This window comes from Malaya genurostris, chromosome 3 (genome assembly GCF_030247185.1).
Source record: "Malaya genurostris strain Urasoe2022 chromosome 3, Malgen_1.1, whole genome shotgun sequence".
In the NCBI taxonomy this organism is placed as follows: Eukaryota; Metazoa; Arthropoda; class Insecta; order Diptera; family Culicidae; genus Malaya; species Malaya genurostris.
The window spans coordinates 250270652-250326748 of record NC_080572.1 but is presented as its reverse complement, the minus strand read 5'-3'; the positions used below and the strand labels follow the sequence as shown (position 1 = coordinate 250326748).

The window sequence follows — 56097 nt, the reverse complement described above, 5'->3', positions numbered from 1 at the left end:
ACAATAAAAGATTTTCCAGCTGTCGTAAAGTGACTGAGCAATGTTTGAACTCTGAAATACTCTGAATACCGTACGGACCTTGAAAAAGGTTGTTCACAAAGATGTCCGTGGCAGCATTATTGATGATGGCAACTTAACAAGCGAAATTCTCTGCTATCTAAAGCGTCATTGGATACATGTGGAACCAAAGAAACAATTTTACAGCCGAGGATCGACTTTGTTCCAGTGGACGAACTGTTCCGTTCTTTACTGAGGACAAAGTAAAATCATTAGTGTAACAACATCAACAACAAAAAAAGTCTTGTAGACACATCATTACGTGAGACCGTCGGAATGTCATCCCAATTCAGTCCTCGCATTCTGCACGTGCTGCACGAATCGATGCCGGTGTTACCGAAGGAAGCGAACGTTTCCTTCGATGTTTATTATATAACAATTGTGCTGAGTGTCCTGGCGGATCCTTTCCGGTACGCCCGCCTTTTGTTCTAATGAATGTCATTTGTCACCGTGAAATGACACCCTCTTTGGCGAGGAGTGTGATAAGAAACGGACGGAACAGTGAAAATGACGACGATGATATCTCATTAGCGCTCATTAGTATAAGTCCACTTGAACTCAAAAGACACTAGACAGAGTCACGGGGAAAATGAGATATCGGTGGCAATATAAGGAGTCGTACCTTGTGCTGTTATCTCATAGTATGAATGGGGGGAGTTCAATGGCTTAGCATAACATAAAGCAGATTCATTGCACATTTCGTAATTGTTGGGAAAACAGAAGATAAACGATCCACAACACGTTAGACAAAAAGTTTCTGGTTTGACAGACAGATGGCGTCATCAAATGAAAATTTCTCTAATGTTGAATAGAAACATCCTTCAGATCGGTTAAAAATTGATAAAATAAGAATGAGTGCAAATAGTTTAAATGTTCCTTTAGAAATTCAAATCATGTCTTTTTTCGAAACTCAATTCATACAAAATACTGAAAGGAAATTTAGGTGCAGGTTCCGAATTCAGAATTAGAATCCAGGTCCACATTCATGATTCAGATGTATGTCTCGGATCTCTGCTGGATTTTCAGAATTCGAGTCCAAAATCTTATTCAAATCTAGAACCAAAGTTCAGAATCCTGCTTTCTGGATCAGAATTTAGGTTCAGATCTAAAATTTCTGCAGAAATTCAGATCCAGAATCTAGGTCTGGGATAAGAATGCATGTCCAAAACTGAAGTCCAGGTCCAAGCTTAGAATTAAGGTCACGGAAATCTAAGAATTCCTGTGAAGATCTCAAGTCTAGAACCCAGGTCCAAAATTCAGGCCCAGAATTCGGATTCCTATTTCCGCTCAGGAGTCCAAGTCCATGTCCTGAAACTAGGTCCAGAATTTAGGTGAACAGTCAAGGTTCCGGTCATGATTCAAATCCGGGATCAGGATTGTGGCCCAGAACCAAAGTCCAAGTCCAAGTTGAGAATTATTTTCAAGAATCCAGGCTCAGGTAAAAACTCTGTCAAGAATTTTGGTCCAGAATCAGGGTCCAAGTTCAGAATTCATATCCATAGGTCAAGAGTTGAGGTGCAGCATCTCGCTCCGTTCAGATTCTGCACTCAGATCTCAAATTCATATTCAGAGGTTAGGTCAAGTTACTCTTGACTGATTACTGGTTCTGAATCCCTACAGAGAATACTGCTTCAGGGTCCGAATACAGATCCAAGGTCAGAATCTTTGTCCAGAATGCAAGTACAAAACTCATTTCCAGAATTAAAATCCTCAATCATTTAACAAAATTTGGACCTAGAATCCAAACCCAGAGTTCTGTTCCTGAATCTTGGTTCAGTTTCAAAATCCAAAATCGGGATCAAGTTCCAGGTTCACGATTCTGGACATGTCAAATTATCAGAGTAAAAAATCTGAATCCAGGTGCAGAACCCTGCTTCAGATTTAGACTCATTGACGTAGTTTAGGTCAAGAGACTTGGTTTAGGTCTAGAATCCGAGTCCAAGTGCAGATTTCAGCATCAGGTTCAAAATTTTACTGTCAGAATTCTGGTTCAAAATCCATGTCCAGATTCAGTGTTTCAGAATCCTGGTCTAGGTTTAGAATCTTTGTCAATAAGTCAGGGTCAAGTTCATAATTTAGGAATCCTAGAGAACTCAGGTTCAAAATCCAGTCCAAATTCACAGTTCAAGGGCAAAATACTGGTCAAGAATCACGTCCACAGTCTAGGTTCAAAGCTTAGTTTCAGAAACTCTGTCAAAAGTTCGAAAAACAGAATTCTGGTCCAGAATCCAAATCCAAGCCCATGTTTCGAATTGAGGTTCAGATTCAGAATCTAGGTTGAGGTCTCTGTCAGGAGTGCAGATTCATAATCGCGGTCCATGTCTAGAATCCAGATCCACTTTCCGAATCCAAGTACTGAATTCAAGTTCTTCCATATCCGGATAAAAAATCACAGTCCAGAGTTCAGGTTCAGATTCAGTATTCTGATCCAGAAACCTTGGGGGCTATCCATAAAAGACGTCACGCCGCAAGGGGGAGGGGGGTGTTTCATAAAACGTGACCTTTTGTGACAGGGGGAAGGGGGGGAGGTTTTTAAAATGTGACGTCCAATATTTTCAATGAGCGCATTTTTGAAATACCTAATTATATTACTGCTTTGCCCTATTTCCTGAAAAAATCTCCACAATAAACATTTACAATCTATAGGGAAATGTGTATTTGTTGATGTAAAAGCTTCTTCTTGTAAATTTGGAAATGAATAATGCAGGAAATCATTTCTATTGTGATCAGCAAAAGTGCACGGAGGAGCGAGTAAATTAGCGAAATTAATAAATTTTGCCTAATATGAGTAAAAAAGAAAAAGATGCCTTCAAACGGTTTAACTTAAGTTATTCACTGACATTTTTTTTTGATTTTCTAGCATTGATTATAGTATATCATAAGAATTTCTCTTATCTGATTCTGATGCAATTCATTCAATTGTACTCCATTTGAAAAAGAGTAGGAGATCAACGATTTCAGACGTAGATCATGTCATGTCTTATCTTGATCATATGTGATTTTCCTCCACCAACATCAAAGCTTATCGAATCATCCAATGATTGAACTTACATCAGTACCGATATTGATTTGGTCTTTATTTTCTCAGCCCTGTATGCTACACTAAGGAAATATTATTCTTTAAGTTTGGGAACCACTGATCTAGAGGGATATACTTGACCCATCGGACCTCCAAAATTTTGATGCCTTTTGAAAAACTAAATGATTTGTCAAGGCCTCCAAAATAGGCATCCGTTTCTGCAATGCCCTCAGTATTCGAATAAAATTTGAAATAGAAAATAGTCACTGGGGGCCAGGTCTGGAGTATACGGGGGATGGTGGACCAATCCGTACTGCAAATCAGTCACGTACCCATAGGGGGGCATAGTTTGAAAATTATTATGGGGCTGTTCATCCTGCAGATTATACTGTGAGATATTGAGGTTTTGAGAGTTACGTGATGGTCAAAACTCCACTGCCGATAAAGCACGCAGCGGCATGCTCTATGAAGTTTAGTTTTTGAAACTATATCAGAACAAATTGGCACAAAAGGCACGTTCCCCTCGATATTTGGAGATTTGTGCCTTACAACCTTGCCTTGTGTTTTTTGAGATTAAGTCAACATCTTAGTAAAGGTACCATGAAAAAAATTGTTTTGTTCCGATTATATAGGTTTAAACCTTAAGGTCATTCGCCTTTTCGGGCTAGGAAAACTTTCTGACAATATGTGCTGGGTTGAGAATCGAACCCAGACGGGTTGCGTGAAAGGCATCGACTCACCCATAACGCTCTACCAGTCCCTAATATGGAAAATTTTCCATTTGACAAAGCGTTCACTCGATATCATTGTGGGCTGGGAAGCGTTACGTTATGTAAAAGAAGCTAGAAAGCGTTGCATACGATAATTTTCTTATATTGAGGGTTTTAAATCATATGAGTTATTTTGTCGAAACTATGAATGTTTGAAACCCTTATAAAGGTTAGATTCCGTTGTTTAGATGCGTTACTTGTAAAGAAAGTTATAGGAGTTACGGAGTGTTATATATGTCGCTCTTTTGTAAATTGCAGGCGTTGCGAAGCGTTACATGCATCACTCTTTGGTCAGTTATAGACGTGATTAAGCGTTACATGCGTTACTTTTGCTTGAGTTATAGGCGTTACGAAACTTTACATGCTTTACTTTTTTGTAAGTTACAGGCGTTACGAAGCATTACCATTTGTAAGTTTCAGACGTTACGAAGCGTTACTTTTTGTAGGTTACAGGTGTTACGAAACGTGACATGTGTTACTCTGTATACGTTTTTGGCGTTACGAAACGTTACATGCATTAGTTTTTTTTTATTATTAGTAGTAGGCATTACGTGCGTTACTGGTCGTCAAATGGTGAGATAACTAAGTCTTCATAAGTTCCTATCTCATGCCTCCCCGAGCGTCTATGATGACATTTGATCAATAGAACGGCGTCGACTGGGTGCTATCGCCTTCTGCGTTAGTAGCAGAATGAGAGGGTGCGAAATGGCTTGTAGTTCGAAGGCCATCCTAAAGTGCAATATTTATCTTAGTATATTGCAACATGTGGTTCTGTTGTTTGTTGCATTATTTGTTATATATTGAATTGAATCATATATTGTTGTTAGTATTATTATTATTATTATTATAATTATTATAATTATTATTATTATTATTATTATTATTATTGTTGTTGTTATTATTTTTTATAATCATTTAAAAAGATATATTTCCTGCAGTACTGCGACGAACAAAGAGCATAACTTACACTTATTTTATAATATAAGACCATAATATATAAAATAATATGCTATATTATATCATAGCATTTTATTTCACATATTATAGTCTTATATTAAATTATTTAATATTATAAGTATATGTATTGTGTTATCAGGTGTACAACTTTGCTTCTGCCGTTTTCCGATAGGTGGCTGTACCGGCTGAGGCTGGTCAAAATACATAGATGATAATGCCTTTAAAATGAGTGTGTAAAGTGCATAACGAATTGTCATCGCCGTTTCAGTGACAGTTGTTCTTGTTTTCGTATTATTCACGCTCGAAAATGTCTTTTAATGTGCCCAATTCTCGCCAGTTTTACTTTTCTGTTAAAATTCGAAAAAATTGCAGCTGAAGCGCATCGAATGCTCTCAGAAACTTACGGTGATGCTGCTCTGAGTAAAAGAATGTGTCGGGAGTGGTTTCAACGTTTTAAAAATGGTGATTTCGATGTCGAAGACAAACATGGTGGTGGAAGAAAAAACACCTTCAAAGATGAACAACTAGAAACATTGCTTGATGAAGATTCGTGTCAAACCCAAGAAGAGCTTGCCGAATCGTTGGGAGTGAGTCAACAAGCCATTTCAAAACATTTCAAGGCCCTGGGCATGATTCAGAAAGAAAGAAACTGGGTGCCGTACGAGTTGAAACCGAGGGAAATCGAGCGCCGTCTATTTGTATGTGAACAATTGCTTCAAAGACAAAATCGTAAGGGGTTTTTACATCTAATCGTAACCGGTGATGAAAAGTGGGTTCGATACGATAATCCTAAACGCAGAAAATCATGGGGAAAGTCCGGGCATGCTATTTCGTCGAAGGCAAAACCGAATATTCACGGCGCCAAGGTTATGATTTGTATTTAGTGGGATCAGCTCGATGTGATTTACTATGAGCTCTTAAAACCGGGTGAAACCATCACAAGAGATCACTACCGAACGCAACTGATGCGCCTTAGTCGCGCGCCAAAAAAAAGCGGCCACAATATCAAGAGCGACATGACAAAGTCGTCCTCCAACACGACAATGCTCGGCCTCACGTCGCAAAAGTGGTCAAAAAGTACCTGGAATCGCTGAAATGGGAAGTCTTGCCGCACACGCCGTACTTCCCAGATGTCGCCCCTTCTGACTTCCACCTATTCCGTTCGATGGCACACGACCTAGCAGATCAACATTTTCAATCCTTCGAAGAGTTGGAAAAATGGATTGTTTCATGGATAGCGTCAAAAAAGGACTCCTTTTTTCGAGCCGGGATCCGAAAATTTCCGGAAAGATGGGAGAAAGTTGTCGCTAGCGACGGACAATACTTTGAATAATACATCTGTAAGCGCTTTTTCGCAATAAAGCTTTAAATTTTGGAGAAAAAAACGGTGGAAGCAAAATTGTACACCTAATATTATTCAAGTGAATTAATTGTTTTATTCTATTCATGAGAGAATCATTAGTTTTTTTCTTGATAGGTAAGTATTTAGTAAATTGAAATGTTGTTTCACATGATTCAACGGATTCAATATTTGAAATGTTACCAACAGTCACGACACCCAGATAAAATCACATAAAATGTAGGATGAAACCGGTGTAAAATAGATGACAATAATAATACAACACTTACCTGGAACCTGGAACCGGAACCTACACGGAGAACCCTTCGATCATAAAATTGCGATATCGCAGTTTTTGATTTTTGCGATAGTTGATTCAACTAATTTCTTTTTGATTCAACCAATATGGTTTTTGATTTGCATATATTCAAGTAGTTGAAAAATATGTTGTTTTGAATGCTGTCAAATGCCGGAGACAGTTGAAAGCAAAACAATAATCGCAATGCAAAATCAACAATTTTTTTAGTTGAAATCTGTTCGCGTCGCTTCAAAATGTCAATGAAAACAACATCGATGGTAAAAGCGTTTGGTGAAATTGTGTTCATTCGATTTGAGAATTTTATGATAACAAGTGTTTACCTAACAGCGGTGTTGTGATAAAGTTAACCTTGTTTGACATGAAAAAGATTTGGTGACAAATTAGTAAATGTTAATGAATGATCATCTCGTAATCTTTCAGGTATGCGCAAAAAATTTATGCTTCAAATTCGATCGTTGATTTACTTCCAGCAGACTGTTTTACTTCCAGCTGTTTTATGCTGATGATGATGTTCATGAACTAGCAATAAAACGCTTTTTGACATGAATTTAATTTATAGAAGTAACAGGAACGAAGGGTTTCAAACACACAGAACGCGCTGCGATTGAATGGCGCGTTTGATTCCAATTCCCAGCGGTTGATGCACCCAAGCTCATATAAATTGACTAAAATTATCAGTGCATAACTTTAGTTCAACTCATTTTATGTAAATTGAATAATTTCCGGGCACTTATGCTGATTAAAAACGTTTTTCTACATCAATCATTCCCGATCGAATCAGAAGTATTTTTTAGAATTTAGGTCTTTACTGATCTCGACTTGACATGATCATGAGCATACAAGAATCAAAATCACTTAGAGATCAGAGCAGTTCTGATTTCGTAATGATAATTTATTCCTTGGTTAAGATCACTTGAAATCAGCTGTGATCGGTGGTTTTCCCAGCCCTAATGATATTACATGTCAATATAAAATACTGTTTATATTTTAACAACGATATTTATTTCATGAATCTCAACATACCGAACTTATTTCAAATAGATCATGACGTGTATCAGTAAGTATATTTTGATTATTTTCGCAAATCAATAACATTGTTCGAGTTGATTCAACTATTTGCAATGTCTAAAACAAATAAAACCGATTTATTTTTCAACTAACAGAATTTTGTTTCAATAACAACACCAGTTTTTTCAACTAAAATATTTGTTGAAATTGAAAGGTATGTGTCCTCACTAATTGACAGCATTTTTTTTTCTAACAGTTAAATTAGTTGTTTCAATCATCGTTTCTGCTAATCGAAAAACAAAAATGACAGTTTAGTTAAAACAACAATCGATTAGTTGTACCAAATTTTAACCAATCGAATTCAGAAAATCAACTAATATTCTGGTTGAAATGGGATCGCGGGTGGTTCCGTGTACTAATATGACGTATATCGCACAGTCACAAATTTGATTTGAATACTCCATAATGACAGTTCCAGTGGAAAAGTTTAAAGTGTCTGTTAAAATGGCCGGTAAGAGGCACACCGGGAATTAGGTACATAAGTAATCTTCAGTAACATTTTTTTTTTTAACTGTGGGCCCCTCCCGAAACGATATCCTAGGTACGGGCCTGCCGCAAATCATTCAATTTCATTCTTTCTTTTATGCATGAACTACATGAAAACTAAAACTTGTCTGACACGATCAGCTGTTATTTAAATACTAGTAGATAGATTGTCATTGTATTCGCGACTGAAACTATTCACGTCTTTTCTGTGACAGGCCCGGTACTTTTCATTTCATGTAGTATCATAATCTACAAATTGAAATAATTCGAATTCAAACGGTACATGCCAATCTATGATAACGAAAATCAGTTTCAGATTTTGAACCTGGATTACAATTCTGTGAGTGAAGGTTGAAAATCAACACTAGTTTGACGGATTACCAAACACTTGAATAACCAAATACAATACCTAACAGTATTCGATAATAATTGGTATACTACCTACCGAATCAAGATTGTGGAAAGAAAAATTCGTTCCGCCCTTCAGATCGCATCGTATGTTTCGTGTTGTCAATCATCTGCTGATTACATAACACTTCCTCAACGACAGCTCATCACGGCATAACAGGTAAATAGTAAAACTGTGTGTGACGATTTCTAACCGCCAGAGTACAATCACCCATTTCCGGCATCCAGTCCACGGCCGTTACCTGCCTTCGCTGTTGTTTACTACTTCACAACCAGCCACCCTCGCCGGTATCGTATCTACCCTGGGAGTCATATATCAATCGGTGCGGCCACCACCGTTCGTGCTTGACAGTCGTAAGTGAGCCTGTCACAAAAATTGATGGCATAGATTCTGATGTTTACACACCACGCGCGGTTCCACGGCTGTTCCCGGTCGAACATGGGATCGCTGATAACGTCAAATTTGTTTACACTCAACCACTTCGGATTCAGCGTATAATAGCTAGTTGACAGGGCCGATTTGTTCTAGACTTTTTTTTTTGGGACAGCGGAAAAATTTCACTAGCTCTCGAATAACGGGTGGCATATGGATGGTGGGATTTCGAAATTTGGAGTTGAGTTTTAAACATGCACAAAATTCGTGCTGGAGATTCATAGCAGCAATCTCTTGATAGATCTCAGCAGCGCCAGTGCCAGACTTCCGGGATTGAGAATTGAGAATTCCCACACCATCGTCAACGTGAGCTTCTACAAAGCAAGGACGCCGTGCCAATATTTCGACAACCGGCGGCATCACACGATATCTCGTTACGTAACTGCGTCGGTATCACTTGTCCCGGGCAATCACATAAAAACCGTCGGGATTCTTCAACGGGGGAACTGTAGACTCATTTAGCTGCTGTCTCTGTCCACCACCAGTAGTCACCAGTTCACGGAATGCGACAAATGAAATTGAACGAAAATGAAAACAGAATTATTTTCGCTTGTCAAGATCAACAGCGGTTAGCAAACGCAGCTGAGGAGGGCCACCAGAAATATTAGAAACAATAAAAAAGGAAATGCACACGGATAGCGGAAAACATTGCTAACCGAGTTGGTACTAGGGTTTGTCCGGAATTGCGGTAATCGCTTTATCCGCATTCGGAAGAATAATAAAAACTGATATGTTGTTTTCGCTTGTTATCGAGACTAACACAATTTCTGTTCTAGTTGAATCTAATCATTAGCTTGAATTTAGGTAATTTTCAAATCTGATATTTATATTGGCCTCGCAACCCACCATAAGAATAAAAAAAATTTAAAAAAGATTTTTGAAAATATTAACACGAAATTAATTAATACGATTTAAAATATTTGAGATGTTTTCCTAGTAATTCTCTAATACGAGCACCCAGTCAGTGCTGCGGAGTTGCGATAAACCGTCCATCGACCGCCCGATATCCGTGCATCTGTCAACCCTAGCAGCCTAGGAGACCGACGCGTATTTTGATGGACAGATTTCAAACAACAGACAGGCTCCCAGCGCAGATCCAAGGAGATGGCGAGGGTTTTGCAAATTAATGCAAGATAAAACACACGGATTAACGACTGCTAAGCTGCAATCCCTCGGACAATGCGAAACGCGAAATCGTAACATTTGTCTAGATTCATTTCACGGTACGTTGGTTGCGCCATAATTAACTCATTGTTACAGATAGTTGAAACGAATTGTAACGTATGCTTTGCATTTGGATCAAAACTCGACCTGACATCCGTCGTCGGATCAGACGACACACATGAAGAAAGCGTTTCGACAAAGTAACGAAATGTTTTATGTTGTTCGGATGAATTTCTGAACAGTTACTTTAATGTTCTTTGATTTGATTTGTCACAATCAATTCCACTCTTTTTGTCTATAAAAATATCAAAGGAAGTCTTTGGATTTAAGATAAAGCGTGAAGCTCTTCAAACGAACATAAGGTTAGTAATAGAATTGCTGGAAAACCGAATTTCGAATGGGGAGTATGAGAGACCGATAAAAAACATGTTGTTTTTCTACAACCTAGTTTTCTCAGAGATGGCTGAGCCGATTTTAACAAGCTTAGGCTCGTACAAAGATCAAATGGCTGTCTCTTCCGGTTCCGTAGATATAATGGTATAAGTGACATAACCGTCAAAATATGTTGTTTCCCGCGCTTGTCCAATCGGCAAACTTTTATTCTCTCAATGTTGGCAACACTTTTATATACATTCTGTCAAATTTTGACGCATATCGAACGATTAGTTTTTGTTTGGCGTCTATACAAAGAAGTTGAAAAAATTTCGTGTGGCGATTTTTATAATGGATGCAAATTTAGAACAACGGCTCGCCTTCAAAGCGCCATTCGGTCGATTGTTGTGCGGTTTCGCCGTCATATTCATAGATCCACACCTTATCACCAGCTATGATGCATTCGATGAATGTGGGGTCACTATCTGCGTTGGAAATCATCTCTTTGGCCACATCAACACGACGCTGTTTTTGAATGAAATTCGCGAAGCGATGCGTTTCAAACCCAAAACATCAGTTAAAATGTATTCGGCTGATCCATAAGAGATGCCCAACAACACAGCAATCTCTCTAATCGGTACAGAAGGATTTTGCAACACAATTTGCTACGCCGATTCAATGTTTTCTTCAGTAACAGATGTTGTTGGGCGGCCAGGGATCTCATCATGATCCAAGCTTGTACGACCACCTTTGAAGCGTTTATACCACTCGTATACCTGTGTTTTTCCTAGACACGATTCACCAAAGGCCTATTCTAACATTTTCAACGTTTCGGAACACTTAAATTTGACAATTTACCGTCAAATTTGCAGATTTGGCATTCCTGCATGTCATTGAAAATTTTTCACGATTTGTCGAATAAATCGGTAACCGAAATTGGTAGACATTTTGAAAATTACTAAGGAAAAATTTTGGTTGCGAAAATTTTGATAGCATCCGGTATTAAATCACGAAATAGATATCACCTCATAAATATCCAATCCACTCACCTTTTCGATTGATGCTTTTCAATTTATGATACTATAAAAAAAGTAAAAAACAAAAACAAAAAGAACGTGCTGCTGTCAAAAGTTACAGTGGGGTGCCAGCAACCGAACACCTTCCCCTACGTGTGAATATCGATATTCGGATGTGTAGAAAAAGCATTCCACACGGGTAAAAATCTATTGCCGGTAGCATGATTTTTCAATCATGAAATCATGAACCGTGCCTTCTCACGAAATTTCATGAGCAAAATGATTGATATCATGATAATTTTCATGAAAGATTTGTTATTGTTCATGATTCCATGTTTTTTAATCATGGTTCCGGGAATAGATTTTTATCCGTGCAGTTATGTCTTTGACCTTTTGTCGTGAATAGGACTTACTTTACTAAGGGGCGCCTTTTTAAAATTTACCCTCTGAGAGAGTGATAAGTTTTTGATCGTGAATATCTCTTGTTGTATCTAACGAATAGTTTTTACTACATGCCATCGGAAATATGATCACAATTTTATGATAAAATTTTCAGTTGTGTGACATAATCTCAAATAATTCAAAATTAAACTTTTCTGAAATGTTTGGTATAAACGAGTATCAAAGAAGATAATTCATAAGACGCGTTTGCCTTTCTCGTATTTTGACAGTCCATAGCTCAGAGAAATGTGAAAGGATTTATATAATCTAACTACCAATAGAATCGAAATTTTTCAACTTAAACGTGTATAGCAACTGCATTGAAGTATTTTAATAGTACACTATTGAAAACACTGCATCATTTGACCCATATCAACACAAGCCAATCAGAACGCGTTCTGAGGAAGAGATCATAATATCTGCTGCTGTACAACAAATCGTTCGAGAAAAATTGGATAAGTTTGGATTCTATCGCCACTGCGGGCAGATGTATTGTGTGTCGTTTGCACAGCTAGTTTCGCTTCCGACAAGAGCGATTACGTCACAGCTGCCAGTTGTTTGTATTGGTGAAAAAACAACGAAAAGAGGACAACGGGGGAGAGTATCACACAAAATGGCTCTAAAAAATTGTTAAAGAACTATTAGGATTTCTTCTTCGCAAATCCAAGGTAAATATCCTCAGTTTAGTGAAAATCTACATGCCATCAGTTTGATTAGATTTGTGCACTTTTCGCTGTATGAAATTCACAGTAATCGAGATCAAGTGAAGCCTTCGTTGTTTTTGAGAAAAATGAGAAAAAGAGGAATGCTTGCATAATTCATACAATTGATCAACTAATTGATATTCGGAAGTGTTAAGGAACATGTCAGTTGTTTTCGTATTCACGACATCCAGTTATGTCTCTGACATTACCCATCCGCCTTTTTTTGACTCAGGTTAGATATCCGTAACAAGCTATAGAATTCCTGTCTGCAAACTAGTCACAAATAAGCTAGCGTAAAAATAATTGTTGCTTGGTCTAGAAGTCGCCATCTTGTATTTCGGAACGATTTCAAACATCGTTTTACGACACCTATTCTCCTCACCCGTTTCGAAAATTTGTTACAAAATAATCATTACGCAAATCTTGTTTAACGAACTCAATCCCGAATAATGTAAACTTACTTTTTTCGAGCTGAACCCCTGTTTTAGTTCGTAAATGATGGTTAAGGTGTGTTCGAATGTTGCCAGAAATGTTTTAAAAGCGTTAACTTTGGAGAGGACAAAAAACAACACACTGTAAAGAGAAACCGTCAGAGACTTTATACAGATATTCAAATTTTGTTCAAATCTAGTTTACTATCACATATATGAATGTGTCGCGACATTTATACTCACCTTTTAACAAGTACTTCACTCGTTCATGTGATATTAGTGAACAAAATAAAACACCACCGTGTCAATTTCAAAATATATTGTTTCACATCCAAAAGGCACAGTTATTATAAAGCTATAAATTCCTCTAAATGTTTGATTGTGCATTCATCGTGCAATAAAGCTTAGTTTGGTTAAATGCGGCACTTCGGTAATCACAACGATGACAAACTTTTCATCAAAACCGGTTTTCAATTGTTCCACTCAGTCATCTCGACGGCTCTCATCCGGGATCCCATCAGCTCATGCAGTACCGCATTCTGCGTCCCCGTTGCCACAAATACTTCTATCATCGAGAACACTGTAGAAATATACAAAACGAAACAAAAAACTGAGTAACCGAATGTTTTAAATTGCATAGCTTTAGGATCGTACCGAACAGTGAGAGCACGATGAAAATCATCATGTATATATGAAACGGATTGGCCTCCAGAAAACATTGTACTATTAACCACACGACTAGTGCGGCAATTACAGTCATCTGACCGTAGGAAAAGTTACGAAAGATACTTATCATTGTTGGTCGTCTCTGCGGGGTGGGAAGGAGTTAGATCTCATTAAACAAACGGCCACTACAGGATCACCGATGACAATCTTACCAATCCAGTTCCGATCATCCAAAGCAGAGAGAAAATGATATTCAAAGCACATGGTGTTACAATAGTTACGGCAGCGATCCCTGTTGGCAACAAACGTAAACTATATGATTAATTTTCCGTCACGAAAAAAAGGGCTAACATCACTCACAATCGGTTACGATCGGAACCGCTGCCTGACTCAAAACCATCAAGATGAGAAAGATGTGAATGCAGCCGAAGATGTAGGTCAGTATTTTGTAGTTCTTATTGGTGAACATTGCTGCTGTAGAGTAAGTCATCTGTTGGCAAAACAAAAACAAAAGTGACAGTTGTGGTAATCTTGTAGAAACGCTGGTATATCGAGCATGCATTGAAACAAAAACCATTAACCAAAAGGTCAGATCTCTTCAACGTATATTATCAGTCATTATCATATAGAGTATAGTTGGATAGGAACTGGACTACAATTCTAATGGCACAATCAGGCTAGCTGTTGGAACAGAACTACTCTTTCTAGCGGTGGACGCGGTTCGTGCAACACTGCGTTTAGTCCACCGGAAGCGATCGCGGCTTCCAGTCCGAAAAGACCTGCGGGGAAAAATTTTACCAGCTTCAGAAAATATGGCCGATTATTGAGCATTGACTTGATTTTCCAAACCGAACAACATCAGGGCGACTCGAAGATCCGCGCGCAGTTCTTCCCGGCCGTGAACCACCAACCGGTAGAGATAGATGGCGATGAGCAGCAGAAATATCATCTGAACCCACATGAAAATTCGGAACACTTTGATGAACGATGGCATGCGCTGAAATTCGTAAGTTCATTAACATGATAACAATTCTTTCCGGTGGTAAATTCTTCGGTCACCTTCGCTACGCCAGTGATGAGCAACACCGCCAGGACGATGTTGGCCATGCAAGGCGACAGGATCATGTCTGCTGCTACTGCGTCATTCACGAATGAGTGGGAAAATAAGGTCTATTGTTTAATCGGGCCATGGAAGAACTATAACGCATGACGTACCTCGCGATCGAGCAGGAACAACTACATTGACAACAACGTCCAGCACTAGGCAAATGTTTGTGATGGCTACCATATAGCACATAAATTTGTACAGTTTGTGAGAAAACATGGCGTCCGGCAGGCTCTTCGAGTAATCGCTGTCAACAGACGAATGAAACGCGTTAGTGATCAAGTATTTAAGGGGTTTTCCGATGAACTGGTTTAAGTAACACATGGATCAATAAGTCCCGAGACTAACAATGGAAACAACATTTTTTTTGCAAATTTTTTTTATTCATCAACATAATCACCTTTTAGGGTGATACAATGGTTCCAACGTTTTTCCAATTTTTCAATACCATGTTTATAAAACAATTTATCTTTCGCTTCAAAATAAGCTTCAGTTTCAGCGATGACCTCCTCATTTGAGCCAAATCTTTTTCCCTGGAGCATTTTTTTAAGATCAGCAAAGAGCCAGTAGTCACTGGAGGCTAAATCTGGCGAGTATGGGGGGTGGGAAAGCAGATCAAAGCCCATTTCGTTCAATTTCGCCATTGTTTTCATCGACTTGTTTTTGTTCCATCGAAAGCAATCGCGGCACCCACTTGGAAAAAAAACCTTTTTCATGCTCAATTTTTCATGAAGGATAGTAAATACACTTCCATATGATATCTGTGTCATCTCAGCAATCTCACGGAGCTGCACTTTACGATCTTTCATTATAATTTTTGTCACTTCACTCACATTTTCCGGTGTAACGGCTTCCACAGGTCTACCCGAGCGTTCCGCGTCATTTGTGTCGGTACGACCACGTTTAAACTCGGCGAACCACCGACAAATTGTTACTTTTGATGGACAAGAGTCCGGATAACATTTTTCAATCCATTGTTTCGCTAGCACGGTGTTTTTAGCCATTAAAAAACAATGTTTTATCAAAACACGAAACTCGGTTTTTTCCATTTTTTCAACAAACTACAAAACGACTTTACTCCAACCTCGATAACTCAGCTGTTTCTAATCGGATCGACTTAAAATTTTGACCCATTTCAAGCAAAGGTTAGTACTCTAGAAAGACGTGGATACTGGTTTTTTTACGAGCGCCAGCTCTGCTTTAGTCTCGGGACTTATTGATACATGTGTTATGAAAAGTAAGCAAGATTTTGGGAATTTGGAGACCCTCCAGATTAAATGAGGAATTCAGTGTTTTTATTTTGAAAATGTAGTTGAATCTCGGTGTTATTGCAACGAGTTCCTGTGTGACTGGACGTATTAAAATGGAACTGTTTTTTTTTTTGTTTTAATAAAAAAAAATTGCACTAAATCCACAACTGTTAGAGAAGAGAAGTACCTGACAAATCTAGATTTAATAGCAAGCACAACTCGTTTCTCACTTCACCACTATTTGAAGAACTTGAATCTGTACAAATCTTGTATACCACAAACTGCGCTTTAATGAACTTGAGAGCATGTTCAGTAGAACATGAACTAAAGAGCATGTTCGGATGTCAGGTATTTGTACCCGAACCCGACGAGTATTGGTCAAGTTCGGGTTCAGAAAAAAAATACGTTTATTGGGTTCGAGTCGAATACAGGTGACGATATTTTTTTTCATTTTTCACGAGTGCGGGTCGGGTTCGGGTTAAAAAATTTGGTCGGGTTTCGGGTATTCGAATCCGAACACCCGATTATTTTCGGGTTCGGGTCGGGTACGGAAAAAATATTCTAAGGTTCGGGTCAGATACGGGTAAAAGTTTTTTATTTTCGATCGGGTTCGGGTTTAAAAAATGTTAACCCGACCATCTCTAATATTCAGCACACTAAAATCAGTTTCAGTTTGTTATTTGAATACATAGCGATCAAATATTCTCTCAGTTCAGTTACTAAGCGCAACGAAAGGTAAAATCGTTTCTTGTTTCATAAAGTTACGAATCACGTCTAATCTGGATGGCTACAATAAAGAACAAGTGTCTCAAACAAAACAGGGATACAGATTTTCAGTTGAGCACAAAATGCTGACACCGTTGCGTCCAAAATTAGTCATTGTCGATTCCACACACTTACACAGTTTGAAGAAATTTTGTGATTTTACCTCTTCTAAGATGCACATAAATAGAGCGTCGTATTTCACCAAAAATTTATATTCAAAAACATGTAAAATTGTGTGATTTGAAAATACTTGGGTTGAAATCGAACGAAATAAAAAAAACAAAAGATCGATAGCAACAGCGCGGCTCGAACCGGGAAACATTAGTTCACAAAGCACGTCAGTTAATCGACTGAGCCACAGCAGCACATTTGCTTGATAAATAATTGATACATATAAATTCAAACAGCGACACTTGGTAGCCGAGTGTAAATTACATTCGGAACCTGTAAAATTCTGTACGAGTGGAATAATGCGTCATTTGAACAGATAAGTACACAGCAAAAAATTTTGAAAATTACAGCTGACACAAATCAACACTTATATTTTCTGATATTAAAACATTTCAAGAATATTCTGTGAAATTTTAAAGCCTATCGGAACAAAACTCGTCAACTTTGCCGATCTCATACTACGAAGGAATAAGAGCTGCGCACACAGGCCCAAGATTTCTGCTTCGATTGACTTAAAAACTTAACAAAACATTCGAAACAAACGAAATATTTCATTCTAACAAAATACAAAATAAAAAATATGGCTTTTTTTAAAATGTTCGAGCCTACGTGCTCCCTTGAGTAATAAATTGTTTCCTTCGATTTTATAGACAATAAACATTAAACGCGTTTTTTCTCGAAAGCAGGTTTTGAAAGTCCGTGTCCATCGTCATTCAAAAACTACTGCATCAATTTATTTCAAATTTTGCACACTTCCTACATATAAATAACCCCAACGTTTTCCTTTTTGTTGTTTGTTACTATGGAGAGGTTTTACAGCTACAAAATGGCAGATTTTTTCGTGAAAAATCGTACTTTTGAATTTAAACAACCACCAAAAAAGAACAAAAAAATTAAAAAAATCGCACAGAAACGATGGGGTCTAGAAAAACTTCTGCTCTAACTATGCTTCTTTAATTTGTTCATCCCTGGTTAGTCTGCGCTGAGATATAGTGGACACCGCAGATCATGATTTTTAAGAAGCGTCCTCAAAAATGCCTCTTCACCGACTTATTTCTCAATATTTTTCCACGAAAAAATTACAAAATGTTGTCCGAATTATGCTTTTTATGATACAAAATATTTGAAATAATTTTGTTGAACGATAGATCTGAAAAAAATCGCAAAAATGACCCCCTCCCCTTAACAGCATTTTACAAGAATGATTAAAATATTTGTCAAACGCACCCAACTTTTCAAACAGGTGTGTAAATTTACATGTTTCAGCACTTAAAAATATGTCAGAATGCATGAAATATGTGTTATATCATCTGTATAAATAAGTCATTTTTGACGCTCGAATTTGTCGATCACAGAAGACGTAAATTTACACGACTTTTTCTAGGTGTGTAGTTATGAATTGTATCGTTTGTAGAATTATGTCACCTGTCAAATTCATTATTTATTTCTGTGTACAAAAAATTTGGTAAATTTACGTCTCTATAGATGCACATAAAAGGAGCGTCGCAAATCACTTAAATTTACATTTCAAAGCCAGTAAAAATTAGTCATGTTATTAACTTCACAACTAATATAGCTGAAGTCGACATCAATACAGACATAATGTTTATTTTTACAGCACGGAACGATCGAAATTAGCTCTGCGCCTAATTCGTATTACTGTTTTTGAATTAGTTGATTTTAACAACAAAATTTCAAAATTCAAATTAGTTAAAATTGAGAATTTACTTTGCTGAAAAAAACTCTTATTTTTAGAGAATGTGTTTAGTTGGCGAATATTCTGGACACAAACCAGCAATGTTTCAATCCAGTACGAAATTCTCATTGACAACAAATTTTGTTATTCAAATCAGAAAATTTGTTTCTATTTATCTATCACCATCATTACTGAAGGACCGGCAAAGAAAACAAAAATGAAATTGGTTTTATTAACAAGTTTATTAGCTAAAAACTCATGCGAAGTGTCAAAGCAAAACAATCCATTAAAAAGCTAAAAGGGACAGTTTTGTGAAACTGCTTGCAAATTGTTTAGATATTTTACGCATGTGTTACGATATATCCATATATAATTTTCTGAACCGATATGTAAAAATGATATAAACTGTCAGTGGAAAGTGTATTTATTAAGAATTTGTGTGCATTTGAAGCAATTGTGGGTAATAATGTTTTTACGCGAAACAGTGAAGTGAGTTTCAAATGTTGCACTCTAATTGTACACGTCAAATGATGTTTTTTGTATCTTCTAACATTCCGGGCTACACCGTCCGGTGTACTACTTGTATTCGGTTTTTGTTTTCCGAGTGCTCAAAGTTTCCAGTGAGAGAGTCGATTTCGCGAAGTCGAATGAAGAAAACAGCGATCTAGAAGTAAAATTTTTAAAAAGAAGTTTATGTTTCGCTTATGTCTTTTTCTCCAATACAACATCCTATTTATACCTGCCAATATAGAAAAGATAACCGCGACTGAAATTTTTTTCGGTAGTAGTGTGCCATGTAGTGGCTAGTAGTCGTTAAGGTGTTAACGTTTTCTCGGTGACAGAGCGCCATATAGCTGCAAATGGCAGAAACCAATTCAACCATTTATGTTGGTTGAAAATAACGTTTTATTTCTCTAATTCAACTAAAAAATTAGTTGAATGGATATGAAGCGTGCCTTAGCTAAGAAATGACAGCACGTTTAATTGGTGAATTCAACTAAAAAAAATAGCCATTTCAACAAATATTTTATTATTATTAAGGGAATTAGAATTAAAAAATCTAAATTAGCAAAAATAAGATTTTTTTAGTTGTCTCAAAAATAACTAAATAAAATCAGAAAATAAACTAATTTTTTCGCCAAAATGCTGATTTCGGTCTTTCCGTGAGGCTAAAAGATGTAATACGCTTTCATCACCTAAGAAATTTTGACATGCTTGAGTTTACGCCAAGTGTAAATTCTTTTTTTTTTGTCTTTCTCATATAGAAAGGTTATGCAATTACTTGAAAAACCGAGTAGTAAAAATTGACCATTCGACTCAGTTCATCGAGCTGAGCAATGGCTGTATGTGTATGTGTGAAATAATCTCACTAGGTTTACTCGGAGATGGCTGAACCGATTTTGACGAATTAGATTCAAATGAAAGGTAGCGTGGTCCCATACGGTATTCCTGAATTTCATCCAGATCCGATTTCCGGTTCCGGAGTTATAGGGTAAAGTGTGTTGAATAAGGATTCTTAGTGTCAGTAGGATCCATAGTACTAGCCATGCAATGATTCTGTACACTAAGAATCGGCTGCGATGTCTGTTGAAACAGAAAGGCCAAATTCCACAAAAGGAAAGTATAATGCCAAGACTTTGCTTTGCTTGTGTTGAATATTGTACACCGTCACTTAAACTGGCGAAACAAAATCCGTAAAAAATGTTGTTAACTGAACTCAAAACCTTTTTTCCCAATCTTAGGGTCAATTGAAAGGTCTTATGGTCCTACCAAAAATTATTGCATATTTTCGGATGCTGTTTGTTACATTTGAATCGTAATTTAGAATGCGTACTAGTAGAGTTTGTATGTCATGTTAGTTGGTGGCCGTACGAACCGACTTCGATTATACCTGGTTCCGGTGCCGGAAGTGCATATAATAGTGAACCCACTTCGTTTTCGTAAGGATGACCTACGCGAGCAGAGCTCTGTTCCATTTTTTATGTTATTTATTTATTTATTTATTCATTCCATTTATTCATCTGACAATATAATAAGTCTTAATGAATATATCAGTCAAGTTATAAAATATTCGATCGTAACACTTTCTGAATAAACTTATGTGTCGGTTCATTAAAATCGAAAAGATTTTCAACAGTGGAAAATGTTCTTATACATGTAGTTATCGGTTCATGGAATCCGAACGTCGTTCGATGATATCTCGGTTGAAATAGGCTAGTAGAACGCAGCAATCGTTGCGTGGCACGGAAATCAAGTAGAGACAAAAGTTGCGGTGAGTCGATATCGCCATTGATTAGTTTTGCCACAAACACAGCTTGTTGAATTTTCCTGCGCCGTTCCAATGAATCAAGACCTATCAGACGACAGCGATCGGGGTACGGTGGAAGGTCAAGCGGGTTTTGCCAGGGAAGATTTCTTAGAGCCAGTCGGACAAATCTTTTCTGAACACGTTCAATCCGTAAGTTCCAAACAATCTGATACGGGCTCCAAACTAAACTAGCATTCTCAAGTAGCGGTCGAACCAATGAACAGTATAATGCCTTCAAGCAATGGGGATCTTTGAAGTCACGTCCGATTTTGGCAATAAAACCCAGTTGCCGTGTTGCTTTTGAAATCAAAGTTGAGCGATGTAGGTTGAATGTAAGTTTGGTATCCAACAAAACACCAAGGTCGTTAACATGATCAACTCTATGGAGCGTTTGTCCATCAATTTGATAATCAAAATGCAATGGATTCTGTATTCGGTGGAACGTTATGACCTGACATTTCGCAGTACTGATAATCAGCCAGTTTCTTTTGCACCAAGCAACAAATGTATCGAGGAGCTGTTGGAGCCGGACACAGTCGTCAATAGATCGAATTACATGGTACAATTTCAAATCATCAGCGTAAACTAATCTGCAGCCGTTACTGAGCAGCAAAATAGCATCATTGAAAAACAAAGAGAACAGAAGCGGACCCATATTGCTGCCTTGAGGTACTCCTGACACATTCGTAAACTGAGATGAAACGCTCGAGCCCAATTTTATTCGTAAAACTCTACCACACAAGTAAGAGTATAACCAATCAATGAACTTTTGAGTTCCACCTAATCGCGACATCTTTCGAAGGAGTATTCGGTGGTCTATTCGGTCAAACGCTTTGTACCTTTTCCTCCATACGCGAAATGCAGGTCGAAGTGAAATCTAATAAATTTGTGCTGACCGAGCGTCCAGGCATAAACCCATGTTGTTCAGTTGAGATATAATGTTTAGTGCGAAAGAGCATCTCATTGCTTACAATTATTTCAAAAAGCTTTGAAGCAGCAGATAAACTTGTTATGCCTCGATAGTTTCTTACATTACGACGGTCACCACTCTTGAATACAGGGAACATGAAGGATTGCTTCCAAATCTCAGGAAAAATGCCTTGCTCGAAAGATTTGTTGAAAATAATGCACAGAGGCTCAGCTAAAGCAGCAGTACAATTAGTGTAAACTGCAGCGGGTATTCCATCGGGTCCGGCTGAATACGATTTTTTCAGTTTCTTAGCAGCGGCGAGAATCATTTCAGGAGTAATTATAAACGTATCCATACGCACTAAATTTTCAGGAACGTCCATAGCAGCGACATCAGCTTCGGCGTCGGAAGCAGTATTTCCAGCAAATACCGAAGCGAAAAATGTTGCGAACTAATTAATGAACAAACAATCCCTTGGTTCGATTTACTGACATTCACATTTCAAAGCAAGTAAAGTTAAGTCATATCATTAACTTCACAGTTCATTTAGCTGAAGCTTACATCGATACAGATGCAAAAGCGTAATTTTCATTTTCAAGCGTAAATTTCCTTTTTTCTAAGACTGCACACTACACACTAGGAAACGCAATTCACTTAAATTTGTGATCCAATGCACTTAAAAATCAATCTTATAACAACTTCACAGGCAATTCAGCTTAAATCGACAACGAAATAAACTCAAAATGTATTTTTACATGTCCATATATGTAATATTTCGTCATCACCCAAGAAATTCCGGTATGCTTAAATTTACATCCAGTGTAAGTTTCATTTTTTCTAAGAATTAAAAGTGCGACGATATTGAAGTTAAAGAAAAAACTGATTCATCTCAACGCCTGAATTTAAATAAACACAGCTAGCAGTTTAGTGCTTACGCAGTTCAAGCAGCAACACGATCCAGAAAGCTTACATATAAGATGACGTTTATGCGAAAGTGTTAGGATACACTACATTAGGAAAATCCATCAGGAAAGTGAAGAAAACCAAGAAAATAATGTTTATGAAATCTTAGATGATTGTTTGGCGCGTATCGGATTGTGTAATGTAAGCTCGCTGGAGAGGAAAATTTAAAAACTAGATTAATATTAAAATCGTTTGGTGCGCAACGAGCTGTTTTTTGTGGAAGTTTTACTCAGTCTACTTGATCCATGTGCTTCACTATTCCATTGTGTTTTACCGTCAAGTCAAATTATAGAATCACTGTAAGAAAAGGAAGCGATCAACGAGGGCAGGATTTTTTATGAATTGTGATTTTCTTAAAATTCCAGGAATATCATAATGAATGCAATTATCGCTGTCAATTGTTTAGCTCTCAACCTTATGGAGCAAGGATTTTTCTGTTGTTTTCAGGCCCTAATTTTGCATTAGCATCATGCTTGAGAAGTAGAATTTGCATCATCCGTTGTAGTCATAAACTTTAAGTAAAAAAATGTACCTATTTAGATTAACTGAAACACAACTGTGTTACAAAAAGTACTTTCGATTGATAAATGAAATAAATTTGAAGTGAAATGCGAATGTAAACTGGTACATAAAACCATAGTCGATGTTGCGAGGAAGCGAAACTTCTTTCAAATATTGTTTCAGGCAAATACATTAATAGCAAATCCACACACTTAAAAAAACCCTGTGATTTTACATCTTATTAGATGCACATAAATGGAGCGTCGCAGTTCACGCAAATTTACGTCGAAGAACATTTAATATTGTGTCTAAAACTCCATGACATGAAATTCATTGAAATAAAAAAAAGAATACTGTTAGCAACCGACGCGACTTGAACCGAAAATCATTGGAACGCAAGTACGTCTGTTAATCGACTGAGCCACAGAAGCATGCATCTGCTTGGTTGGTAAAAGGTGCATTTGAATGCATACAGTCGCACCTGCTAGCAAAACGCAAGTTACAGTCGAAACCAGTAAAATTCAAGCTCATCTAACATTAAGTCATTACAAATAAAATTTTCCGTCACTTGACAAATTAGGTCTTTATGAATTACATCGTATGAGGGATTAGGTCACCTGTAAAATTCAAATTGTTTTGGAGTGCATTCACCTTCGGCATCAATATCAGCTTGATACCTTCCAAGGATACTTTGGACGACGACACTACCTTTAATTTTTGTCAAATACTGCGAATTTCAAGTTCGGTTATTCATTTGAACCCAAACGGCTTCAATTGGCCCAGACACGATCCAAATTACATCGACCAATTCGAGATGCTTTGGGACATATTTTTCTCTCCTCCGTTTACGTACGCTTTTTTACGTTACCTCTTTGTACGCAACTCATTTCACAAACCATATCCCAAAAAACGTAAACTTTTTTTACAAATCTACTTCGAAAAAAAAAAGGTTTTTTGCATAAAATGAAAACGATTTCCGGGTCATTGATATTCCAAACTAAAAAATGAAAAGGTGGTTTTTATCGTATCAAATAACGCTCACTAGCAACTCTTTACACGATTCAATCAGTGCCATCAAAGAGAGACGGATATCATCGCAGCAAAAAAAACCGATATGGCTCATTTAACATAGAATAGACGCCAGTGCGAGAGCGAATTTCTCTCGATGACATGTCTGAGAATCAAAGGTTAGCACGCTGCTGTGGGGATCCTCTTTGAAGCAACAAACAGTCGCTTATTCTCGTTTCGCGATTCGATTCTATACGGGCAGTGGATAATTGCGATAGAATCATTTTACTATTGCCGCTTATTCTAACTATGTGCATATTACCTTTGTATGAGTTAAGTTGTGTCTATGAAAATGTATGTGAATGCTTCACATAAGGGTATTGCAACGTTCGACATAAATCGTATTAATAAGTAAGTTAGTATATAAGTTCCTTTTCCCCATTACACAATACAAGTAGGTTTAATTTTCCCTACACAAAAATCTTAGAATTGCGGAAGCAAATAATGTCCTCATGGTAACAACCAAATCATATATATATATATATATATATATATATATATATATATATATATATATATATATATATATATATATATATATATATATATATATATATATATATATATATATATATATATATATATATAATTTAAAATATCTACCCTCGCAAAGGGGTTTTTAAAAAGAGAGAACACTTTTCACTTCTAAGGTTAAACTGAAACTAAACTTTATTTTTGTTCTAACTTTACTCTAAGCCTAACCTAGCTAGCTGCCGATCGTGAGAACCCTGTCGATTTGCTATTCCCTAGCGCCGGTAACGCGATACAAGATTTGTTTACCGTGTACGTGACTGATGCTGGGGCGACGATTGTTGTTGATGCTGCGGTCTTCATTCTGTGGGAATCTCGATCGTCTGCTATTGGTGACGTTCTTGGGAAACGCTGGCTGTTAACTCCTCCATCCCTTAAAGAAGCACGACCCGTGCGTTCGACTAATGCTGTTGAAGATATTTTGGTTTTATGATAAACGATGCCTAGAATTGTTGTAATCAGGATAACTGCGCATATGAAGGAACCAATTGATAAATGTTGTTTCAATTCTAAAGATTGAAGGTTCTTCCTGTTTTCGATATGTAGGTCATGTAACTGGGTTATGTTGACGTATTTTTCCAAATGTGTTTCTGCGATTTGGTTTGACCTTAGTGGTGCGATAATAGGGTGACGGAATTGAATTTCATAGTTTTCGAATAATTTGTTTCCAATAATGATGGTACAATTGTGGAATGAGACGAGAAAAATGCCTTTCAACTCTTTTTGATTAATTCCACACGTGCTGCTCAATGTAATTTTGTTGGTGAGCGCTTTGACTATTATGGTACCAGGTGCGGGTAATTCATATTCGATGGTTTGTGGCAATTCTGAGAAGGGACATTTTCCGTTCAAACCTCTAATCAATGGTGCGATGCAATCATCTGCACTGATGTTTGTCAATAGTTCTCGTTTACAGATAGTAATTTTGGGCGTTTCTTGGCATCCTGTAGAAACGGCTAACGTCTCGTTTACATGTTTGAAGATTACTTTGTGGTCAATGTTCACTGTTTTGTTGTTCACAGGTAGCGGTAATAAAAGCATTTTGTCAAACACAATAGGCTGTACGTTAGGGATATTGATGCTGATAATGATGTTATCTCCTTGATAAAACGCTGTAGTTGTCAGGTACACGCAAACTTCGTCTAAACTATCAATCTTGAATCCTTGCTTGGTTAGCTTTGCTGCTATGACCTCTAGTTCACTATTTGATAAAATTTGTTTGTTTATTATGTTGACCTTGACGAGTGATAAGCTATTTTCTATAGAATGTAATGAGTTTAAGAGCATATCTAATTGAAATAAGATTGAAATTTTAGTGGATTCAGTTATGATATAATCTTCTTTAAGTAAAATTTTAGCTAAACTGTTCTCATGATCCTTGATCTGATTGTTTACAATATTAATTCGTTCTTGAAAATTTGCATTGATAGATATTTGTTTGTTATTTTCATTTAATAAGCTATTTTCATTGTTTTTCAGTGCATATAGATCTGCATTAATATTTCTCAAATCCTGGGCATCTAAATTTCCGGTGATTAGTTTGATAGTGCTTCCTAACACTTCTATTGATCTTTTTACCTTTCTGTTTCTTGGGAGAAGGCTCATGAATGTATCATTTATCATTGAAAGCTTTAATTCGATTAAATTTGAAAAATCTCCTGTTTTATTGTTGATTCGATTCAACACATTTTTAATTGTAGTAATTGAATTCTGGAACTGGTTTAATTCTATAATGTGCAAAACCTTATCATAGCCTAAACTAATTCTTCCTTCTCCAACTTTCATAATTAACGCACCCGGATTATTCGAAATGTCATGTATTTGAATGAATTGAGGATAGGAAAAGGGAATGAGAGAAATGAGTGCGATGATCCGAAAGTCCATCCTGAAAGAAAGACAAATATTAATTTCAAAGTCTTTTTATGTTTTCTTTGTGAATTTCCCGGCCGGACCTATCGAGGATCGTTCTTTGTTTGTCCTCCATAGCTTCAGTCGGTGAAAATCTTTCTTTAGTTTTCTTTTTGATTCCTTGAATCCTTTTGAAAACTATTTCTTCGTCTGCTATGTGAGGTGCTTCTTCTCTTCCTTTATTGTGGAAGGATAAATTTTTTGATCGTGTCTTATCGTTTGCCAAAATTACCTCATCATAGAAGTTGTCTCTTTCTTCTATCATTTTCTGAATGTCAAGAGGCCGTTCGTGTTCGTCCTTTAGCCCAAAGAAAATCTCTCTCGGTTTGAAACCGGTGGCTGAATGAATCGTGTTGTTGTACAAAGTACAAGCAATTAAGAAAATTTCTTTGTGCGTAAGGTCATTGTACTGGGGCTTTATACATCGAAAGATTTCTGCAACTGTTGAATGAAATCTTTCGACCAAACCATTACTTTCACTGTGATTAGCAGGCACGAAATGCATCTGTACATTCAAATTATTTACCATACCTCTTATGTCGGCTGATCGAAATGCAGGTTCGTTATCACTTACGATAAGCTCCGGTGTACCATAGGTTGAGAAAAGTTTCAGCAGGCCTCTTCTAACATCGACTATATTCCTGGATTTTATTGGGATTAGTACTCCGAATCTAGAGAACTTATCTACTGCAGATAAAAAGATGTACGGTTGAGTTAAAAATATGTCAATATGAATTATTTCTAATGGTTTTTTCGTGTTCGGTGTTGAGCCAAGTTTAATTTTGTATGGGTGTCGGTCATATTTGTTTCGATTACATACTTCGCAAATTTTGATGAACTGTTGAATTTTATGCTTCATTTTTGGAAAGTAGAACCGATTGGATATTTCTTTTTCGTTTTCCCAAACTCCTCGGTGGGCTGATTCATGAGTTTGTTCAATGGTGGCACTTTGTTCCTCGAGGGTTTTCAAGTCAACCAAAAGTTTCTGCGTGATGAAAATTTTGAAAGTCTTACATCGACTAAAGTAATTTTTGTATACTATTTGAATCGTATTTATCAAACTTTCGGGACACAATATGCAATTATTGCGTTTCAAGTCCATACAATCTTTAAATATTGTTATCAATTGAGGGATACCAAATATTAATTTTGTAATGGTTCTTCTATGAACTCTCGGAAAAACCTCTTCGTGAATATTATCTTCTTCGGGGCCAACTTGAAGGATTGTTTGATTACTGAAATAATTTAAAGGTTTTTCTGTACACGGAATGTATTCGGAATCATCCGTGTCTGCGGAATGTACTGTTGCGTTATCTGATGATAGTTCATTTTCGTTAACGTTAATTTCTTGAACAACTCTAGACAATCCGTCTGCTACGACGTTTTGTTTTCCAGGTTTGTATTGAACATCGTAATCGAATTCTGCTAAGCTTAAACGCCAGTGGATCAATCTTTGATTCGGTTCTTTTAAATTCAAACTGTAAGTTAACGGTTTATGATCGGTGTAGAGCGTAAATTTTCTTCCATAGAGGTACGGTCGAAAATGTTTACAACTCCAAACGATCGCCAAGAGTTCTTTTTCGATTGTTGAATAATTCTCTTCAGATTTATTCAATGTGCGTGAAGCAAACGCAATGGGTTTGTCTTTACCCAAAGGTCCTTGTGAAAGAACAGCGCCAATTGCATGATTAGAGGCGTCTGTAGTTAAAATGAAGGGTTTATCAAAATCTGGGTATTGGAGTATGTCATTACTAGTGAGGATTGCTTTACATTTTTGAAATGATTTAATGAACTCTTCAGAATGAATGATGGTTTCGCCTTTCCTAAGTGAATTTGTTAAAGGTTTCGCTATTTTCGCAAAATCTTTTATAAATTTTCGATAGTAACCCAAAATTCCAAGAAAGCTTCTAAGTTCTTTTTCGCTCTTTGGCAATGGCCAATTTTTGATAATATTAATTTTGTCTGGGTTTGGCTTAACTCCTTCAGTAGTAACGATGTGTCCTAAAAATGCAACTTCTTTACATAGAAACTCGCACTTATCTAATTGTACTTTCATATTGCATCTAGATAGTGTATCGAAAATTTTTCCCAAATTATCCAGATGTTCTTGAAGACTACTTGAAAAAACGATGATATCATCCATATAGATGAAACATCTTAGGCCAATGTGTTCTCTTAGAACGTTGTCCATTACTCTCTGAAACGTAGAGGGGGCGTTCTTTAGTCCAAAGGGCATTCTCAAAAACTCATAGTGTCCATTCTCGACATTAAAAGCCGTTTTGGGAATGTCTGATGCTTCAACTTCGATCTGGTGGAAACCGGATGCTAAGTCTAGCGTAGAAAAATAATTGCATCTCCCGAGTTTATCGAGGATGTCGGTTATGTTCGGGATTGGGTATCGATCATCGATAGTCTTTTCATTTAACTTCCGATAGTCGATTACCAATCGCCATTTCTTTTGACCGGAAGCGTCCATCTTTTTCGGGACGATCCAAACCGGAGAAGTCCAAGGGCTGACAGAGTGTCTTATAATACCCTGTTCAAGCATTTTGAGAATTTGTTTTTGTACTTCCTCCTTATGACAAAAGGGGTACCGATACGATTTGGAGTAAATAGGCAAATCATCTTTTGTTTTGATGCTATGTTTTATTGCGTTAGTAAAGGTAAGGTGTTCTCCTTCTAACAAAAATACACCCTGATTTCTACTGATGACGTTCAACAATTTCGATTTTTCGTCCGAGTTAAGGTGATTCAATCGCAATTGATCGAATAAACGCTGGTTTATCGGCTTGGCAAATTTTGGTGAAGGTTGGGTTTCAAAATTATTTAATTCAAATTCCATGGGTTGACTAATATCGATTCGCGATATTTCGTTCGAACTATTTGATATGGCTAAACAAGCTCGACTATTCACTGCGCTATACAAGCCTGAGTGCAGGAGTATATTGTTGCAAATAAAAGTATCTTCTGATACTAGGAAATCGCCGTTATTGATATTAACAGGAAAGCTTACGAATTTCGTCTCGTTAGAGTTTAATTGTATTCGTTGAGAATGAGGATATTTTCGTTGCATTTGAATTTTTCCAGAGGCAAATTGAAGTTCGTTACTAGCAGTAAGAATATTGGCTTTCAGCAATTGTAACGCCTCGTATCCAATTAATCCATCAAAATAAGGATGAAAATCAAAGATATAAAATTTCAATTTTTGTGTGCCAGGAATCTGAATAAAGGGGTTAAATTCAACAAATTGATTTATTTTATGACAACCATTGATATTTTGAACAGAGGTTGGCTCGGTAAATCTGCATTTTTGAAGGTTTACATGCTTGGTACTAATGTAATTCTTGTTTGCACCTGTGTCTATGAGAAATTTTAGTAAGCCTTTGGAAGTGTTTATTTCGATGTAAGGGATGAAATTATTTACGTCGGATGAAAGTCTGCCGCCACTTGATGAAAATTTAGATCATCAATTTCGGCTTCCTTGCTATCGGTTTCTTGATTGGATTCTAAATGTTGGGGGTTTGTTTCGACTGGTGGAGGTTCGTTAGTGTTTTCATACGCAGTTTGATATTGTTGGTTATAATTATCGTAATAATAATATTCATTGGGATCATAGAAATAGGAATCATCACAATTTGTTGGAAATTCCTCTATTTGAAAATGTGGACGGTTCATATAATTTATCTGCCTACTTCTAATGGAGCTATCCACTTCCATTGGAGTTGGCTTTGGTTGTGGGTTTTGAGTCACTCTTTGAGGAAACGGAAATGGTCGTTGTTGGGGATTTTGAAATTGTCCTTGCGGTGAGAAGGAAAATGGTCGTTGTTGCGGGAATTGGAATCGTGGTTGTTGGAAGGGAAAAGGTCTTTGTTGTGTGAATTGAATTGGTCGTTGTGGTGGAAATTGAATGGGTTTTTGTGAAAATGGTGGAAATTGTAATCTATTGTTAAACGGTTTAATGGGCCATTGTGGAGATGAATTTGGCTTTTGTGGAATTGGTGGAGGTGTGCCAAATGGTTTATTTCGTGTGTGAGAGTAATTGCCTTCTTCGATGCATAATCGAAGAGCATCCTTTAAATTTGTTGGGGCCTGAGCCCGGATTATTGGTCCTAACGGATCCTTTAATCCTCCCAAAAATACTTTTAGTCCTAGCTGCTGATAAAAATTGTTCTTCGCTGCTTTCACAGCTGTGTGCTCTTCACTGATGTTTAGCAAATTCACTAACAGAGACACCACATGCGAGATTTTGCTGTAGAATTCTTCTACAGTGTTCACTTGGTGAATAGCGAAGAGGTCGCGTGTCAAAGACACCTCATCCCGTCGGTCGCTATAATGTGTGATTAAATTTTGCTTTATGTCGGTCCAATTCAAATTTGTACCGTACAATTCTAGAATATTGTCTGCTTCTCCCACTATTTTGGTTCGAATTGCTTGAATCCAAACTTGGTGGCAATCTGTTCCAACAGCTCTATTGATAGTTGGCATTAAACTATCAATGGCTCTAATAAAAGAATGCAATTTTATTGGGTTTCCATCGAAACTGGGAAGGTCTCGAATGATCTGGGGAGTCTGGAGAGATTTTAAAATACTCTCGGGATCTCCTGCAGCTCGAGGTAGCATATTTGTTCTAGCCTCGGCAGCTGCTACTTGAGCCGCTTGGGCAGCTTCTGACGCACCTAGAAGCTCCATTCTTAATTGTTGAATTTCGTCCTCCTGTGAGGCGATCTGTTGATTGAGAGCAGCGATGTGCTGTTCCATTTTCACTGATTTGTTTAACTAAAATTAATTTCACTTCACTACAATGTCAATAGCTCACTTTTAGGCAATAGCTAAGAAATGTTAAATGCGTTAAACTTATGTGATAATAGTTAATTAAAAGATTAAAATTACTTACGGTTAGGTTGCGATATTCTCTCGCTGTTAACTAGATGATGGGTCCGGTGCAGCTTCTTCTGGATCTCTTCACTAATCACCGATGTACATTCGGGGATGGCTCTTCGTGCCGAAAGAAATCACTTAAAAAAAAAACCGCACTACAATCCGAACGACTGCGCCATTTAAAATATCTACCCTCGCAAAGGGGTTTTTAAAAAGAGAGAACACTTTTCACTTCTAAGGTTAAACTGAAACTAAACTTTATTTTTGTTCTAACTTTACTCTAAGCCTAACCTAGCTAGCTGCCGATCGTGAGAACCCTGTCGATTTGCTATTCCCTAGCGCCGGTAACGCGATACAAGATTTGTTTACCGTGTACGTGACTGATGCTGGGGCGACGATTGTTGTTGATGCTGCGGTCTTCATTCTGTGGGAATCTCGATCGTCTGCTATTGGTGACGTTCTTGGGAAACGCTGGCTGTTAACTTATATATATATAATAGGGCTGAAAAGTCACCACTTGCTGAACACCCAATTCAAATCTTAATAATTTAATTATTCACTCATATTCCAATAAAAAGTTATTCAAAAAATATAAAAAAGGAAATGCAACCTAATATGAGAATCATCAAGTCGATTCATCGATTCGATTTTCTACAATAATTGTCAACTTGCGATTCTCTCATGGTAATTTCCACACAGGGGAAGGGCCGTGAAATACTCAGAGTATGAAGTGGAGCGAAGAAATGTAGAAAAATTCTCTCACGGTTCATGCATTGAGAGACACGAGTTCTTGTAGCATCTTCTACCGGATTGGAAATTTTGTATACAATATAGATAAATATCGAGCAGCTTCTGTCACATTTTCGGCAATCACCAACACTGGTTTAATGTCATTTCTTGAAAACTCTAAACGTAGCCATTTTGGAACGACTCCAAACATTGTTTTCCGTTGTCTATACATCAAATTCGTTCCGAAAATACCCATATTGTAAAGGTTTTCAAGGAATTTCAAGAAACCAGAAGAATTTTAAGCACCTCGAAAAAAAAACCAGAAAGCACTCTACTTTTTTTCGAGATAACACTAAATCTCGAAGTTTCATGCAATTCATTGTTGCCATCAACAATTTTTTTTCAACTTCGGAACTTTTATGTACCACAGAAATAAAAAATTATTGAATTTTAGAGCACAAGGGAGAATAAAGATGTGAAGATATAGAACGGAGAGGTGTGACATGTCAAGGTTCATTTAAGCTAGGTAAAATTTCTTGTAGCTTGACTTTTTTGATTACTCAAAACGCATTCAACTTTTTTCAATGCATTTATTTTGTTTTCAGATTCCTGAAACTTCTTCTCGGACACCGTTCCAATCTGAGAAAAGTGCATAGGAAAAATACATTTGCAATTAGTCTCGAATTGAATTGGTCTCATTATCCGTTCAAAACAAATGGTTTGCCATACTCCAGACGTGTCCAATTATCATACAAATCGGAACAATTCGATCCTGATTTTACCACCTATGTGCATTTGAGAGAGAGACAGATACACATTCGGTATAGGAATGCAGAGCGACAAAAGACGAAAGGCGAATGAAAATGAAGTGTCGAAACGAAAGGATTTTTTTCGATCAAGTTATAAATCACTTACGGTCTGGATAAAAATAAGAAAAACAAGTGACTCGGACTAATTAAAAGAAGTTGTCGCCAAAAAATAGCACATGCTTAGTCGCTCATCAAAGTTAAACAGCAGAGGATAAAAAACTAGAAACTAGTGTTATGATTCACAGAATAGTTTTAATTCAATTCTGTTCTTTATCCCGCAGCTTCCTTTTAAGTCCAATTTTGTTCAACCGAGTTTCCCATTAGTTTTGTTTTTCATCCAAAACCGCTTCAAATATAGCTCTGTTTCAATAGAAACAGAAATTTTCAATCGAACGATTTCCGGTGAATTTAGTTGGTTCATATCATTTGATACTAAATTAACTTCACTGGGACTTCCAACACGTTTCAAACGTAGTGACAGAAGTGCAATAACAGGCCAAAAACGGAGCTGATTCTTTGTGCTTCCTAATGAAGAGTAAGAGACTCTTCTTAGAGCACTCATTTATGTAAATCGCACCTTTGATTGTTCCGGTAAGTGATAAAAGGAGCGCTCACTATAACATATTCACAAATCGCTTGCCTAATCAGGAATTCTCTCGTTGCAAATTTCGATATTTGTTTAAGTACCCATACTGCTTTTTTGTATTAAACGGGTCAATTTTGAAAACGAAACATTTCAATTTTCAAACGATTTCAGGAGCACAAAACAAAAAACGGATAAATTCTTTCGAAAGAATAGAAAAAAATCGTTATCTCTTGAAACCGGCACAATATGGCTTGAGTTAATCTATATTTGAGGTGAATCATACATGTGAAAAAGAAATAAAATTATATCGGTCACAGCATAAGATTTATTTGAGAAAATTTCTGCACTTTATCGTCAGAAACCGTAAATATCGGACGTAGTTACCAACAGGATTCCACCAAACATTATATGGAACCTAGGCTTCCAAAATCGTGGCGGAGCTTTCGAGCCTAATCTCTTCCATCAGTAACTTATAGTAGTCTCCGGCAATCCAAGCTTCGGTTCCGAACAAAGCTGCAAAACCAAGTGTGTGTAAAATAAAACTGTTCCAAAAGTGATAAATTTACTTGTTCACCTATAATTATAGCAAGGACTATGATATTGACTATGTAGCTTTCCTCGTGTGTCAGCAAAAATCTGTGTGAAAAAAATACTGCGAACAACAGCACCACAATTTGGGCAATAACAAATAGTTTGAAAATCCGAATAAACGCTGGACGCCTCTACAATTAACGAAAAAAAATAAAATCCCTTGTTAGGCTTCGCACGGATCATGGATTGTTTTGCAGAAGCTGTCAATTACCGTGTACACTCCAACGATCAACACCACCGCTAAAACAATGTTGGCAAGAGCTGGTCCCAACGGTAACAACGAAACTAGAAACGAACCAGAATGTTTTAGGAATGTCGGATGGAACTAACCTCAACCATAACTTACTAGAGGATCCCAGAAGTTGCCGATCGAAGCGTTCGTCGGAATCATCTTCGTCCAGTTTTTCAAGAATATCGCCCGTACTGAGATCAGCCAGTATGTCGATTGCTAGGAAAATGTTAACTCCTGCAAAGAAGTAGCACAACGTTTTGTGAACTTCACTGGCACATGTGCCAAACTGTGCGGTGTGATGACGAAACATTGGTCACACGAGTCACGCTCGCACTCACGCAAGTGTACGTTCCCGGAAGACCTAGGGAATTAAGCGAGAAATCTGTAGTATTTCAGAATGTCCAGAGCTACAATTTTCGGAATAGTGTTTTGCCAAAAGAATTGTAGAAATGAAGAAAAAATCAGTGCAATTTTATTAGAAAATAGTGTTTTAGAGAAGGTAAACTAAGTTAGGAAACACTCATTAACTAGAGAAAAGCAATTCAAAAACATAAACTCTCAGGTTCTTGCACATTTTAGCTAAAAGTTGTAGTACTAAAGGGTGATGTTTTAGGAGGTATGGGATTTGATTTTCAAGAAACATACAAAATATTGGTATTGATGGAACGATTTAATGTTCGATCGGCCAGTATTTCACGAATAACTCCACCAACCATAATCCACTCCAAACAGTGGCTTTGTTGGCATTCTAGAAATGCTTCCTGGTTGGTCTTCACTCCAGTTGCGGCAATTTTACTAGTTGACGTTTCCATTCAACCAGAAATGAGCTTCATCGCTGAACACAATTTTGTCGTGAATACGACTTACTTTACTATGGGGCGCCTTTTCAAAATTTACCCTCTGAGAGAGTGATAAGTTTTTGATCGTGAATATCTTCTGTTGTATCTAATGAATCAACATAATTCTTGCAACATGCCATCGGAAATATGATCACAATTTTATGATAAAATTTTCAGTTGTGTGACATAATCTTAAATAGTTCAAAATTAAACTTTTCTTTAATGTTTGGTACAAACGAGTGTCAAAGAGGATAATTCATATGGCGCGTTTGCCTTTCTCGTATTTTGGAAGCTCATAGCTCAGTGATCTGTAGAAGGATTTATATAATCTAACTACCAATAGAATCGAAAATTTTCAACTTGAACGTGTATTGCAACAACATTGAAGTTTTTCAATAGTACACTATTGAAAAAGCTGTTTGATTTAACCCATGACAGCACCAGCCAATCAGAACGCGAGATGTCTGCATCTATACAAGAGCATCCATATAAAAGTTGAGTGCTTCATTTTTCCTACCATTTGCTGAGCATCTGTTCCCGAAACAAGACACACGAGAGCAACATCGTGGACCTGTCGTCTCACTGTTTCCCGTTCTGCGTACAGGAATTCTGAAAGGCAGCCGAAAATTCCAGCAAATTCAAATAGCACTTTTAAGTGCTAAAAATAATCATAAAGAATTAGTTGAATTTTATCGCTTTCCTACCATTTTCCGAGCAACTGTTGCCGAAACAAGGCACACACGAGAAGTTAAATTAATTTGCACCGTCACTAACACATTCAATTACGAACGGCAATGCGAAAGAGGAAGTGATGATGTTGAATACATCTTTATACTAGTACACAAATATGCCGTGCGAAAGAGTTGCCAAGTACAGATCAATATGTATTTTTTTTTTGTCGTGAATTCTTTAGTATGGGACGCTTTTTGATCATGATATCTAACACATTCAATTACGACAGGACAGTAACGCTGTCTCGCAATACGAAACAGAAAATTTTGATTTAGAAACATCTTTATACTAGTATACTTTATACAAATTATTAGAACAAATGTTTTCACTTGATTTGCGCATTCTACTTTCTAGGCGTATCAGAACTGGCTAAATTTAAAGCAATCCTAAATATTTCTTTATCACAGTTATGTGGTCGTCCTGAAAAGGACGGGGTTTTCAACTCCTCGTCGTTACGGATGGACAGCTGCAGATGGCGAGGGATGATTTTCGTTTTCTTGTTGTCGCGGGCAGCATTACCAGCCAATTCCAACACTTCGGCAGCCAAGTACTCCATCACTGTCGCCAGATAGACCGGTGCACCGGAACCGACACGCTCTGCGTAGTTTCCCTTCCGGAGCAGACGATGGAGATTTTGCCAACTGGGAACTGCAGACCAGCACGGTTCGAGCGGGACTTTGCCTTGCCCTTAATTGTTCCTCCTGTGTGCGTGTTTCCGCGTGAAAATTCCACAAGAAGCTGTTAACCGTTAGACAGCCAGTTCAGTATTACTGACTGCCGCTCTACTAACTCTCTCTTTTATATCGTCTCACTGTTTCCCGTTCTGTGAAGGGGAGGTCCGTACACCGCTACCAGTATAAATTGAAATGTGATGTGAGAAATAGCGTCATTTGAGTTAAAGCAGCTACTCTGTACGTACGAGACACCGTCAGAACGATGGCACCGTAAACAGGTAGAAAAGCAGATTTGTACCGTCACTAACACATTCAATTACGAACGGCAATGCGAAAGCGAATGTTGAACACATTTTTATACTAGTATGGGACCGTGTAAAAATATGCCATGCGAAACAGGGTTGCCATATAAACAGGTTAATCTCTTTTATTATAATTATTATTATTATTATTATTATTATTATTATGATTATTATTATTATTTTTATTATTATTATTATTATTATTATTACTATCATTATTATTATTAGAATAACTCTTGCATAGCGAAGATCGTCGATACATTTCAGACCAGCCCATTGCAATTGTCTCGTACTGAAATTTCGAGAAGAATCAGATATCTTCGAACTTTGTAGCATCAATAAAAATAAACTACAAATTTGTCGTACCTAGCCTGCTATATTAGCAAATTATAAAAGAATTGTTTCAAGTTTGGAATATATAGTTGTAGAATAGTAGCTGTTTAATGTAACTAACTATTTAAGTTTAATGTAACTAACTCTATTAGTGAAAAAGAGGAAAGCTTGCACAATTCATACAATCAATCAACTAACTGATATTCGGAAAAGTGATGGGAGCGTATCAGTTTTTTCGTATTCACGACATCCTGTTATGTCTCTGACATTACCCATCCACCTTTTTTGATAAAAAAGTGGTTCTTCCTCCAATTTTGCCAGCTCCATTCATGATTAAATTGTAGACCAAACTGAACAAGTTTAACAATGACACTAATCACGTGTTAGCTGTCAAAAACAGTGTTGCCAGAAAACGATCAGCAAAAAAAAACCCTTTAGCTACAACTAAGTAATGGTGAGGCATTAATGGTTAACTATGAATATTTTCGTCAGCATCAAGATTTAAGGTTTTCGTTATAAAAAAAATAAGCCAAATTTCTGGAATAAACATGTCACATTTTCTGTATGAGAATTAAAAGCGTGTATGACGTAAAATAAGCTCATAAAAAAAAAACAGGAGTGATTCGCGATTAGAAATGTGCGAACATAATCTCTCAATGGTAAGACTCGAGCTCGAACCTTTTAACTTTTTCCGATTTGTGGGAGTGCCCTGTCATGAAGCTGCGATTTAGCGATCATAAGAAGCCATTTCTCAGAAGCGAAACGCTCGTACATGTTCACTGTGCACGATCGGTGATGTTATTCTCAAATATCGGTAGATGAAGGCCCGTACCCAGGGATTCGTTTCGAGAGGGGCCCATAGATAAAAAAATGAAACATCTAACTGATTATTCTTTATGTATCTAATGCTAGGTGTGCGTTTAATACCTTTTGTTTCCTGGAATCGTGAGTGCAGATTCCAAATCACATACTAAATAGAAAGAATTTCCGATTTCGCATAGAATGCAATTTGCAATTTGAGTAAACAGTCCCATATTTTGAAGCAATATGGGGGAATGAAGCAAGAAGTTCTATGTGTTCAAAGGAACAAATTGATTTTCCAAATCCCCTATCATATTGTTCCATAGTCCGGATTAAACTTCGTGTTTTGCCATTACAGAGTGACGAGTTTTAAAGCCTTCAATTTCAAGAATGTGTTTTTAGAAGCGTTAAAAGAAGCTAATACTTTTAAACTATCAAGTAAGCTTCTTTAGTTTGCAAATGTTGTGGATAATTCAATAGCATGGGTCATTTAATGTTATTAGTCATCGAATTATAAACAAAGAGCCACTGAATAAATACTCAGCTATTTTGCGCAATATATTTTGTTTGATGAGAGCAATTGTAACTTCGTATTCAAGCACACTAGAATACGAGGTCTGTTCAAAAAGTTCCCGGAATTTTTTAATTGCGCGCGTCTGGAGAGTCCGGCGGTCAAAATTTTTTTTTACTGTGTTGGTACATATGTCCCTAATGTATGGTGAAATTTTCAGCTGTATTCATTGTTTACATTCTGTCTTGTAGCGGCTGGTGTAGACGTGTTTTTTTGAGCTCGGCGATTTTTGTTAGTTTAAACAATGGAAGAATTGAAGAGTCAAAGAATTTGTATTAAATTTTGCGTGAACAATGAAATAAAGTGTAACCAAGTGTGCGAAATGTTACAGAGAGCCTACGGTGAGTCTGCTATGAAAAAAACAAGTGTTAACGAGTGGTATAAGCGTTTCCAAGATGGCCGCGAAGACGTTGAAGACGACGAACGCTCCGGTCGACCCATCACGTCAATAATCGATGAAAATGTGGGAAAAGTGGAAAAAATGATTATGGATGATCGCCGAATCACTATTAGAGAAGTTGCTGATGAAGTTGGCATATCAGTTGGCTCATGCCATCATATTTTTTCAAATGTTTTGGGCATGAAACGAGTGGCAGCAAAATTCGTTCCAAAACTGCTGAATTTTGATCAAAAAAACAAACGCATTAACATCGCTCGGGAGCTGTTAAACGACGTCAACGACGATCCAAATTTACTTGAAAGGTCATAACTGGTGATGAAACATGGGTGTACGGTTATGATGTCGAAACGGACAGCGTTTATCATCGATTGAAGAGATAAAGGCAGAATCGCTGAGAGTGCTACAGAACATTACAAAAAGTGACTATCAGGGGTGTTTCGAAGACTGGAAAAAACGCTGGCATAAGTGTATTATATCTAGGGGGGATTACTTTGAAGGGGCCCATATAGATGTAGACGAATAAATATTTTTTTAGAAAAATGAGAATTCCGGGTGCTTTTTGAACAGACCTCGTACTGCGTACAAGTGCGATGTAAACATTCTAGAGACAAAACAAATAGTAGAAGTCTTGAGTGCTTCGTTTAACGAGACGTAAAACTTCATGAGTTTCAGTAGTTACAAAAACAAACTGGATGATGTGATATTTTTAAAGATCATTCACATACACCACTTCAAATGACGACAATTCACTGCATAGATCATTCACGAATAGCATTAGAAGAAGCGGTCCGAAGTGGCATCCTTGTTTCGACTCGTGAAGAACAGAAAAACTGTTCTTAACGCGCATCAAAACTATTCCAATTTGTAGGTCACAGTTGATGGCATACGTACTAACTTATGCGGTTCATGGTTTCCTGTTCCGGAAGTAGTGGTCAGACCTCCAAAAAGTAACTCATGCAATCCTTTTTTTGTCTCGAAAATACGATTTTTTTCAGTTTTTAATCGCTCCAATAATGCACACTTACACTTACTGTCGATGGTGTTTTTCCTAGGGTATCGGGATACCGAAATTTTGGGAATCGATACAAGGTATCAAAGGGAAATAAATTATCGATACCAGTAGTTATCAATTTTTACTTGCACAGCAATCATTTCAAAATAACTTAAATGAATGAATTCGCGACTTTTGCTCCATGCCAAAGATTATCCGCACGCCACTTTGTGTTGGAGCCATGATGATTTCACATTTCACATATTTTCTCAAAAATTTTCATGTCATAACCTTTATGTCGATACATGAATACTACACTAAAAGCCAATTCCTATTGCCATTACGACGGTACCGAAGACGGGCTGAACGGAAGCACCAAGCTCGCGCATGTATTGGTATGACGTGGACTAGCCGTCGTTGAAATTAGTTCTCGACAATCTAGCGTCATCCCACAGGAGCACTGAAAGAGAGTGCAACGAGTGTAAAAAATTTAAATGATTGAATCCTCAGTGAATATGGCCTTTATGAGCGTGTTTTCTCTCATTGCACTCTCTTTCAGTGCACCTGTGGGACGAAGCGAGATTGTCGAGAACGAACTTCAACGACGGCGTCATACCAATATATGCGCGAGCTTGGCGCTTCATCGAAGTCGAAGAAAAAAAAAGAGAGGTGGGTTATGTCAGAAACATAACCGGATAGACCCTGGGACTGAATTCTGAAGAATTGAATTCTGAATCTATATTGTTGAACTCATCACTGAAGCTGTGATCTGTAACTAAATTTGAGATAATTTTCAAAATCGGATCCAGAGTTTATCTTCGAAACTGAGTTGTATAATCCAGATTCAGAATATAGTTCAGAAATCTTCAGAATCTAGTCTCTGAACTCAGTTACACTAGAATTGTAAAAGTGAGTTTTGGATCCTAATTCTAAACCAGCATTCTATAACTGACACCTGGTTCTGGAAAGCATTTTAGAAAAGAATTCTGGAAATAAAGCTTAGTTTTAGAACAGAATTTGATCCAGATTTTCGGGCTGCAGTTCCAGATCTTAAGATTCAGAATTCAATTTCAGAATTCTGAACTTGAATTATAAGTCTGAATTCTGGATAGAAGTTTTGCAATTGTATTCTGGTCTGAGCCTCATTTTCAAATCCAGAATTCTATTTCAAAATTCATATTCAAGTCCAAAAATTTCTTTTCCAAATTTTAACTCCAAAGTCTAGAACCAAGGACTAGAACCAAGATCCTGATCTATGTCCCAGATTTCGGATCCATAAACCAGGCTTAGAATAAAATTCTTAAATTTGGTCCAAGTTCCAGAATTCTAGATTTTAATTCTGGCCCTGGATTCCGGACTAGGAACTAAATAATAGATCTGGATTATGAAAATGAAAAATAAAATCTGGTCTTGGATTTTGAAACCAAATTTCAGAACTGAACTCTAGAATTGGATTCATGACCTGGACTCCGATCTGAACTGAATGAAACAACTACGCAGACTAGAATAAAAGAAGCATCAAATTTTTATCTTTTTCACTTATATGAAATTTTAATTTCGAGTTATTTGTGGTTATATTACAGAAAATTGTATCACAAATTGCTGATCATATTTTCGATGACGTGTAAAAAAATTATGATGATACGTTGAATATAACACAGAAATATCCACGATAAAAACCACTCTTCCAGAGGGTAAATTTTGAAAAGGCGCCGTATAGTAAAGTAAGACGTATTCACGTCAAAAAATGTTCCATCGGTGACGGGGTTAGTCGATGCCTTTTACTCAGCCCACCTGGGTTCGATTCTCAACCCCGCACATAGGGTTAGAAAGTTTTTCTGACCCGAAGTGCAAATGACTTTAAGGTTAAAGCCTCTATAATTGAAACAAAACAAATATTTCGTAGTAATGGGGATTGACTTCAATCTGTTGCGATACTGTAAGTATCAAGACCAAAAGTATCGATACTAACAGTATCGCTCTGATGTAATGTCGATACCAAAAATACCCAATACTTGAAAGAAAGTATCGATACTTCAAAGTATCGACTCGGTATCGGACATCCCTACTTTCCGCCCCATTCAGTCTACCTAGACCGCTTCGGAGCACTCGTGCCGACAGTCCGTTATCGGGTAATCTTTTTGTTCTCTGGTGCATAATAATTGATCCTGGTTTCGTCAGCAGCTTCCAACAGAAACTAAAAGTCCAACCTAATCACCATAACAGAAAATGCTTCCGAAGTGTGCTCGCGTTCGTTTTTTAGTCCTGAGTATGCATGTGCACCACTTATCAGCAGGATAACTTTTTTATCTGCAGAATCGAAACCACTACGGTGTAATCTGAAGGAAAATATTCATCAAACTTTTGCCTCACAAAAATGTTTTTAAAGAATTAAAATCAGTTTGTTTCTCTCATAGAGAAGGATTATGCGATCACTGCGTAGCCCGACTTTAAAACCGTAGTTAGGAGGGCCGAGTGTTAAATAAATTTCTAACTATCATTTGAGGTGACGATGCAAGTTTCGTAAAAACTTTTTGGAACTGTGTCCAATACTGTTCTGAAATATGGGGCTTTTTAGTCAAAAATACTAGAATAAAACTTGCCTTAATTGCTTATATTAGCAGTAGTTAGAAAGACATCATTTCACCAGTAGGTAGATCGAAACAGGTTTCAACAAAGTTTTATAATATGTATCAAACAAGTAAATAAAAGTGTTCGATTTCGAGAGGGGCCATTCAAATCAAAGGTTTTGTGGACCCACACAGAATTTCTGAATTTCATCCGGATTCGACTTCCGGTTCAGAAATTTTAAGGTAAAGTGTGTTAAAAACCAATCTGTTGCCATTATCAGTAAGCAGCCAAACGATTCGATTAAGGCTATCCTGATTCCCGGTTTTCGATTAGCGACGGGAGATAATAGTCATATACTCAAAAATCAATCTCATTAACTTTTATCAGAGATTGCAGAACCGATGTTCCCTATCTTAGGTTCAAATGAAAGGTCTAACGAACCTACCAAAAATACTGCATCTTTTCGGATTCAACAGAAAATTTACACCGTCGTTTAGAGTACGATGTCAAAATCGTATGAAATCTTTTGAATTTGAATAAAAACTAGCAGAGTTAGTACGCCATGTTAGTTGATGGCAATACGAACCGACTTCGAGTATACCGGTTCTCGGGTTCCGCTGCCGTAAGTACCCATAATATTGGAACCTACTTGTTCATGGATGGTCTAACCGATCAGAGAACTGTTTCTGTAGGTTATATTAGTTAGTGCACAAACAATTCCTGGTTTCATTAAAAAATCGAAGAAAAATATTTTGAATAGAATACCACAATATTATATGTGAGCATATGATTGATATGATAAAGGCGTCCTTACATCCAGTGTTGATGATTGCCGAAAATTTGACAGAAGCTGCTCGATATTTATCTATATTGTATACAACATTTTCAATCCGGTAGAAGATGCTACAAGAAATCGTGTCTCTCAATACATGAACCGTGAGAAAATTTTCCTACATTTCTTCGCTCCACTTCATACTCTGAGTGGCTCACGGCCCTTAAAAAAATTACAGTCTGATAATGATCGTTGCTGTGTTGAATTTCCCAAGAGAGAATCGCAAGTTGGCAATTATCGCAGAAAATCGAATCGATGATTCAACTTGATGATTCTCATACTAGGTTGCAATATTTCAAAACCCTTGTGTGAAGCTTTCACATACATGTTCATAGACACAACTTATACATCGACCGTTTGTTGCTTTAGAGAGAATTCCCACAGCAGCGTGCTAACCTTTGATTCTCAGAAATGTCATCGAGAGAAATTCGCTCTCGCACTGGTGTCTATTCTATGTTAAATGAGCCATGCCGGATTTTTGTTGCTGTGATGATATCCGTCTTTCTTTGATGGCACTGATTGAATCGTGTGAAGAGTTGCTAGTGAGTGTTCTTTGATACGATAAAAGCCATCCTTGCTTACAATACTAGATGAATTGAAACAGGTTTTTGTATTTTTCAATGACGGTTTAGTAAAATTTACCAAATCACAATCTGCTTAGTATGAAACGCAATTTTTTCCCAAAAACATGTTTTTATCAACCTAGTGGTGTAATTATGCCTTTTTCATTTCACTCATGTTTTCATATATACTACTTCTTTAGATTCTTTAAACAACTTTCCTTGAAATTTTAAAAAATATCAAAAAGTTTATTTGGCTTAAATTAGCACAGCCTTTCCAACTTTAAAGGGGTTTGAGCCAAATTTCCCGTTCGTTTTTCGTTTTTATACATACTTTACTCTGTAGTTCCGGAACCGGCAGTCGGATCCGGATAAAATTTAATAGTAACCGAAGGGACGATAAGGACCTGTCATTTGAATATCAGTTTGTGAAAACCGATTCATCCGTCTGTGGGAAAATGATGTGACTTCCGTTTTTTTTAGTTTTTGACCACAATTTCAGATACTTCCGGAGTCCGAATAACCAAAATCGGTACGGTTGGCCACCAGCTAACAGCTCCCACAAATTAAAAAAGGTATGGAGCCAAACTTAGCAGAATTTTTCCGTTTTTTGCATCGTCGCTCTAAACAACGGGTTGCAATTTCAAACACATTACACCCGGTCATTCCGGAACCGGAAGCCAGATCGTGACAAAATTTGCCAACAACTTAAGGGACCAAAATGTTTTTCATTTGAAGCTAAGTTATTAAAAATTGATTCAGTCGTTTCTGATAAATTGGAGTGGTTTCCGATTAGGAGCATACGATCACTTTTCCTGTAATACCGGAATCGGAAACTGAGATTCGGTTTACCAGAAATCAGTGTACTTGGACATCAACCAAACAGTTATGAATAGGCACGCGCATTAGAATTGGAAATTTTAATACCGGAAGTCGTATCCGGATAAAATTTGACAAAATGCTATGGGTTTGTAAGACCATACGAGTCTAAGCTTGTGAAAATTGGTTCAGCGGTCTCTGAGAAAATCGAGTGATTTTTTTTTCATTTGTTATCTACATTTTACCCTGTAACTCTGGAACAGGAATCCGGATTCGAATAAAATTCAAAAACAGGCTATGAAACTACACTTCCCTTCATTTGAATATAGGTTTAACAATATCGGTTAAACGATCTCTAAGAAAATTGAGCGCATTTTTTCGATCCGGATAAAATAGCTATGGTACCAAGAGATCAACTATTTGAATCTAATGAATTTTCCGCTTGAGAAAATTGAAACTTACCCAGGGTAAATTCATTAACCGAACACTTTTTACGAAATTGTGTTGGGTTCGCACTTAGCCACGGGGGTTTTAGTAAACCTGATATAAAACCTGGTTCGAAACTGACTCGATTTTCAGTTCAACAACGTTGAAACTAGCTTCAAACAAATGGTTCGACAGCAGTTAGTGTGGAAACTGGGTAAGGTTTGGCATCAATCGAAAACGATATAAGTTTGTAGAAATCGGTCCAACCATTTCCGAGAAATTCTCGACGAACTTAGTCATATAGTATATGACACTGGGCCCTCCAGGTCTTGGTTTTAAAATCGGTTTTCACAAAATTGCGTAGCCTTTCTCTATATGAGAAAGACAGACCAGAGAGACAATCAGTTATTAATAATTTGAACTACGTTTGTTTCTTTTTCCTTTTTGTAACGACATTCAATTAGTTTAAGGTTATTCCGTCCTGAAGAAGACGGGAAAGCAAGAGGTCATACGCGTTCACGTAAACTCTATTGCCGCTGCTGCATGGAAACAGAAGAAAAACACATCGGTTTAATATCTTTAGCACTTCTTTAATCTTTCGTTAACAGACACAGTTATTCCCCCGTCGTGTAATAAACAATCACTGCCGGCAGCAGCACCGGTTCCGCCGTCGCAACCGGCTGCTAGCGGCTAAAACGATGACACCAAAATGGCGAAATCACAGTTCCTCTTGTTGCTGTGTTTGTTTTTCGTCGTAATGTTGAACATCCACCCGGACCACATACAATAAGAACAGAGCCAGACAGATCAGGATGAAAATAGCACCCAGCTGTACGTAACTAAATATTTTAACAGCTTTCACCAGAACGGGCCGTCTCTGGAAGGTACAAAATGCAAATACCAAATAGGATAGTTTCCTTACATCCATTTAGACTCAATCTCTTACCAGCAATATTCCAACTATCAACGCGACCACGGAAATCAAGTTAGCCAGACATGTGCCAATAATGATAATATTTGTACCTAATCGTTTTGGTGGAAGAAAAACAATTCAATAAATTTCTGTTCCATCGATTTGCAACGTTCATAATGCTTACTTGTAGGTAGATTCGCTATCGGGAACAATTTAGCGGCGATCGTTACAAAGGTAACGAATAAACAAATGGCAAAACTATACAAAAATACCCTGTGAAGCCGGCTGGAAGTCATTTTCACTCGATTGTTTTTTTTTTGTTTTTTGGCTCGACGATTCCTACACCAGAACGAAAAGTGTTCACGCACGAAACTCACGACTTTCTGTGATATTCGGTTGGTAGCATTGGCTGTCAAAGTGAGCGAGAGCGATTTTCACATTCTCGAGTTTGGCAAATGTAAACAAAACACTCACTACTCTATGAGTCGTTGCGTGCCGGAGGCAGTGAGTGAAAATAGCGTGTGATAAACGCCGGGCATGCGAACTGCACGACTGTCTCTAAAAAAACCTTTTTCCTCTAAAGGTAAACTTTCGATAGTAGAATGCATTGAAACCGTGTTAATAAAAATTAACAATTTTGCATTGAACTTCATTGTCGAGATGGATTTACTCTGATCTTATCCGATCCCTGATAATAAGTACAAACAGAAACGAAAACTGAACTCACTGTCAACAACAGGCCACCGGACCGTTCTCGAACGCTTCTGTTGTCTTGACAATGACGACGTAAACATGTTTGTATATAAACTGCACATGCTCTTTCGCTCACCTTACCTACTGTGTGCTCTGTTTTGATACTGGTTCTTCTTCCCACACCGAACTTCACTAATACATTCTCTGTACAGTAAAATTGTGAAACACACAAACACTACCACTGGTGGTTGCAAACAAAATCAACACAAGCATGATACCGTATGCGAGAGGTTCTAAAAATACCAACCGTTGACTGATTCAACGACATTTTATGTGCAGCTATGTGACTGTCACTTGATCGGAAGAACCTTGCAAAGAATCAGTAACCCAATATTTTGATCTCGTTTAGCAAAGAGGAAGGATTCGGTAAACAAACAGCAAATTTTGGAAGTAGCTTTTCGAACTCTAACCGATGTCTATAAAATATTGTCAAAAACTTACCGAAACAAAGAAGAAATACTAAGTAAACAGAGCACTTCGAAATCACATCGAAAATTTTGATCCGCGCATATTGATCGACTGAGTTGTACTAAAACCACACGCTCACTACGTCAATATTGCCTGGTTCGAAAAAACAGAGAGTTTACTCAGTGAGCATTGACAGATGCCACGGGTGTGTGTGCAAAACAGAATCCAAATGATTTACTTTGCGCACTTGCTGCTGGAGAAAGCTCCTCGTTTTATTGCGAAGCGCACGGATGACTCAGACATGTTGGAAGAAGTCTTTTGTTGTTGAAATGAACGTGGTGAGAGGGTTTGGGCAACAGAACCTAATGGATTCTAACCTTGCGAAATTATAAATATCATTCCGTGAAATTGTACATATAGCAACAATTCATTGTTTTTGCATAAAAAATACTTTCCGTGCAATTTACAGTAAAGTCGCCAAATGCTGAAGTCACTACAAATACTAGAAGTTTGTGGTGACAGTATGCTTTCAAAGCACTTTTGACGTTAATACGTTTTACTTCAATATGGAGTGCCTTTTCAAAATTTACCTTCTGGGAGAATGATAAGTTTTTGATTGTGAATATCTCTTGTTGTACCCAACGTATCAACATAATTTTTGCTGAAGTCCATCTAAAATATAATCAGCAATTTTTGATAGAATTTTCGGTTGTTTGACATTACCCCAAATAATTCTAATTCAAAGTTTTCTTGAATGTTTGGTAACGAGTGGGAACGAGAAAAACTCATGAAACGTGTTTGTCTTTTTCGAAACCTTTTATACCTGTGTTACTTTCTTATTTCTGAATACAGGTTCAGAATTCAGTTCCAGATACAAACTTTCAGAATTCAGTTCCAGATACAGATTGAAATGGCGGAAGAATATTTTGCTGTTCCTGCATTATACAATCGAACGAAATGACATCAATATTGTAGAACATCGAAGTGACTTAATTAATGTCCTTCAAGAGCCTCCATAATTCTGACGTGAACAAGACTTACTTTACTATGAGACGCCTTCAAAAAACTTACCCTTTGGGAGACTGACAAGTTTTTTATCATGAATATCTGTTGTTTTATTTGACGTATCAATATATTTTTTTCTCCACATCATCAGAGATATGACCAGCAATTTGTTGTAGCATTTTCAGTTCATTTGTAAACTCTGTAAACTCAAATGACTCGAAATTAACGGTTTCTAGAACGCTTTATAAGTGAAGAAGTTGAAAATTTGATGCTTCATTCATTTTAGTCTGCGTAGATGACTCGTTCAGCTCAGACCAGAATACTGATCCAGAATCAAATTCTAGGGTTCAGTTCTGAAATTCAGTTCCTCATTTAAAATCCAAGCCCAGAATTCTAGAACTGAAACCGAATATCAGTACTTGATGCCAACTCGGGATTTTGGAATCGAATTCTGGATCCGAGATCAGAATCTTGATTCTAGGCCTGAGTTTTGGATCAAAATTTGAAAACTAAAATCTGTAACTAAAAAAATAGGTTCAGACCAGATTTTAGTTTCAAAATTCCCGGAAGTCAGATCTAGATAACAGTTTCAAAATTCAAGTTCAGAATTCTGAACCTGAAGTTCAAGTATTTCAGGTCGAAAGCCAAGAACTCTGAAACTCAGATCCAAAATTAATCTGTATTTCTATAATTAAGTTCTAAACTGCATTCTAGAGCCCAGGTTCAGAGTTCTTGACCAGAATGCAAGTCTAGAATTTGGTTCCAACATCTAGAAGTGTAACTGAATCTATGAACTATGATATTATGATCCGGAAGATTTTTTAACTAAATTCCGGATCTGTATTCAGGAACAGAATTTCTTAGCTGAATTCTGGATCCGAATTTGAAAACGGAATCCTGGACCGGAATTCTGTAACTAAAATTCAGGTGTGGATCAGAATCCAGGTCCAGAGCTCAGTGCTAGGATTCAGGTTCATAATTCAGCTAGAATCCTGGTCTCAAATATAGTTCCAAACAGTGGCGTACCGAGGAAATTTGGCGCCCGGGGCAAAATAAGAGATTTGTCGATTTGCGCCGCCCCCATCGTTGGTTTAGCTGAACTCCATCTCCTGAAAGATATTCAGCGAGCAAAGAAAGCCCCCTTGGTCCAGAGTTTTGGTATAATTAAATGATGGCAAAAGCGAAAATGCAAAAAAAAACCTATTTTAATTCACCTAGTGGTGTAATTATGTCTTTCTCGTATTACTTATGTTCTGACAAGATTTTTCTCAAACTTGAATAAAATCAAAAACTTTCTTTGATACAAACTACCATCACCTTTTTGATTTGTAAACAGCTATGTCAAGTTAATATATTTTTAAATGTGGCAATCCTGCACGCTATAAAAAATTGAACAAAGAACACTAAGTGCTAGGTGAATGTGTTTTCTTCTTCTTGTACGACACTGAGAGCTTTATTTTGAGTCATGATTTGTGAAAACCGTTGCAGAGGAAGCGAAGTGAGTGTCGGTTTTGGAGCTTTTCTTCACTATTACCGGTTTTTTTACCAGTTAATTGTGTTTATTTAATAGTTTATGTGTTTTACATTAATTTAGTACATTTCAAGTGTTTCAGCCTGATGGCTCTTCATCTTTAGTTTTTTCTCTTACATTAATTTGTACCGATGTGAATTTTTCAATTTCTTGTAGTATACATTAAAAAGTGTGTTCGTGCACAACCCCGCCAAACGGTGACTGCGTATTCGATTGCGGGGTAGATGATTTGTTTGTAGACAGCCATCCGATTCTTCAGGCACAGTTTTGATGTTCTACATATCAACGGGTACAGTGACCTGATGAGTATGTTACATTTGGTGATTATTTTTTCAACATGTGACCTGAAGATCAGATGTCTGTCATACGTTAGTCCTAGATAGACCACTTCGTCGGACCATTGCACGTCAGCGCCACCGAACCGAATTCTGCATTCGTCAGACGGAACAAGTCTAGTCGATCTCGAATGCAGAAACAGGATGACCTGAGTTTTCGCCGCATTGATTACAATTTTCCAGTTTGTTCTTCAGAATACTGACGACTCGTCCATCATAAAGGATGGTCGTATCGTCAGCAAACTGTGACAAGACACCACCCCCGGAAGAGGTGGGATGTCTGATGTGAAAATGTTATACAGAATGGGACCTAGGATACTTCCTTGGGGCACACCTGCAGGGATGGAAAATTTGTCCGATTGAACATTTTGCAGAGAAACCTGAAAAGCTCTATTTGAAAGGTAACTTTTGATGATCTTGATAGGATACATCGAAAAATTATATCAATGCAGCTTGAACACCAGTCCATTGTGCCACACATTGTCGAACGCTTTTTCGATGTCCAAAATCGCCATTGCTGTCGACTTGAACACCGATTTATTCCGTCGAATGATGTTGGTTACTCTCGTGAGTTGATGAATGGTAGATCTTCCTTTCCGAAACCCAAACTGTTCCTCCAGGAAGACCCCATGTTGATCGGCGAATGCAAGGATTCGGCTTTGAATTGATTTCTCAAACAGCTTAGACAGGGCAGAGAGTAAGCTGATGGGTCGATAGCCTTTGGATAGGGAAGGATCTTTCCTCGGTTTCAGTACTGGGATGACTTTAGCTAACTTTCACATTGAAGGGAAGTAGCCAAGGTCCCAGCACCGGTTGAATATTTTTGCAATAAAGTCAAAAGAGCGGAAACTCAATTGCTTTAGTTCGATGTTGAAAATGTTGTCGAAACCGGGGGCCTGTGTTTTTGGACTTTTTCCCAAAGCCATCAACTCATCTGCAGTAACTCTTGTTTCTTCTGGAACAAAGCTGTCTGATAGCTCAATCTCGGCCACGCCATCGGCAACGGCCCTTTCATGTGGACTAACAATGTTGAGTCCCAGATTGTGTGAACAAACAAACTGCCGCCCCAGTTCGTTAGCCTTCTCGGCAGGTGTTACTAAAATGATTCCCTCATCTGCGCCCTCAGGCGGAACCAGTGGAGGGATTGGTTTTGATTTTTTGTTCAACACCTTTCCCATCGACCAGAACGGTTTCGAATGGGGAAGGATTTGTTGAAGTTTTTGTTCGAAACTTTTGTTTTTAATTTCCACCAACCTTCTCTGGATAACCCTAGTCAAGTTGGTGTAGGTGGTCTTTTTATTAAGACCACCTATACGTTGATACTGTCTCCAGTAAATATTCCGGAGACGAATAAGGTTTTTTAGTAGTGCAGTCAATTTGGAGAGAAGTACTCACCCTCTGAACTGTTGGTACTGATGTTTCTCTGGCGATCGTGATCCTCGATGTTTCTAATGGCCGTGTCGATTTCCACCAGAGTGTCCAGTGGCATATCGACATTGATGTTCTCTTCGGCTAGTTGCTGGAAAAGTGGCCAGTTTGCCCGATGGTAGTTCTATCTGCGAATGGTTGGTGATGACACTGGTGCTGTTCCGAAGGACAAAACCACATGATAGTGGTCCGATGATAGTTCACTGAAGACGGCCGGAACGTTGTCTATGCTGATGTTGCTGATGAAAATGTCTAGAACGGAATTGACTCCCGATCTAGACAGTCTCGAATCCGGTGCCAGGATGTTGTACTGGCCTGCTTCCTGGTGTTCGGCGAGGACGACACCGTTCCGGTTACGCCTTCTGTTGCCCCATCTTTCGTGGCGCGCATTCAGGTCACCACCGATGATGTACTTGGCCTGCCGTCGGGTGAGCGTTGACGGATCATTGTGTAGTATTGCAGTAGTACCATCACGGGTGCTGGATTGCTTCGGACAGTATACTGCAATGATGTTGATGGGACCTCTCGTGCTCTGGATCTCCACCCCGACGGCCTCCAGTAGTCGCAGTTTGAATGCTGGTAGGATCTTGTGCTTGATGTTCCTCTTGATGGCGATGGCAACTTCTCCTCCACTAGAAGTTGCCCTATCAAGCCGATGAATGCGATGTTCTGGGAGATACACCGAGATGTTTGGTTTTAGGTGTGTCTCCGTGATGATGGCTATATCTATTTCCTTCTCGTGAAGGAACTCGTTCAGTTCGATAGTCTTGCTCTTTAGTGAGCAAGCGTTCCAGTTTAGCAAATTTATTATTTCATAGGGCATATTCAATAATAAATTTTCCTAGAATATATATTTGCTCGAACCATGTTTTACAGCTCCTAAGTTTAGTTGTCATCGTTTCGAAGATGGTAAATAACTGTTCGGCAGTGAAGAGATCCTTATTAACTGGCCCTTCATTGAGGTTGCCACATCCAGGTGGAGGAAGTGAGGATGGGCCCGGTTCGGTTCGTGTGCCTCCGCCGGAATTTCCCGGTAGAGGTGGGAAGTTTTCGTCATCCATCTTAGGAGCTGTTTTTCGGTTCGGTTGTTTACGGATGGTAGCTTAGCTTAGATAAAGTTGGTCACGGCATTTGTGTTATTTATTGTGTCTTCTCATTTTGTAGACGTTAATTAACTTTAACTTAGCCTCCAACAGTGCCAGGTTCAGCTCCTCCTCCAACATATCCGGCAGTCCGCGAAGAACCACTTTCATCGGCTTATTAGCAGCAATATCATGCGTAAAAAATTGCGCCTTTGTTTGTTTTAAATAACACTCTACTGCCTTGTAGTGGTTTATGGCCGGTACAACGATTTTGTACCCATTCGAGCATAAGCGAATTGTTGCTTGTAAACCTTTGCTTATCAAGGTGTTAAAAAAAAAATCATTCGTGCCGTGACTATCGGATCGATCGGACGTAAATTCTGCTTTCTCCAATCGCGTGGTGAATTGTTTTATTCCGTTATCAAGGTCATTCCGTATTCTATTGTCTGCATCAGTGCGATCGAGTGATAGTTCTAATTAATCCGTTCTCAAGGCCGACTGTGAGCTTGTGTAAAGCAGCACTGCGTGTGGTACCGTTAGCCAGCGCCAGCTGGGCGCTGCGCGTATATCGTTTACATATATACATTAGAAACAGTGATAAATATTTATAGTGATAAAAAGAGAAACGTTTCATTGGACAGTGTAGTGAGAGACTAAAAACAAAGTGCTTTTTCCTCAAAGAGGTTTTTTGCACTTTATTTAACTGGAATATTCACCGGTTGCCTAGGACCGGGCCTTGTCGGCCGATCACCCTTCGAGAGCTAAAGCTAGGTATTTTTTTTTCTTTTTCCCTGTTGTTCAGTACCACTAGATTTTTATTGCCCCTAATATTTACCCGCACGGACCCATTTCCGTGCCATGACAAAAGGCACAGAATTGCCTGACCTTCCCCTAGATGATCAAATGGATGCTTCTGATGGCAATAAATCTCGCATTAGAAGCTATCCTGATGGGCTTGCACTCCCGGCCGGACCGTATGCGGTTTACATCCGGACCAAAGCCAACAGTAAAAAATTGAACCTTCTAAGACTTTCTAAAGACCTGTCCTCGCGATACAATACTGTACAAAAAATTGAGAAAGTACGCCCGGACAAGCTTAGGGTCTTGTTAGCCAGTGCAAAACAGGCTAATGAGATCGTTCAAAGTGAGCATTTCACGCGGGAGTATCGCGTATACGTACCAGTTCGCGAAGTCGAGATAGAAGGCGTGATCACCGATCCGAGTCTGACTTGCGAGGACGTTCTTAAGCATGGGGCAGGCGGTTTTAAAAACCCCCTACTCAAGAACGTTAAGATACTGGACTGCAAGCAATTGCGTTCAATATCGACCGCTGAGGATGGGACTAAGTCCTATATCCCATCAGACTCGTATCGGGTGACTTTCGCTGGCTCGGCTTTGCCTAATTACGTCCTCCTGGACCGAGTCCGTTTACCTGTTCGTCTTTTTGTGGCGCGGGTCATGAACTGCACCAATTGCAAACAATTGGGACATACAGCATCCCATTGTTGCAATAAATCCCGGTGTATAAAGTGTGGAGGGAGTCATGCGGATAACTCCTGCAGTGGAGACAATGAAAAGTGTCTCTACTGTAAGGAGGGGCCGCATGACCTCTCTGATTGTCCCGTGTACAAATTGCGTAAGGATAAAATGAAGCGTTCACTCAAGCAACATTCCAAACGCTCTTTTGCGGAAATGTTGAAATGTGCTACGCCACCTACCGAAAATCCTTACGCTTACTTGTCAACTGACGAGAGCGAATATGATGACCCCCTCGAAGGTACATCTTCGGCTGTCCCTCATAGCTCATCAATTAGAAAGAGGAGGAATAAATCTTCTCAAAAGCTCCCTAGCAAGGGTTCGAAGATGTCCTCTGATGGGTTTCGAAAAATTACAACAACTGGTAGTGATGGCAAAAAACCAGAGAAAAAATTAGAGGGTTGTATTCAAGACACGACCGAGCACAATAACATTAAAAATGGAACGTTTCAAGGGTCTTCATAATAAATACAAAAATAAAGATGATAATGATGATGCTACACTAAACTAAAAACATTTTCAATTGACTAATTACTAACTTGCTCTAGTTTAAGCGCTTAGATTGTTAGCGAATGATAAAATTGACAATTAGATTCTTTCTTGATAGTTAATTCTATTCAATTTTGATCCCTTTCCACAATTTTTTACATTGTTAAGATTTTGAATAACGTCCTTTAACTAGAATTCAAAGTTACTTGAAAGCTCAGTTTTAGATACAAACAACCTAAAAATTTAAACCTGAACAAATGAAACTGTTTTATTTTATGATAATAATCTTCGAGAAACGTACAAACTTATTAATTTTATAAACAGTTAATCGATCCAAAAGAAGATTTTATTTATTTTAACGAAATATGTTGTACCAGTAAACTCAGTAATAGTGTAATTTTATTAACCGAGCCGCTTTTAGATCAGTTTCAGAATTTAATTTTGAATCTTTTGAACCGTTTAATTCCAGGTGGGACAACAACTTGTTCAGTCACATATAATGAAAAAGAAGTATCTATGATTATCATCATAACACAACTTTATACTGAATTCATTTTCGCGCCACCGTTTTGTTCGTAGGGTAATGGAGATTTAAGTATGCAAACCGATCCGTTGACAAATTAAAACTTGTTTAAGCTTACAATATTGAAGTTTTGGAATCATTTAAATGAGGAAAATCCATTAACAAATCATCGAGGAACAAGCGCTGCAAATTAGATCCGAAAAATCTATCGCCGATAATTCTAAATAGGTCTGATAGTTACCAGAGAACCAAAATAAAATACTCAATTCAAACCAATTTTTCAATGGTATGCAATTGAAATATTCAAAAGACGTTATCTCATAAGTTTAAGTTAAATGTTTCCGAATCGATTGGTTGTTAGATTGTATGAATCCATCAATCCATGACTGAGTTATGAGCGTTCAAAATTATGACAGAAAAATGTTACGCGATTAGTTTTGTATGTTTTAAATTGACACCCAGCCTCGGGAAGTGACCAACAATTTGCTAAAGACATGGGATATTTCAAAGGAACCGATAACCACGCTGATTCGGTTCTTCAATAGCTAGATGATATATAAGATATTCTATCGAACACGAAGCGGTGTTGTGC

The 56097-nt window shown here is 37.7% G+C and overlaps 2 protein-coding genes across 6 annotated transcripts; both read right to left on the bottom strand.

Moving 5' to 3' along the window:
• Positions 1-13288: 13288 nt before the first annotated feature.
• On the bottom strand, positions 13289-47727 carry LOC131434983 (uncharacterized). 5 transcript variants are annotated; one of them, XM_058602375.1, is made up of 5 exons: positions 47610-47727; positions 14011-14140; positions 13863-13942; positions 13639-13792; positions 13289-13564 (listed from the first exon to the last, which is right to left on the bottom strand). In XM_058602375.1, exons 2-5 carry the CDS (start codon positions 14138-14140, stop codon positions 13455-13457), a joined length of 474 nt encoding a protein of 157 aa, XP_058458358.1. In that variant the 5' UTR covers positions 47610-47727; the 3' UTR covers positions 13289-13454. The 5 variants fall into 5 exon arrangements, with proteins under 5 accessions (XP_058458358.1, XP_058458361.1, XP_058458359.1 ...); XM_058602378.1 differs by lacking the exons at positions 13289-13564; positions 13639-13792; positions 13863-13942; positions 14011-14140 and adding exons at positions 14239-14429; positions 14486-14647; positions 14710-14786; positions 14866-15002; XM_058602376.1 differs by lacking the exons at positions 13289-13564; positions 13639-13792; positions 13863-13942; positions 14011-14140 and adding exons at positions 14239-14429; positions 14500-14647; positions 14710-14786; positions 14866-15002.
• Positions 46072-46868, bottom strand: LOC131434984 (uncharacterized). The gene is made up of 3 exons (XM_058602380.1): positions 46600-46868; positions 46449-46525; positions 46072-46379 (listed from the first exon to the last, which is right to left on the bottom strand). Exons 1-3 carry the CDS (start codon positions 46709-46711, stop codon positions 46221-46223), a joined length of 348 nt encoding a protein of 115 aa, XP_058458363.1. The 5' UTR covers positions 46712-46868; the 3' UTR covers positions 46072-46220.
• Positions 47728-56097: the final 8370 nt, after the last annotated feature.

Coding starts and splice junctions, on each gene's coding strand:
- LOC131434983 (XM_058602374.1), bottom strand. CDS start 34,961: ATGTTTCGTCATCACACCGCACAGTTTGGCACATGTGCCAGTGAAGTT. Junction 34,551..34,630: donor TGATCGTTGGAGTGTACACG/GTAATTGACAGC, acceptor CGTTAATTGTAG/AGGCGTCCAGCGTTTATTCG. Junction 34,342..34,402: donor AGTCCTTGCTATAATTATAG/GTGAACAAGTAA, acceptor TTGGTTTTGCAG/CTTTGTTCGGAACCGAAGCT.
- LOC131434984 (XM_058602380.1), bottom strand. CDS start 46,711: ATGACTTCCAGCCGGCTTCACAGGGTATTTTTGTATAGTTTTGCCATT. Junction 46,526..46,599: donor GATAGCGAATCTACCTACAA/GTAAGCATTATG, acceptor CAAAACGATTAG/GTACAAATATTATCATTATT. Junction 46,380..46,448: donor TGATAGTTGGAATATTGCTG/GTAAGAGATTGA, acceptor TGTACCTTCCAG/AGACGGCCCGTTCTGGTGAA.